The following is a 68,794-nucleotide window of genomic DNA, read 5'->3' as shown; positions in this document are numbered from 1 at the left end:
CTGCCCATTATAGAGGAGCCTTTTCAGAAGATGGCTGTGGACATAGTGGGGCCTCTCAGCAAGAAGACCCGGTCGGGAAAGAAATACATTCTGATGGTGGTAGATTTCGCTACCCTTAGGCAGTGGCTGTTGTAGGAGCACCAGTGATCTGTACGCTATGTATAACCTGTATGCTCAAAAGGTCTGTTACACTTCCCCCGCCTTTTGTCTCCTCTCCCTCTTTGAATACCTGTGAAGAGGCTTTCCCCCTCCCCCCCTCCTGGAATGCTTGTGGGATGAATGGGCTGGTTGAACAGCTGGAAGATCAGAAGAGCTCCCAGGTAGACAAGGTGTCTGGGACTCTAATTAGGCAGCACTCACACACCCAGTGCATGGACACTGCATGGACACTGCCCAACATAGAGTGTGACCAACCAGACGCGGCCAAGTCATCTCTAGTCGCAGGCCATGACACTGATTAGGCAGCGCTCACACACCCAGTGCATGGACACTGCCCGAGATGGAGCGTGACCAACCAGACGCAACCAAGTCATCTCTAGTCACAGGCCATGAGGAGCAGGTCCTTAAAAGGGGAAGGGGCCATGTGCTCAGCAGTGCACTCACAAGCTTGCACCTCCCGTGAAGCCCTTTGCCCAGACCGCCTGGCCAGTGGTTCGCTGCGTTGCATTCCATCGTGCCTTGGGAAGACTTACTTCATCACACCATCCATCGCTGTGCTGTGGGACACTTACCTTAAAGGATCCTGACATCTCCAGTGCTGTGCCTGTCCTGGGAGCATGAGTATGCAAGTGTGAGTGTGACCCCGCCCTCCCCTTCTTTTGAGCTTAGCTATTGATATAATAAACGTGCTGCTTTCTGCCAATCTCTGGTGGGTCATTAGTCCTCCCTAAGCTTACTAGCTGGTCCAATTTCAGGTAACAGTGGCCTTGTCTTCTATCGAAGCAGACATCATGGCAGATGCACTGCTGACCATTTTCAGCCGAGTGGGGTTCCCCAAGGAAGTCTTGACAGACCAAGGATCCAACTTCATGTCAGCCCTGCTCTGGTGCTTGTGGGAGAAATGTGGGGTCCAACACATCTAGGCCTCAGCATATCACACCCAGTCCAATGGGCTGGTGGAGAGGTTCAATGGGTCTCTAAAGATGATGCTGAAAACCTTTATGAACCAGCACCTGCAGGACTGGGACAAGTACTTACCTCACCTGCTGTTCACATACAGGGAAGTGCCCCAGGAGTCTACCGGGTTTTCGCCTTTTGAACTGTTATATGGAAGAAGGATAAGGGGGCCCCTGGAAGAAGGGAAGAAGGAGGATCCGGGGAACTACAGGCGAGTCAGCGTCACCTCAGTCCCTGGAAAAATCATGGAGCAGGTCCTCAAGGAATCAATTCTGAAGCACTTAGAGGAGAGGAAAGTGATCAGGAACAGTCAGCATGGATTCACCAAGGGCAAGTCATGCCTGACTAACCTAATTGCCTTCTATGAGGAGATAACTGGGTCTGTGGATATGGGGAAAGCAGTGGATGTGTTATTCCTTGACTTTAGCAAAGCTTTTGATACGGTCTCCCACAGTATTCTTGCCACCAAGTTAAAGAAGTATGGGATGGATGAATGGACTATAAGGTGGATAGAAAGCTGGCTAGATCGTCGGGCTCAACGGGTAGTGCTCAACGGCTCCATGTCTAGCTGGCAGCCGGTTTCAAGTGGAGTGCCCCAGGGGTCGGTCCCGGGGCCGGTTTTGTTCAATATCTTCATTAATGATCTGGAGGATGGCGTGGACTGCACTCTCAGCAAGTTTGCAGATGACACTAAACTGGGAGGAGTGGTAGATACGCTGGAGGGTAGGGATACGATACAGAGGGACCTAGACAAATTAGAGGATTGGGCCAAAAGAAATCTGATGAGGTTCAACAAGGACAAGTGCAGAGTTCTGCACTTAGGACGGAAGAATCCCATGCACTGTTACAGACTAGGGACCGAATGGCTAGGAAGCAGTTCTGCAGAAAAGGACCTAGGGGTTACAGTGGACGAGAAGCTGGATATGAGTCAACAGTGTGCCCTTGTTGCCAAGAAGGCTAACGGCATTTTGGGCTGTATAAGTAGGGGCATTGCCAGCAGATTGAGGGACGTGATTGTTTCCCTCTATTCGACATTGGTGAGGCCTCATCTGGAGTACTGTGTCCAGTTTTGGGCCCCACACTACAAGAAGGATGTGGAAAAATTGGAAAGAGTCCAGCGGAGGGCAACAAAAATGATTAGGGGGCTGGAGCACATGACTTATGAGGAGAGGCTGAGGGAACTGGGATTGTTTAGTCTGCAGAAGAGAAGAATGAGGGGGGATTTGATAGCTGCTTTCAACTACCTGAAAGGGGGTTCCAAAGAGGATGGATCTAGTCTGTTCTCAGTGGTACCTGATGACAGAACAAGGAGTAATGGTCTCAAGTTGCAGTTGGGGAGGTTTAGGTTGGATATTAGGAAAAACTTTTTCACTAGGAGGGTGGTGAAGCACTGGAATGGGTTACCTAGGGAGTTGGTGGAATCTCCATCCTTAGAGGTTTTTAAGGTCAGACTTCATGAAGCCCTGGCTGGGATGCTTTAGTTGGGAATTGGTCCTGCTTTGAGCAGGGGGTTGGACTAGATGACCTCCTGAGGTCCCTTCCAACCCTGATATTCTATGATTCTATGACCTGATGAGAGACGAATGGGAGGGGAAGGCCAGTCCCGATGGAGAATCACTGGTGGAGTATGTCTTGACCTTCCGAGAAAGACTTGCTGAGCTTATGGGCTTGGCCAAGGGGAATCTGGCCAGAGCCCAGAGGAAACAGAAGGTCTGGTATGACCGCACAGCGCGGGCCCGCGCCTATGCCACCGGAGACTAGTTGATGGTTCTCATCCCCGTGAGAAGAAAAACTACAAACCACCTGGTAAGGCCCTTTCAAGGTTGTCAAGCAACTAAATGAGGTAAACTATGTGGTGGAACTGTCTAGCCGGGCACTCCGCCACTGGATGTACCATTTTAATATGATGAAACCATATTATGACAGGGGGAATGTGGTGTTAGCTGTGTGTGGACATTGGGAGGAGCAGGGATATGACCCTTTTAGTAGATCTATTCCCTGAGACAGGAGCTGGCTCCTCCCTGGAAACAATTCCCCTCTCTGATCAGCTAACCCCTGCCCAGCAAGCTGAGATCAGAGGAGTGCTGCATTTGTACCGACAGCTGTTTTCTAACCAGCCAGGACTCACTAATCTGAGGGTGGAAACAGGATCGCACCCACCTATAAGATGCTCCCCCTTCCAAGTCACAGGGAAAACTGCTCAGGACCTAGAAAGAGAGGTCAGTGACATGCTGGCTTTGGGGGTGATCCAGCCATCTTCCAGTCCTTGGGCCTCGCCTGTGGTGCTGGTTCCCAAAAAGCACAGGTCGATCCGTTTCTGTGTGGACTATCGGAAGCTTAATGCCGTCACCATGTCTGATGCCTACCCCATGCCCAGGTCTGACGAGCTCCTAGACAAGCTGGGAGGAGCTCGCTACCTTACGACCATGGATCTTACAAAGGGCTACTGGCAAGTGCCACTGGATGCAGATGCCAGGCTGAAATCTGACTTTATCACCCTTCTGGGGCTCTATGAGTTCCTGGCCCTGCCTTTCGGCCTCAAGGGGGCACCTGCTTCCTTCCAGCGCCTGGTGGATCAGCTACTGAGGGGGATGGAGAGTTTTGCCCTGGTGTACATTGATGACATCTGTGTCTTTAGTCAGACCTGGGAGGACCATGTGTCCCAGGTTAAACAAGTGCTGGACCGACTCCAAGAGGCTGGGCTGACCATAAAAGCTGAGAAGTGCAAGGTGGGGATGGCTCTTACCTGGACCACTGGGTGGGGAGCAACTGCCTAAAACTAGAACCAGCCAAGGTGGAGGTGATCAGACACTGGCCCGCTCCCCAAATCAAAAAGCAGATCCAAGCCTTTATTGGGATGGCGGGGTATTATCCAAGATTTGTGCCACACTTTATCTCCATAGCCGCCCACATCACTGAGCTATGCAAGAAGGGAAAGCCAGACAAGGTGGTCTGGACCGAGCAGTGCCAGAGGGCTCTCTGTGCGCTGAAGGAGGCTCTGGTCAGTGGCCCAGGTCTGGTAACGGCAGACTTTGACAAGCCCTTTATGGTGTTCACTGACCCCTCAGACACAGGGCTGGGTGTGGTATCAATGCAGGCTAATGAAAAGGGGGAGAGACATCCCGTCGTGTACTTGAGCAAGAAGTTGTTACCTCAGGAGCAAAACTACGCAGCTATTGAGAAGGAATGTCTGGCTATGATGTGGGCCCTCAAGAAACTAAAGCCATATCTATGTGGGCGACACTTCACTGTGTCCACTGACCACTCCCCCCTGACCTGGCTACACCAGATGAAAGGAGCCAGTGCCAAGCTCCTGCGGTGGAGCCTGCTCCTGCAGGATTATGATATGGAGCTGGTCCATGTGAAGGGAAGTGCCAATGGGATAGCTGATGCGTTGTCCCGGAGAGGGGGGCCTGAACTTCCCCGGGTCACTGGTTAGAGTGACCCCGCTCAGTTCAGTCTTGAAGGGGGGAGAGATGTGACGGAGTAGGGAGTGGGCAGGGCCGGTGCAAGGATATTTTGCACCCTAGGCAAAACTTCCACCTTGCGCCTCCCCTCCTCTCCCCCTCCCCTCCCCTCCCCTCCCCACAGAGCATCGCTTAGTATAAACTTTCAAAAATGAATACTGCACAATGTGGCATTGTTCATTAGAATTAATACACGTTCGGCTTGAAAATGTATTTATTTCATTATTTAGTCTACATATTTAATGAAAATAAATGGCCTTGGGTCTCCAGCACATGGCTAGAGTCCCTCCAGCCCTCCTCTCCCCCTCCAGCCCCATGGGCTGTTTTGGGGATCAGAGCACAGAGCTGGGAGTCGGGATCTGGCTTCTATTCTCCACCCTGGCACCAACTCACTGGATGACTTCAGGCAAGTTACTTCCCCGTTCTGGGCTTCAGCTCCCCACAGTGCTAAGGAGTGAAGTGGTTCCTTGCTCCTGGGCTGGCACGTGCAATGCAGGGCGGGAGAGGGTGTCTGAAGGCCTGTCTTCCCCACAGGTGTAAGGCGAGGACAGAGTTCCAGCCTCCATCATGACCATCTTGGTTGCTTTACTCTGCCCCACGCCAATCGCTGCTGAAGCCCCTTACTCAGAGAGCTCTGGCCGAGGGCAGAGACGTCAGTGGCATTCTGGGCCTGATTTTCAGAGATGCTGAGCACCTGCAGTTCCCCGATGTCGGTGGGAACTCCAGGTTCTCAGTACTTCTGAAACTCAGGGCAATTTATTTCGAATGCTGGGCCAGGACTGAGCCTGCAAAGGCAGGTCCATATACACCCCTCAATCCACAGCAGATCTCCCATCAATAACAATACAAGCAATCAGGAGAATGATGAGGGGCAGTTGGCCCAGTGCTGGGAGTGGGGAGGATATGGCCCTAATGTGGTCACTAAACTTCTACCTAGTAAAGTTACTGGTGCATCTGCTGTCATTCAGTGGGAGAAAAAAAAATCTCTTGGGTGCTGCAGCCTGCCCAGGGTTCAGCTGCACTTAACCTGAGTTGCTCACACTCTTGCAGTGGTTGTGCACCATGCAACTGGTCACCCATGTTACATGAAAATCTGGCTCTGACAGTGTCATAATTAGACTTAACAGTTACTGCCGTATTTCCTAGAGCTGTTGTCCCAGGCTGGCTGCAGACTCAGGCAGACAGAACTATGTCGGCTAGACGCCCATCACCTTTGGAAGATTTTCCTTGTAGCCATAAGGGCTTGAGACAGCCGTGTTTCTTCTTTGAAAACTTTCAGTGTGCTGCACCTGAAGCCCAGATTAACACCTTGTGTGGGCAGGTGCAGAGCTCAGGGCTTGAAGGCCTCTGGTCTAATGGTCTGAGCCAGGGCAGAACTAGGAGCCTCGATCTCCTGTGTTCAAAGCAGGACTCCGACAATGACTCCCCGGGTGACCTTGGGCAAGTCACGTCCCTGTTCTCTGCCTCAGTTTCCCCCAAAATGGGGCTCTATTTACCTGCTCCACAGGGCTGCAGGGATGGATGGGGATGAAGCCTTGGAAGGTGGCACGTGCTGAGGACGGTTACACTTTTGCAGCTCTTTAACCCTGTATCCTCTGGCAGGGCCATGATCCACAGGTGGACCAGTAGCCACGGTCTCCTCTTCCTTTCCCCCACCCCCACTCCTGCATTGCTGTCAATAGGGCCAGCTGCAGGTGGGCTGATATCACCTGCTCCAATCTGCAGCCGGCAGCCCTTGGGCAGCAGCCGCTGCTGCGGCAGGGGGCCGGGACTGCCAGAGCCGGAGGGAGCGGGCTAGGGAGTGATGCGGCAGCCCAGGGGCTCGGGGAGGAGGTGGCTTCGGGCTGGCGGGGGGGCATGGGCAGGCAGTGTGGGGTGCGGTGGAGGGAGGCAACAGGGCCTGCGGTTGCAGAGGACGCCCGCACTCCAATGGATGCACACAAATAAGGAGAGGAATGTACAAGTGACTAGATGGTTTCTATCCCTACAACCTTTCCACTACCGGATACAGCACAGAGCCGGAAGCCAACATGGCAACGCGGACAGCCTGTCACAACAACAATGTCTCTCATCCCAAGTAGCCCAACCCCATGGTGTTCAAAGGGGAGAATATGTGATAGAGGAGGGCCAGGAAGCAGTGGTAGAGTGCTAGATGGGAAATATATAATCCCAAGGCTAATTAAGGGGTGGTTCCCTGGAGACTAGGGAGAGTGGCTAAGGTTAATTGGAGCACCTGCAGTCAATTAAGGCCCTGTCAGGAACCTAATAAAACCCCCTGCTTCAGGCAGTCAGAGGGGAGGAGGAAGGAGAGAGAGAGAAAGAAAGAAAGAAAGAGAAAAGAAAAGAAAAGAAAAGGGAAAAAAAAAAAAAAGAATTGGAGTGTGTTGTGAGACTTGAAAGATCAGAGAAGTGAAGTAAGGGAGACCCTGTCCCAGCAGGGGAAGGAGACTTCCTCCCCCAGTGTCTAAGGAGTGAAGGTACCCCACCCAAGGAGGAAGAGAGTAAGAACCTGCAGGGGTTGAGAGGGGCTGGGGCTCAGAGTGAGGAGCAAACCCAGACCCCTCTCCTGCTTTCCTCCTTTACCACCTTTCTGGGCCACTAGTGGGGCCCTTGGCACTGCAGGGGCAAGGGGTGGCATCTTAGCCCCGCCAAGAAAAGTGCAGGACCCACCATACTGACATTGGCCATCTTGTCACAGCATCTAGGTGGTGGGATAGGGGTGTGTGATTGTTGCAGAGCCCTAGAGGTAAGGTTGATGCTGTCTGCAGAGAGAATGGCTGACACCCTGTCTCCTGGCAACTGATGGCCTGGGCCCTCCTCTGCAAAGGTGCCAACTGAAGGTGTTGGAGAACAAAGAGATCAGGTGACCTCCTGGCCTGGGAAAGAGTCAAGAGTTTCAGTTTGGAGCTGGCTGGGGAAATGGAGGGAGGCCAGATAGGGCTCTGGCCTCCCTGGCCCCAAGATGGACTTGACTGTTCTCTGTACCCTTCTTTTAAATATGGGCACTATATTTTCCTTTTTCCAATTGTCCAGGACCTCCCCCGATCACCATGAATTTTCAAAGACAATGGCCAAGATCTCTGCAATCACATCAGCTAACTCCCTCAGCACCCTTGGATGCATTAGATCTGGATCCATGGACTTGTGCACATCCAGCTTTTCTAAATAGTCCTTAACCTGCTCTTTCACTACTGAGGGCAGTTCACCTCCTCCCCATGCTGTGTTGCCCAGTGCAGCAGTCTGGGAGCTGACCTTGTCTGTGAAGACCGAGACAAAAAAAGCATTGAGTACTTCATTTTTTTCCACATCATTTGTCACTATGTTGCCTCCTCCATTCAGTAAGGGTCCGACACTTTCCCTGACCACCTTCTTGTTGCTAACACACCTGTAGAAACCCTTCTTGTTACCTTTCACATTCCTTGCTGGGTACAACTCCAGTTGTGCCTTGGCCTTCCTGATTACACCCCTGCATGCTCTAGCAATATTTTTATACTACTCCCCAGTCATCTGTCCAAATTTCCACTACTTGTTAGCTTCCTTTTTGAGTTTAAGCTCACCGAAGATTTCACAGTTAAGCCAAGCTGGTCGCCTGCCATATTTGCTATTCTTTCTGCACTTCGGGATGGTTTGTTCCTGCGCCCTCAATAAGGCTTCTTTAAAATACAGCAGGCTCTCCTGGACTCCTTTCCCCCTCATATTAGCTTCCCAGGGGATCCTGCCCATCAGTTCCCTAAGGGAGTCTGTCTGCTTTTCTGAAGTCCAGGGTCTGTATTTTGCTACTCTCCTTCCTTCCTTTTGTCAGGATCCTGAACTCAACCATCTCATGGTCACTGCTGCCTAGGTTGCCACCCACTTCTACTTCCCCTACCAACTCTTCCCGGTTTGTGAGCAGCAGGTCAAGAGGAGCGCGGTGACGGGTTAGATCACAGAACCCACCATGGGAGCTGCCAATTATGTGCCAAGACTACTTCTGCCCTGCTTTCCTGCCCTATCAGCTTAGGACTTCAGTGCCCTGCCTGGTTTGAGCCAGATCCACTAGCCTGCTGCAAACCCAGACCCAGGTCTGAACCACATCCCCTAACAGCTGTAGGCTTGACTGAAAGCAGCTTATAGGAGTGTTCTTGTCTTTAACACTCAGATGCCCAACTCCCAATGGGGCCTAAACCCAAATAAATCTGTTTTACCCTGTATAAAGCTCTCGCCTCTAAACTCAAAGACTCTCAACAGGCTTTTTTCCAGTTTCACGTCCTCAAGGTAGTTGCCCCTGTGCCCTTCCCCCATTTGTGGAGATATTCTCCCAAGCGACCTCCTTGTAGGTGACACCTGAGATCTTGCGTACACCCTGGAATCCTTTCCTATACACTTTGGGGGTCGGTTCAAACTTCAGCAGCAAGCCTGTTTGAACAGGTCATAGTCCCCCGTCTCAATACCATCCATTTGGCTGAATGCCTCTGTGGCCTTGGGACCCAGCAGAGGGTTAGACAGCAGAGCCTGTCTGCAGGGTCAATCTGGTTCAGATCACAAGCCTTCTCAAAGGCTGTGAGGTAGGCATCAATATCACCCGCCTCCTTAAACTGGGACGGCAGTTTGGTGTCCAGATTCCCCGCAAAACTGGCATCTCAGGGCCCTCTTGGCCCGCCTCTCCTCCAACTCCAGCTCATGTTTTCGCTGCTCTGAGTGGTCAGCTAGTCTCTGCTCCTCCAGCTCCAGCTCCTTCACTCTCCGCTCCAGTTTCCATCTCCTCACATCCACTGGGGGGAACCCAGGTGGGAAGCCCCTCTCTTGGCTGGGGAACTGGTTCCGGTGGACCCCCTGCCACTACCCCAACTGCCCCCTGCTACTCCCAGGCAGGGCTGACGAGAGGGGGGGAAGCTGGTACAAATTACCGGGGTCCGGCGGTCCGGAAGGGGGCCCGGGGCCTGGCTTTCCCCCCCCCCGCCCCCGTCGGCCCTATTTAGCCGGTCCGCCCTTGCTGGGGGGCCCGAAAAAATTCCGGAAGGGGGCCCGGGGCCTGGCTTTCCCCCCCGCTTCTCGTCAGCCCTGTTTAGCTGGTCCGCCCTTGCCGAACCCGCTCTCGGCAGCCCTGCTCCCAGGCTCTCCGGGCATCCCAGAAACCCTGCTGGGATCTGGAACTTGGTCCTCGGACTGGTCACACTCTACCAGCCAGGCAATCAGCTGCTCCTGGGTGAGCCTCCCAATGCTCAGCCCTCTCTCCCTGCACAGACATGCCAGGTCCCTCTTACGGAGCTGGTTACAGGCCGTTTCCGCGCTGGTTCCTTCAATTCCCTCGTTTTATCGCTGGCAGCCACTCACTGCAAAGCGCCTGCGCTCACAGCCAACTGTCTACAGGGTGCATCCACTAACCATCCTCTGCTACCACGTTGTCACGGTCTCACAGGTCGTGCCCACTCTTGGCCTGTACGGTCCCTGGGGGGAACCCCCTTCAGTGCGACAGCCCTTCTTCGGGGTCCACTTTCTCTCGGGGGTTAAGCCGTAGACCCCTCTGCCTCCTGGAACCGCACCTCTCTGAGACTTAGCACGCCTGTCTCGCGCTGTGGGCCCCCTCATGGAGTCCACTTGCTCAGGACCCCGGGGCCTCCACTCCCAGAGGGAATAATGCAACCCTGTTCTCTAGACCGGAGCGACTCTCAGCCAGCATAAAACAGGAGGGTTTATTGAGCGTCTGAACACAGCACAGGAAACTCTCAGGGCCCTCAGGCCTGGCCTCCCTCAGCACAGTACATCTAAGTGTCTCCTGCATCCAGGTAGGCTCTGCCTGCTCTCTCTCTCCAGTCCAGAGCCTCTGAGCTTTCCAGCTGGGCATCCGATATCACCGGCCCCAACAGCTCCTCCCTGTCCTTTGTCCTCTGTCCAGGTAAACAGGTCGCTGGGGCCCTCTCTCTTCAGTCCTTTGTTCCCCTCTGGCTGGAACTGGTTGGTCAGGTCACAGCGGTCCTCTCTCCTCAGCCCTTTGTCCTCCCACTGGCCAGAACCAGCTGACTGTCAAGCTGGGATGGGCCTCTTAGTGTCTAGGTCACCAGTTGTTAGGGTTCCCCATCTCCAGGCCATTGTCCGGGGGTCGTGGCTGATAGGCGAGGTCACCCCTGGTCCTCTGCAACAACAAACCCTCTCCCACCACCTTGTTAAACATGCAGCACACAGGGAAACTGAGGAGCACACACACTAGTCATGTAAAACACGACAGAAATACCCAACTTCGTCACATCCCGTCCTGATGCTGGGCTGGCTGTGACCCACGGCTCCCCCCATGCTGCTGTGGGGCTGGTTGTGACCCATGGAGACCCATGGCTCCCCCCATCCTGATGCTGGGCTGGCTGTGACCCACAGATTTCTCCCCCCATCCTGCTGCAGGGCAGGCTGTGACCCAAGGATTCCCCCCCTCGCCAGTGCTGGGCTGGCTGTGACCCACAGCTTCCCCAATCCTGGTGCTGAGCTGGTTTTGACCCACGGCTCCCCCGGTCCTGGTGCGGGGCTGGCTGTGACGCAAGGCTTCCCCCCCTCACCAGTGCTGCGCTGGCTGTGACCCACGTCTGGTCCCATAGCCCCCCCCCACACACACAGCTGACTCAGCCCCTGTGGCTGGGCGGTTTAGGGACCGTCCCGAGGGCAGGAGCTGGGTGAGTCACTGCAGGGCCTAGCAGACATTGCCGCCCATCTTCCCCCTCCCCGCCACCCGCAGTACCCATCCTGAAGTAGGGGGAGCCCCAGGGCCTCGTGGCTGGGGGGGACGACTGGAGCCTGCTGCATTCCCCCCGGTGGATTTTCTCTGGGGAAGGGACTCCCCCCAGCACCCTGGTACAGCCACTAACCCCCTCGCAGGCCTGGGGTTCCCAGTCGGGGCTGACCAGCAGCAGGGTTGGCTGGGGGGAGAGGGGGAGGAATGCGACATGGGGTCTTTCCCCTCCAAGGGGCACCGGCTCCCATCTGGCTCCAGGGCAGGGGCTGGGAATGGGGCTGGGTGGCTGGGCAATTGAACCTGTCTGCCTTAGATGTCAAGACTATTTCGGACCGGGTTTGCCCTGGGGCTACGACCCCCCTCCTATCCCAGTCCCCTCAATCAGCCCCTCCTGGAAAACCCTCACCACCCCCTGCCCCACCACTCCCCCTTCTGACTGAGCCCCTCCCTGCCCCACCAGCAAGGGGGTTTCTAGCTGCAGCTGCTTCGAGAAAGGTGGCCGCGGAGCCATCGCCACGGTGACAAGGACCCCCCTGCTCCTGCACAGCCCCCATCCTACTCCGCTGTCCTGGGACTGGGGCCATCAAAGGGTCCTTGGCAGCCACACAGAGGAGGGGTCAGGGGCTGGATGGGAGACTGAGCAACAAACTGGGGGGCTCAGCAGGGGGCACCGTGAGCCAGGGAGGGGGTGGGGGCTCAGCAGGGGGCGCTGGGCTGCAGGGAGCAGGGCGGGGGCTCAGCAGGGGGCGCTGTGCTGCAGGGAGGGGGTGGGGGCTCAGCAGGGGGTGCTGTGCTGCAGGGACTGGGGCAGGCTGTGAATAGGGGTCGCTCTCCCCACACAGTCAGTGCCAATACCGCACTGCAGCACTAGGGGGTGCTTTGCTTCCACATTTTTTCCCCAGGAATCCCTCTGTCCCAGCCCAGGGGATTCCAACCTTTTTTTCATTTGAGGACCCCTAACAAATTCTGATCTGGCCCCAGGGGGCGGGGGGCATGGCTGGCTCAGGAGGGCTGGGAATGGAGCATAGGGTCTTTCCCCTCTAGGGGGCACCAGCACCATCTTGCTGGGGGAGGGCTGACACCAGGCAGGGGGAAGCTTGGTTACCAAGAGGAGGAAGAGTGGCTGTGTCCTGCTTCCACCAGCAGGGGTGCTGCAGAAGCGGGGGGGGGGGGGGGGGGGGAGCTAGGTCAGCGAAATGGTTCTCATGGGGTTTCGTTTCCTGGAAATGGCCCCTCTGCCTGGCCGATGATTCAGCCTGTCAGTGGGGCCGAGCGCCGGAGCGGGGGCAGGAAATGCTGCCTGGGCCTTGGTGATGACAGTGCCCGGCCTCACCAGCTCCTGGAAATGCCCCATCCGCCGTGACTCACCTCACTGCACGGGCACCAAACGCAGCATGTCAGCAGAAGCGTGGGGGCTGCGAGTCCGGAGTGAGGGGCAATGACAGAGCCAGGTGGGAGAGCCCAGGGCTGGGCTAGCAGGGGGCTGAGGGTCGGGAGTGAGGGGCAATGACAGAGCCAGGTGGGGGGAGCCCAGGGCTGGGCTAGCAGGGGGCTGAGGGTCGGGAGTGAGGGGCAATGACAGAGCCAGGTGGGGGGAGCCCAGGGCTGGGCTAGCAGGGGGCTGAGGGTCGGGAGTGAGGAGCAATGACAGAGCCAGGTGGGGGAGCCCAGGGCTGGGCTAGCAGGGGGCTGAGGGTCGGGAGTGAGGGGCAATGACAGAGCCATGTGGGGGGAGCCCAGGGCTGGGCTAGCAGGGGGCTGAGGGTCGGGAGTGAGGGGCAATGACAGAGCCATGTGGGGGGAGCCCAGGGCTGGGCTAGCAGGGGGCTGAGGGTCGGGAGTGAGGGGCAATGACAGAGCCATGTGGGGGGAGCCCAGGGCTGGGCTAGCAGGGGGCTGAGGGTCGGGAGTGAGGGGCAATGACAGAGCCAGGTGGGGGGAGCCCAGGGCTGGGCTAGCAGGGGGCTGAGGGTCGGGAGTGAGGGGCAATGACAGAGCCAGGTGGGGGGAGCCCAGGGCTGGGCTAGCAGGGGGCTGAGGGTCGGGAGTGAGGAGCAATGACAGAGCCATGTGGGGGGAGCCCAGGGCTGGGCTAGCAGGGGGCTGAGGGTCGGGAGTGAGGGGCAATGACAGAGCCATGTGGGGGGAGCCCAGGGCTGGGCTAGCAGGGGGCTGAGGGTCGGGAGTGAGGGGCAATGACAGAGCCAGGTGGGGGGAGCCCAGGGCTGGGCTAGCAGGGGGCTGAGGGTCAGGAGTGTGGGGCATCAGCAAAACTGGGGGTGGGGAGCCCAGGGGTGGGCTGCAGCTCGAGAGTGCGGGACACCGGCCTGGCTGCGGGATGAGACACTCGCTCCCTTTGGACAGGGCTGATGCTGCGGTGCTGGAGCCCTGGCTCCCCCTTGTGGACGTGCTTGGGAACCACAGCCGGCTCCAGCTGCCGCGTTAAATGCACCCACCCAGATGGGAACTCAGAGCCCAGCCAGGCCCAGCGCGCTCTCTTCTGGCCCAGCAGAGCCCCTGCCCAGCACGGAGCCCCATCCCTGGGGCCTGGCTGTGGCCTGTGGTCCTCCCGACAGCCAGCTGGGCTGGCCCTTCCAGCACCTTACTGCCCCAGTTCAACGCCCGCCCGGTGCCTGTTTGTACCTGGCAGTCGCCAGCCCGCGGTTCTTGGCCGCCTTTTCCTCCCGAGTCCCCCTCCCTGTTCCTTTGGAGGAGCGAGGTCAGGTTTCCTCGCGCTGCCGGGCATGGTTCTTCCAGCCCCGGATCCCTTCTGGGTCTGGCCCTGCATCCGCCCCTGAGCTTTTGTTTTAATCTCCTTCTGCAGCACGCTGGGGCCGGAGTCTGATCCCCCGGGAATCCTGCTTCCGGGGTGGGGGGCCTCCGGGACAACCATTTCCCCTCCTCCCCCTCTCTCTGCCATGTCCCAGCCCTAGAGCCATTTGCCCCCGGATGTGGGAGCCACCCTTGACCTTGGTGTCACTGACTCACAGGACTCGTGCTCTCTCTCGGCTCCGTACGGTCCCTGGGAGGAACCCTCTTCAGTGTGACAGCCCTTCTCGGGGGTCCGCTCTCTCTCGGGGGGTAAGCCATAGGCCCCTCCGCCTTCTGGGACCGCACCCCTCTGAGCCCTCAGCACATCTCTCGCCATGGGCCCCCTCACAGAGTCCACTCGCTCGGGACCCCTGGGGCCTCCACTCCTAGAAGGAATAATGCCCCCTGTTCTCTAGCCTGCAGTGACTCTCAGCCAGCGTAAAACAGGAAGGTTTATTGAGCATCTGAACACAGCACAGGAAACTCTCAGGGCCCAGCACATCTAGGTCTCCCCAGCCTCCAGGTGGGCTCTGCCTGCTCTGTCCTCCCAGCCCCTGCTTTCTCCTCCTCCCCTCCTTCCAGCTGGGCATCTGAGATCACCGTCCCCCAAGTCCTGCCTCTGTCCTTCCTCTTCTGTCCCAGGTAAACAGGCCGCCTGGGCCTCCTCTCCTCTCAGCCTCTCCTCTCATGGGTCCTTTGTTTCCCCTCTCGCTGTAACCAGCTGGTCAGGTCACCGGGGTCCTCTCTCTGCAGCCTATTGTCCTCCCCCTGACCAGAACCGCTGTGACTCCCTAGCTGGGCCTCCCAGTCACCAGGTCGCTGGAGTATCCATTCTCCAGGCCATTCGCTGGCCCTCTGTAACAACAGACTCCCTCTCCCACCACCTTGTTAAACAAGTAACACACAGGGAAACTGAGTCCCGCCCCCTCTGCAGGCAAACCATTGGAAACAACAAGAAACCCCCTGCTTCATCACACTTGGCCAGCTCCCTCCAGAGGACCAGAGGCCATTCCCGGTACTGCCCAGCAGTGCCGGCTGTGGCTGGTACATTTCCCTGTCCCAGGCTGGCTGAGCACCACCGTTCCCTGTGGGGCTGCGACTGTGGGACGGCCCTGCGCAGGGCCGGCTCTAGGCACCAGCAAAACAAGCAGGTGCTTGGGGCAGCACATTTGCAGGGGGCGGCATTCGGGCCATCCTTTTTTTTTTTACTCTCTTCCTCCCCTCTCACAACCCTGCAGAAGCGGTGCCACAGAGCAGCTGGGGATCCAGCATGGGAGCTGAGAACCCACAGGACCCTGGGAGCTGTAGTTCCTTGCCTAGCTCCCTGCCTAGAGAGCCAGCCCTGGAGCAGGGAAAGAACTACATTTCCCAGCAATCCCTTGGCAGCTATCAACAGGAAAGGGAGGGGGAGGGAGTGAGGTAGCTGAGCCATGCTGCAGCTTGCTGTGAATGGAGAGCTGGCTGCTAGAACGGGGTGGCACTGTGAGTGGGGGACAAGTGTGCCCAGCCCAAGGAGTAGAAGGCTTTGCCCCAGATATCCCCTTCAGAAGACTTCCCCAGACTGGATTAGGGATACTGGTGTGACCTCACCTTGCAGCCCCCAAAGAAGGAATTGGGTGGACTAAATGGACAGTGCCCCTCTCTATCTGAAGCCTAGCAAGGGAGGTACGTGGATCCCACTAGAATTTAAAATGAAAAGTAAGGGAGGGGAGGCTCTGGACCTGGACAGCTTTAGATACAGTACCAGGCACTTAGGAGGATTTCCACTTCTGAGCCATGGAAGCAGAAATTGATTTTTCCTTTCCAGACATAGCTAATATTCAGAAAGGGAATCTAGCACCTGCCTTCCAGATTTGAACATCCTCAAAATTCAGGAGTGCTCAAGCTCAATTTGGGCAGCTGTTACTTCATTTCTCCCAAATCAAATATACTGATCCACTGTAACTTGCTGTAGAAAAAGTAGGATAAAACTGAGCAAGAAACGCTTCCCAGTGGTTTTTACGACTGGAATTGCTATTTTCAACAGCCATTGCCTTTTAGTTTTATTTGTTTAAAAGGAAGACAGTGATATTGCATTGGCAAATTCCCCATAGAAAGAAAGAGTGGAACAAAAGAATAATAAAGGCACCTCAACTTTTCCTCATTTATGTAGGACAGTGTTATAATATGCATCCAGATATCCTCCAATCACACAAGCTGAAAATTGTTCCACTTTACTGCAGTTCTGTAACCAGCTGGGAACCAATCCTGTCTGTGTTCTGTGCACATCCAAAATTCCTGCTGAATGACTCGCCCTGGGAGCGAGTTACCAGTGACCCAGGGCTGGGACAGCAGGAGGGTGCCGGTTGGGGGGAGAGCCCAGGGCTGGGGCGGCAGGGGGGTGGGGGGAGGGCACTGGTGGGGGGGAAAGGGGGAAGCCCAGCGCTGGGGCAGCAGGGGGTGGGTGGGGGAGAACCCAGGGCTGGGGCAGCAGGGGAGTGCGGGGCGGGGAGCCCAGGGCTGGGGTGGGGGGGCAGCCAAAAAATTTTTTTCCTTGGGGCAGCAAAAAACCTAGAGCCGGCCCTGGCCCTGCGGTTCCCACTGCCAGCCCCTGGGTTTTGTCTTTCTCAGGCTCTGGCAGCGGGGGAAGGGTTTATCTGGACCATGACCACAGACTGTCAATAACTCTCGGCACAGCGGGCAAGGACAGGACGGAAGCGAATCTTGTGCCAATGTCTCAGAAGGGTAAACGGGACCCTGGGGTAATTCTAGGCGAGCCAGTCTGACACTGATCCCAGCAGAGTAATGGGATGGCCAACACAGGCCTGGGCTCTCCAGAGCTAAGGGGATGATGAAATGAATCTTGCCTAGCAGGCTGGATACCTTCTTTGCCGGAGAGTCCGAGTTTGGCTGATAAAGACCAGAGTGCTGAAGGGTGGGAACTTTAACAGGTCTTCGCCTTGGTGCCGCACAGCATTTTGATTGAGAAGCTAGAATGACGCACAATTAACGTGGTCCACAGTAAATGGATTAGAAACTAGCGGATGGGTGTCAAGATAAAACTGTAACTGGAGAATCGTCACTGAGCGGGTGTGTAGGGAGAGGTTCTGGGCCCTGCTGTGTCATGTCTTTAGCAGTGACCTAGACAGTTTGCAGCTCACACAAATTTGGGGGAGTGGGAAATATTGAAGAGGGCAGGGCACTGACACAGAGCAATCCTGGCACAAGCAAACGATACATGTTTTAAGATGGCTAAAGGTCAATGTATCCGTCTGGGACATCGGCCGGAGTTATGGGATTGGAGACGCTCTCCTGGGGAGCCACGACTCTCGAAGAGATGTGGGTTGTGGTGGAGAATCAGCTGCACACGAGCTCCCAGTGTGACGCTGCAGCCCAAAGAGCTAGTGCGGAGCAGAGGTGATTTGACCTCTGGATTTGGCCCTGGTGCTACCACGACTGGGATCCTGGGTCCTGTTCTGGGGCTCTCCATCCAAGAAGGATGTGGATAAATCAGAGCCGGGTCAGAGAAGAGCCACAAGAATGATTCAAGACTTAGAAAACCTGCCTGAGAGGGACAGACCAAGGAGCTCACCCTAGCGTAACACAGAGACAGTTCAGGGGTGGTCTGATCCCCGTCTACCAGCACCAGGGGAACAGATCTTTAATAACAGGCTCTTCCAGCCAGCAGGGGACGGTCGAACACCATCTGATGTTGTTGGAAATTGAAGCTAGACAGATTGAGATGGGAAATAAGGTGCGTTTTTTTCCAGTGAGGTTTATTAGCCAGGGGGACAATTGCCCAAGGCTTGTGAGGGATTCTCCATCACTAGCCATTTTTAACCCGAGCCGGGGTGGATTTTTCTCAGAGCTCACGGAACAAGCTGGGCCAGATTAATCTTTTGTGGGCTCCTGCGCCTGGACCATGGCCCCGCTCCCTTGTGCTCTACACCAAGGTCCCGCCCAGCCTCTTCCCCCCCAGGCCATGCCCTGAGGCCCCGCCCCAGCTTGGCTTCTCTTCCCCCTCCCCCCCCAAGGCCCTGCCTGTGCTCTGCTCCGAGGCCCCACCCTCCGTTTGCCTGGTGTGTAGGGGGCAGAGGAAAGCAAGCAGGGGGGAGGGGTGGGGAGGAGTGGGGGGGGGGGCTTGGGGCAGAACACAGGCGGAGCAGGGGGCAGGGCCACAGTCCTGGCACCGGGACCCTTTCTGTGTGTGGGCTGACACAACGGCACCACTGTAAACCCGGTGCTGAGGACAGGACCATCCCTGTGCCATGAGGAGGTGCCGAATGTCTCTGCTTAGGGAGCATTTCTGGGCAAAACCACACAGCATCTCCAGCCCATCGGTGTCACAGAACCGGACTGTCTAGTAGGGCAGACACTGGTGTCTTTTCCTGGGTTCTCTGCACTCGTCACATGTGCTCCATCAGTTGCAGACGCGCTTGCGTTCTATAATCAATGGGTTTTGCCTTTGTCAGCGTGTTGGGCACAGCGATTTCTGTGCCACGCAACTGCTACTGTCTGTTCTGAATGAAAGACGGACTCTGTTCTGTCAATGGTCTCTGCATTTGACATCATGCAGTTTCTTTCTACTGGCTGTTGCCTCCTTAATCTATGCAATCCTATTTCCCCTGCTAAACACACGTCTTCTTTACTCAAGAAGTAAAATAATGGCAAATAATGCAGCGACTGCAGGAAACTGGCACGGCTCTTTTGAGATTTACAACTGGTTCCATGGTTTACCTACAACTGGACCCAATCCAAGTGGCATAACCCACCACCTCATCTAACTCTATCCCCATCACATCTATGTTAATGCTAGTCTAACTACAAATGTACAATGTACAATAAAACAAATACTAAGCCATGCGAGAAAATGATTTCACATATTACAGGAAAAAGAACTTCTTTCTGTGTCATGATTAACGTAGTTCGAATGTTCCGAAAGGCAGATGACTAAACACTGTGAGAACTTGCAATCAGGGTGCAATAGGTGTTAAGACCATGGTGTGTGAATTCTCATTTCTGGTCTGAATAGACTGAGCAGGAGTTACGCCAAACACTTTGATTTTGCTGACAAGTTCCCGCACACACGGTTGACAAATCAGCCATTGCTGGTGAATTTTGGTGACCATATGTATATGCATGGGACTAAACACCAAACATTTGTCTTGGTAACAGCTGGGTTTGAAACCAGGAGAGTCAAATGATGTTGGAAAAAGTTACCACCAAACTTTTAACAAAAACTACTTCTAGAGCCCTGGGACCCGTATTCCCACCCTATACACCACTGTAATAATCAGACCCCTTAGAGAGGTCAATTCTGAGGTTTCTGTCTAGTCTATTCATGGTTAAAGTTGTTCAGGATGAAGTTTGGCTCTCCAGCAAGGGTTGAGCCGAACTGATGAGCCGAAGAGGCTGACATGCGCTTGGGGCTCTCTTGCAAACCAGCGGGGCTGCTGTGTCCGCAATGGGGTGGCTCAAGGTGACACGCTTTGGCCATTGAACTTGAACAGCACTTGCATAGCATGAGTTTGAGCCCAGCCCTGTGCAGTGTCCAGAGAATGTGTCTTGGGCGTGTCCCTTGTATCCATAGGAGCGCCTTCAGAAAGATTTGCCCTTCGACCCGAGTAAAAGGCGATATTTCAACAGCTCCAAAATCCACCTCGGACCCTGATTCTGCTTCACAAACACTGACTAAGAAAGCACCCGGGAGCCAACAGAAAGAAGACGAAAGACTCGGGAAGCAGTCTGGTCACAGTTCTGGTTGCCCTGTCTCAACAAAGCTATAGTAGAATTGGAAAAGGTGCAGAGAAGGGCAATGAAAATGATGAGGGGGATGAAACAGCTTCCATAGGAGGTGAAATTAAAAAGATTGGGACTGTTCAGCTTAGAAAAGAGACAACTCAGGGGGAATATGATAGAGGTCTACAAAGGATGACTGGTGTGGAGAAAGTGAATATGGTAGTGTTATTTATCCCTTCACAGATTACAAGAACTAGGGGTCCCCTGATGAAATTAACAGGCAGCAGATTTAAAACAAAAAAAAGGAAGTAGTTTACACAACGTACAGTCAACTTGTGGAACTCACTGCCAGGGGATGTTGTATGTACGTGAAACAGCGATTAGATGAAGAGGGTAAAGGACGAAGTGCATTTAACAGGTTGTATATAAGCAATTGACTTGTTGGCCTAGTGGTTAGTGTGGTTGATAAGACCTTTGATAACCCTTTCAGGAAGGAGCGCAAAGGCAGCCTTCTTGGTGTGCTAAAGATCCTGTTACTGTGTTTTTGGGATGTCCCTGACTTGAGGACAGGGCACTGAAAGCACAAGCAGGGCAAACCAGGGGAGTGCCTGTCTAGTGATAAGATTAGTAGCTGTGTTGTTGCTAATAAGCAGAGAGACACGTTCCCTGCTCCAGCGTGGAATGGGGAATTTGGTCATGACTATTGCTCTGTGATGAATCGGAGGAGGGGATGGGGATAAACACAGGGCATCGCTCTGGGTAGTGTTGCTGGCACAGAGGTGCCCGAGGCAAAGCAACAGGGGTTCGTTGCCCGGCGTGCTTCGCGCCAATAAACACACCGGGGTGGAGAAACAATCAAAGGTTTATTTGAGATCTCAAAGTGGTGCAAGGAGACAGGCAAATCTCAAATCGAGCACACCAGAACAAAACAGTTTCTCTCTTCTTATACCTTACAACCAAGCCCCCCCTTCTCTCCCTCCGCATCACCCCCCCACACACTCCCCCTCCCTTCTCTACCGAAGACATGTTCATACATTTAAGCCGTTAAGTCATTCTAGGGCTATAAATCTAGCTTGTTAGTAACATTCCTCTAAACAATCATTGGGTCCTATTTACTCTAGTTTACTATGTTTGCATGTTTCCTCCAGCTAGAAACATGCAAACCTCATCATTATTGCTTAGGACCTGGTTATAAGCAAGGTCGTAATAGGTAACTGACTATTTACACATTCCAATTCCTGTCCTTGGCTCTTGAGGCCGCTTAGAGTTAAATATGGAAGAACAGAGTTTAAACATGGAAGAACTCTGGTTCATATATAGGCCTAATGACGCCATCAGTTCCCTCCTTTGAGAATACTCAACAAACTTTTGGCTGAGTTTTCTCATATTCTGTAGACAAAATATGATTGAGTGCCATGGAGCTGGGGTTCTCAATGAGAGGGTATGCTGGGATTTCTGGGGAACGGGGGGCACAAAGCTTACGGAGGAGCAATTTAAAACAAGCAATCAGGAGGAGGGTGACCAGGCACAGTACCACACCTGTGAGGAGGAGACGCACAAGGCTATTTCCCAGTCCTCCTAGGTTGGGCAACCAACTCCAAAGGGAATCAAAACCTGTGGGTTCCCTTTCCTGAGCCTTCCACTGCTCAAAAGCCTGTTCGGCTGACAGGACGTGCTTGTTAATGTCCTGTGAGTTTCCTGGGACATAAGTACAACATTCACTCCCAATAAGGGCACACACTCCGCCCTGGGAGGCTAAAACATAATCTAAGGCCTGTCTGTTTTGCAGGGACAGCAACCGGAGCTGGTAAAGCTCTGAATTAAGGCTTTTCTCTATGGCCAAGGTTTCATTGGCATACTTGGTGAGAAACACAGAGAGCCTACGATAAAATTGAGCCAGTCGTCCCACCCCATAGGATGGGAGAAAGATCATACCCAATCTGTCTCCTTCTGAAATGGGCTCTGGGGTGGCATACAAAGATCTATGCTGCCTAGGGCGGCCAGGGGGCAGTTTAGGGAAAACACGAAGGGGAGGGGCAAGATATCCTAGGTAGCAGCTTCCATACCACCGATGCGGCAGCCACTTATAGGCAGAGGTACCGCAAATATAAAAGGAGTGGCCATTCCCTACCAAGCCATTATAACCGCTACTCCACTTATTTGCTTGTCTGGCATTCAACGATCCGAGCCAGGCGGTAGAGTTGGATTTGCCTTTAACATAGACAGGGATGGAAGTGTCACTGTCAGGGGATAAATAATACTGACAGGTGCTATTCCCAGCAAACCAGGTGTGATTGCTGGACTTAAACTGTCGATAGCACACCAAACCAGGGGCCACTGGCCGCAACCTAATAGGGGAAGGGATATACGTTGAGTTGGCCTGCGGCTTCCAGGGGTCGTCCCTTAACGCATACTGGGACTCAATGGTACAGTTCTGTGACAAGGGGGTACCTAAGACATTTTCCCCCTACTGAACCATCCCCAACAGATATCTGACCAATTCTGGGGAACTACCCTCCAGGGTAACCCTGCAGCGTGGTGCGGGATTTGGGAGCATACCCAGCAGTTGGAGAGGTTAAACTCTTGGGCAAAGCAAACCTTCAGGGACTCATATGTATTTGTCTCTAAGTTAGTAGGGATTCCTTTCCATCCCGCATGTGCCTGGGGGGGAAACGGGAGTTAACAAGAGGAGTGTCTCTATGGCAAAGAGCACCACTGTGGCAGACCCTAGACCTGAACCCATATTGGGCAGGTGACCCTAGGGCCTAACAATCACAATTCCCCAAATACCCACAAAATAACAATTACCAATAGCAAGCAGATTAAAAACAACAGGGACCAGGCCACCAGGTTAGGCCGGCCCTGTGAAAATAAACACAACCAACGCTCAGAGGTCTCGCGGGGAGTGCACTGTGACTGTCCAAAGAGAGCACAGGGCATTCCCAGCAGACACTACTGTCGCCTGAATAACAGCTTAAGTCCCAGATCGTCGCTGGCAGTCTTCCCTGCAGGCTGGACGGTCCACTGTTCAGGAGCAGGCACCGCTTTCAGGCGAGAGTGATGAATCCAGTTCTTGTGTCCCTCAACCTTTGCCGCTGTATGGGAGACCAGCAGGACGGTGTGAGGTCCCTTCCACTTCTCTTGGAGAGGCTCGTCCTTCCAAGTCCGAATGAGTACGGAATCACCTGGCTGCAAGGAGTGGATCGGGGCATCCAGCGGGAGAGGCTGCAAATCTTTGGTATACCTGTGGAGAGAACAAAGAACAGCAGACAGAGAGCACATGTACTGAGATAAGAAACCACACCCCATTTCCCACTCCCCTGCCAGAACCGGTGTACCATTCATAGGCCATGTCCTTCCAAACATAATCTCGAAGGGACTGAGCCCTAACCTGCCCTTAGGGAGAGCGCGAATGCGGAGCAAAACAAGGGGCAAAGCATCAGGCCACTTAAGGGAAGCCTCTTGGCAAACCTTTGAGAGGTGCCGCTTAAGAGTCTGATTTGTACGCTCCACTACCCCACTGGCCTGCGGTCGCCATGGCGTGTGAAGCTTCCAGGGGATCTGTAGGGCATCCGATATCTTCTGAACGACTTGGGATGTGAAGTGTGTTCCATTGCCAGATTCCATCCACTGGGGGAGCAATCTGAGCCTTACTCTGTGCTACTCGATATCCTCGGAGTCCAACAAAGTTCAGGAGACTCACAGTGGCTTTAAGGCAAGAGGTTAGACTCACAGCAGCAATTAACAAGTCATCCACATATTGCAGGAGGAGGACTTTGTCCTCGTTGTCCCACTCCTCCAAGTCTCTAGCCAGGGCCTGGCTGAAAAGGATGGGGGAATTTTTAAATCCCTGGGCCAGCACTGTCCAGCAAAACTGCTTTCTAACCCTCCTTCTGTCCTCCCACTCGAAGGAGAAAATCTCCTGAGACTGGGGGTCAACCGGAATCGTGAAGAAGGCATCCTTTAAATCCAGGACTGAAAATGGGTGTACTGCCCCCCTATAGAAGCCAACAATGTATACGGATTGGGAACAAGGGGGTGTAGAGTCTTAACCCGCTCATTAACTGCCCTCAGGTCCTGGACCAGCCGGTATGTACCATTGGGCTTTTGTACAGGCAAGATAGGAGTGTTCCAAGCTGACTGGCATTCTCGAAGTACCCCGCACTTTAGGAACTGGTCTATAGTTTCCTGCAGTCCCTCTCTGGCTTCCCTTTTGATCGGATACTGCTTGATTCGCACTGGCCCTTTTCCTGGCAAGAGCTGAACAATAATAGGAGTATGATGGGCTGCCTTTCCTGGGATCCCTGATGCCCATACCAGAGGAAAAACCCGCTTCTCCCACTGACTCCACTCTGGGGCTTGCATAGCTGAGGGCTCAATTGCAAGTGTCATTATCCAGGCATTCTCTGGGGGTAAGGTGAGGCTTATTTCATCTTGCGTGAAATGCAGGATAGCACCTAAGCGACAAAGCAGGTCCCGTCCCAATAGAGGCGTTGGACAATCGGGGAGGTAAACCAGTCTGTGAGATAGAGTTCTGTTCCCCAAAGCACATTCCGCTGGGGCATATACTGGGCACTTAGTTCCTTTCCCTGTGGCTCCCACCACAGTGAGGGAATCTGCCACAGGCAGCTGAAGGGGTTGGTTTACAGCAGTTCGTGCAGCTCCAGAGTCTATTAAAAAGTCTATGTCTGAATCTCCCACCCGCATTTTTACTCGGGGTTCCGGGGGCAGGATAGTCCGTCTCCCCTGACACCCCTATTCTTGATCCTCTGCTGCCATCATAGGGGTACCTTCCCTTTCAGGGCACTCATTTTTCCAATGTCCCTCCTTTCGGCATATGGCACACTGATTGCGACCCAGACGCCTTTCTTGTAAGCCAGGGCGCCCACGCCCACGTCCTCTCATTCCCCGGCCTCTTCCACCTTCCTGAAATCTTCCCCTGCCACCAGCCTGTACAGCTGCAACCATCATTTTCACTTGCCTCTTTTCCTTTTCTCCCTCCCTAAGGCTGTAAGCCCTGTTTGCAGTTTCCAGAATCTGTGCCATTGTCATGCCCATCAAATCCTCCTTTTTCTGCAGTTTCCTTTTAATATCAGGGGCAGCACGGCTGGTAAAGATACCCTTTATAATTGCCTCAGTAATCAATGGATAGAATCCCACCGAGGGGGCAATCTCTGGGACCTGAGGCACCCTGTCTTTATATGGTGGGGGTGTTGGAGCCGAAGGGGATACCGACTCTGCCATTACAACCGGGGGAGGGTTCTGGGGACTAACAGTAGTTACTACCGAACCTGTCGGAGTCAAATTACACCTTTGCAAAAGATCTGACCTATTTCTTAACAACATAAACAACTGTACATACATATGTTCATTCCATTTACCCGTTCGCTGACAAAACAGAAGCAATTGAAGGATCGTATTATAATTAAGTGATCCCTCCGGTGGCCACCTTTCCTGGTCCTCTAGCTGATATTGAGGCCAGTCTACTGTACAGAATCTTTTCAGTTTACTTTTAATCAACGGATCTGATCCAAACACTTTCCAGTTCACCAGAATGCATTCTAAGGGTGTACACCTTGCCCTGCCTGCAGTACTCTGCCCCTGCCCCATATTAGGGAGACTCTGGGCGTCCCCAAGTCAAAACAGGTAGACACTGGGCGTCCCCAGGTCAAGACAGATAAAGTCCCCACTGGACTGTTCCTACCTTATCCACAGGACCGGTTCCCCACCGTCGCCCGCAGCTGCTTCTCCACTACTCAAGCGCGTTGCACCGTTGTGCCCTCCGGGGTCGAGCAAACCACGTCTCCGCCGAGGCCCCCGATGAAGTCACCGGTGAGCTCTGGGCGTCGGTCGTCGCCGTAGTCCGTCGGCCTCCAAGAGGGGTCCGGGCAAGGCTAAATTTCAGCCTCGAGCCCACCCAGGGACGCCAAGACTGTTGCTGGCACAGAGGTGCCCGAGGCAAAGCAACAGGGGTTCGTTGCCCGGCGTGCTTCGCGCCAATAAACACACCGGGGTGGAGAAACAATCAAAGGTTTATTTGAGATCTCAAAGTGGTGCAAGGAGACAGGCAAATCTCAAATCGAGCACACCAGAACAAAACAGTTTCTCTCTTCTTATACCTTACAACCAAGCCCCCCCTTCTCTCCCTCCGCATCACCCCCCCACACACTCCCCCTCCCTTCTCTACCGAAGACATGTTCATACATTTAAGCCGTTAAGTCATTCTAGGGCTATAAATCTAGCTTGTTAGTAACATTCCTCTAAACAATCATTGGGTCCTATTTACTCTAGTTTACTATGTTTGCATGTTTCCTCCAGCTAGAAACATGCAAACCTCATCATTATTGCTTAGGACCTGGTTATAAGCAAGGTCGTAATAGGTAACTGACTATTTACACATTCCAATTCCTGTCCTTGGCTCTTGAGGCCGCTTAGAGTTAAATATGGAAGAACAGAGTTTAAACATGGAAGAACTCTGGTTCATATATAGGCCTAATGACGCCATCAGTAGGGAAAGAAAGACTCCAGGCTTGGTGTAACACAGCCTTTGGCTTGCAAAGGTGTCGCCTCCCCGCAGGCTGGGCCTGCAACTAGGCCTGCCAACAGCCACTTCTTACAAGGGACGTCCTTGTTTCTTCATCGCTGTACAACAAGATCGGGAGCTGCTGAGTGCAGCCCAGAGTCTCCCGGGCAAACGTGTTAATTAATAACAATGCTAATATTGGGAGGGAGTGGGACAGGGTGCAAAGAAAACAATTCCCTATTTTAAAATGCAATGTTGGTAGCCCCACCCCAATGGACAGGGCAGCTGGGACCTGCCTGAAATTGACCAGGGCCTGGGATCTAAACTTGGAATTAGCTGTGGATTTTGTTTCCTGCTAGATGGACCCTCCCAAGCCGGGGATAGAACCGAGGAGTCCAGGCTTCCAGGCCCGCCCTGCTCTACCCACTAACCCCCCCATCAAAAAAAAGATGGGAAAGGAACCCAGGAGCCCACCCTTGCCAGCCCTGACCCCCGCCCCGGGGCATGCTGGGAGTTGGAGTCCCCACCCCAGTAGGCGAAAACCAGTCCTGCCCGGGATCCCCGCCTGGCACCATCCTGAGCCTCGCGCTCCAGGGGACCGAAGCGCCCACGGGGACAGCGGGGAGCGAGCCCCGCCCAGTCCCGCGAGAGAACGGAACTACAGCTCCCAGCATGCACCGTGGCAGGATGGCCGCCCGCCCTATTGTATTCTGAAGGAGGAATACATCCCCCAACATGCACCGCGGGCTGGAGCCGATCCCGGGACTACAACTCCCGGCATGCAGCGAGGCAGGCGCTTGCGCTGAGCGGGGCTCCGGAAGTCAGGTAAGTGTCTCGGTGGGGGCAGCCAGGTCCCCCCGTCCCCAGTGTGGGGGGCTTCACAGGAGGGCGAGGGGTGTGTGGGCCCCTAGGCTGACCCCATTGCTCCTCCCCGCAGCTGCCCGTGCGGCCGGGGCCGCCATGAACCTGGAGCGGGTCCCCAACGAGGAGAAGCTCAACCTGTGCCGGAAATACTACCTGGGTGAGTCCGGGGGCCCCGGCGCCAGGCTGCAGGGGGAGGAGAGGAGAGGGCACCGGGCAGGGAGGGTGGGGAGGAGAGGGGGCGTGGCAGGTGCCCGAGTGCTGGGATGTGGGGGGCAGGAGGGGGCACCGGGCAGGGAGGGTGGGGAGGAGAGGGGGAGTGCGGTTGCCCGAGTGCTGGGATGTGGGGGGCAGGAGGGGGCACCGGGCAGGGAGGGTGGGGAGGAGAGGGGGGTGCGGTTGCCCGAGTGCTGGGATGTGGGGGACAGGAGGGGGCACCGGGCAGGGAGGGTGGGGAGGAGAGGGGGTGTGCGGTTGCCTGAGTGCTGGGATGTGGGGGGCAGGAGGGGGCACCGGGCAGGTAGGGTGGGGAGGAGAGGGGGGTGCGGTTGCCTGAGTGCTGCGATGTGGGGGACAGGAGGGGGCACCGGGCAGGGAGGGTGGGGAGGAGAGGGGGCGTGGCAGGTGCCCGAGTGCTGGGATGTGGGGGGCAGGAGGGGGCACCGGGCAGGGAGGGTGGGGAGGAGAGGGGGTGTGCGGTTGCCCGAGTGCTGGGATGTGGGGGGCAGGAGGGGGCACCGGGCAGGTAGGGTGGGGAGGAGAGGGGGGGTGCGGTTGCCTGAGTGCTGCGATGTGGGGGACAGGAGGGGGCACCGGGCAGGGACGGTGGGGAGGAGAGGGGGTGTGCGGTTGCCCGAGTGCTGGGATGTGGGGGGCAGGAGGGGGCACCGGGCAGGGAGGGTGGGGAGGAGAGGGGGTGTGCGGTTGCCCGAGTGCTGGGATGTGGGGGGCAGGAGGGGGCACCGGGCAGGGAGGGTGGGGAGGAGAGGGGGAGTGCGGTTGCCCGAGTGCTGGGATGTGGGGGGCAGGAGGGGGCACCGGGCAGGGAGGGTGGGGAGGAGAGGGGGCGTGGCAGGTGCCCGAGTGCTGGGATGTGGGGGACAGGAGGGGGCACCGGGCAGGGAGGGTGGGGAGGAGAGGGGGTGTGCGGTTGCCCGAGTGCTGGGATGTGGGGGGCAGGAGGGGGCACCGGGCAGGTAGGGTGGGGAGGAGAGGGGGGGTGCGGTTGCCTGAGTGCTGCGATGTGGGGGACAGGAGGGGGCACCGGGCAGGGACGGTGGGGAGGAGAGGGGGTGTGCGGTTGCCCGAGTGCTGGGATGTGGGGGGCAGGAGGGGGCACCGGGCAGGGAGGGTGGGGAGGAGAGGGGGAGTGCGGTTGCCCGAGTGCTGGGATGTGGGGGGCAGGAGGGGGCACCGGGCAGGGAGGGTGGGGAGGAGAGGGGGCGTGGCAGGTGCCCGAGTGCTGGGATGTGGGGGACAGGAGGGGGCACCGGGCAGGGAGGGTGGGGAGGAGAGGGGGTGTGCGGTTGCCCGAGTGCTGGGATGTGGGGGGCAGGAGGGGGCACCGGGCAGGGAGGGTGGGGAGGAGAGGGGGAGTGCGGTTGCCCGAGTGCTGGGATGTGGGGGGCAGGAGGGGGCACCGGGCAGGGAGGGTGGGGAGGAGAGGGGGCGTGGCAGGTGCCCGAGTGCTGGGATGTGGGGGACAGGAGGGGGCACCGGGCAGGGAGGGTGGGGAGGAGAGGGGGTGTGCGGTTGCCCGAGTGCTGGGATGTGGGGGGCAGGAGGGGGCACCGGGCAGGTAGGGTGGGGAGGAGAGGGGGGGTGCGGTTGCCTGAGTGCTGCGATGTGGGGGACAGGAGGGGGCACCGGGCAGGGACGGTGGGGAGGAGAGGGGGTGTGCGGTTGCCCGAGTGCTGGGATGTGGGGGGCAGGAGGGGGCACCGGGCAGGGAGGGTGGGGAGGAGAGGGGGCGTGGCAGGTGCCCGAGTGCTGCGATGTGGGGGGCAGGAGGGGGCACCGGGCAGGGAGGGTGGGGAGGAGAGGGGGAGTGCGGTTGCCCGAGTGCTGGGATGTGGGGGGCAGGAGGGGGCACCGGGCAGGGAGGGTGGGGAGGAGAGGGGGAGTGGCAGGTGCCCGGGTGCTGGACTGGGGTTTGTAGGGTTGGGGAGCAGCGGGTGTAGATGGCAGCCACCCAGTGGGCCATGTTTTTCTGCCAGCCTCGGGGCTGCCTGCCATGTGACCCCTATGCTGGTGCCTGGAGTGCTGTGAGCTCCTGGTGGCAGTGCCCTGGCTGGCAGCCTGCCACAGCTGTATGGGGTGGGGGTCTGACCCCCCTCTGCTGCCATCTCCCCAGGCGGCTTTGCCCTTCTGCCCTTCCTCTGGCTGGTCAACGTGCTGTGGTTCTGCCGCGAGGCCTTCCTGGCGCCCGCCTACACCGAGCAGCCGCAAATCAAGAGTTGTGAGTGGGGCAGTCTGCTGAAGGGGGGGCGGGGGGGGCTGGGCACAGTGCTGGGTATGGCTCTGTGCTGGGAGCAGTGCCAAGGGCATTGGGGGCAGGGAAGGGGTGATTGGGGCTGAGCTTGGAGGCAGGGACCAGGGGCATGGCAGGTGGTTCCCGGGGGGGGGGGGGGGGGCAGAAGGGGGTATTGGGTGTAGACCATGGGGACAAGAGAGGTGCATTGGGGGTGCAACTATCGGGCAGGACCTAAGGCATGGAGGACAGTGCCCAGAGGACTGAGAGAGGGTATTGGGAGCTGAGCGAGGGGGCAGGAGGGAGGGGCCCCTGGGGCAGGGCCCGGGGGGGCCATTGGGGCAGGGGACAGGGTCCTGGGGGGCAGGAGGGAGGGGCCATTGGGGCAGGGAACAGGGCCCTGGGGGGCAGCAGGGAGGGGCCATCGGGGCAGGGCCTATATGTGACGGGCATCGCACTCAGCCCCCCATATCTTTCAGACGTCCAGCGTTCGGCCGTGGGGCTGCTGTTCTGGGTGGTCGTGCTGACCACATGGGTCACCATCTTCCAGACACACCGGGCCCGCTGGGGCGAGCTGGGCGACTACCTGTCCTTCACCATTCCGCTAGGCATCCCCTGATGGCACCCCGCTCAGAGGGCATCCAGGGGGCGCCCTCCAGCTGGGACCAGCGGGGGTCACGTTCCTGCCAGAGCTGCCGTTCCTGGCCGGGGTTGCCGGTCCTCCACATGCCCGGTTCTGCCCCGTGATCCCAGCTGGGCTGCACCCCCTGCTCCAGGAGAATCAATAAAGCTGAGGCCCGTTTCACCCTGTCCCGCTGGCTCTGCGGCTGTGTGTGGGAGCACCGGCTGGGGTGTGAGTTCCTGGGGGAGAGGTGTGTAGGGCCCAGAGAGGCAGCAGAGACAGGCAAGGACACTTCAGTGATTCAAGCCACCTGAAGGGGGGAAGGGCAGCGTGTGAGGAAAGGGGGCATCCCCACCACAATAGTCTTGGCTCCTGCCTTTCCTGGGGGGACATGCACATTCCCTGTGGGGGTAGAGACCAGAGAGGCGGCATGTAACTTCACCTGGGTGAGAGCCAGAGCCATGGCTGCACAGCTGTGTGGTGGAATGGGGCAGGGAGTGCTGGGACGCAGCCACCTCTGGGGAAGGGTAGCTGTGGAACAATCACACATAATGCCACACGGGGACAACTCCCTCAGTACTGAGATGCAGCCACATCTGCAGGGTAGCTGGAGAACAGCCACACATAACACCACATAGGGATGGCTCGCCCAGCCCTAAGATGCAGCCACCTCTCGGGTGGGGCAGCTGGGGAACAACCACACGTAACGCTGCATGGGGACGGCTCACCCCGTGCTGAGATGCAGCCACCACTGGGGTAGGGCAGCTGGGGAGCAGCCGCACAGTGACTTTCCAAAGGCAGTTGAGCGCATGCTGTACAGTTATAACTGCAGGGGGCAGGAAGGAGCCCTCGGCTTGCTCACGATAATGAGGGATCCCTCCACCATCAAGCCTCTTATGAAGAGCAGGGTTGTAAGCTAGGAGAGGAGGCGGCAGATGCTCCTATCATCTCCACGCCTGGCTTTAATAAGAGGAAAATGATTATTTATGGTACCTTGGAGCCCTGGGCATGGGGCAGGGCGAGAGAGCAAGGGTAGGATGTGGCCAGGAAACAGCGGGCAGGTGGGAAGAAACAACTGAGATGTTGGCACATTAATACCACGCTAGAGCCTGGGCCCCGGAAGGGAGCTGGGAGAACTGGGGCAGGCCATGATGCTGGTTATAGACTGGCAGGGGTTAGATTGTCAGCGGTAAACATGGATTTCACTGCGGCCGGCGGCCGAGTGTCTCCATCCTTGACAATTGCCTGCTACAGCTCGGCAGCGTAATGAAAATGCAGCCTGAGAAGTGGCTCAAGTGGAGCTCAGGCGATGTACGGGTGTGTTTTGGCCGGGGATGTTCCCTGGGGTGTTGGAATGGGGTTAAAGCTTTAGCCTTTTGCATCTTGCTGGTGCTGTCATTAAACAGTAGTCTGATCCTCCCATTGTGTGACATCCTCCCAATTTCCAACAACGGTGACTATTTAAAACAATAGAAATGGGTGGGGAGGCTTAAACCCCATAATTTTGTGCCACTGTGAAAATTTAAGTTGATAAAAATTAATAAAATGCTTAAAACTAAACCCTAATATTATCTGCCAAAATGATCAAAAATCAAAGCGGATTCTGCCGGCCTGCTTAGGACCAGCAGAACCCGGGGCCTAGGCCTCGTGACGGAGCAGGGGTTGAAGGGTACATGGTGTTCAGAAGTGATGGAAGGAAAGGTAAGAGTTGGGGGGTAGCGTTGTACCTGCACTTGGCAGGATTTTATTTTTCTTTTCTGATTCTGATGGATACGATCAGTTTCTTTTTAAGCTTTTTTTAATTTAGATTTTTGATTTACATTTTCCCAGTTGCATGAGCTTAGGGGTTTCACCATTCTCTTTATGTTCATCAATTTAAATTTCCAAATTGTACCTGTTTTCACTATTCAGGGGCTAGTCTGCCTGTAAATTGTGATTATTGTTGATGGAAATATTTTAGGTTGGTGTGTCTGCAGTGACACCCCCATTTACCGATAATAATCGAACCCTGCCAAGCCTAGTTTTACAGCAATGATGTGGAGGCCGTAGAGGAATCAGAAGTGGCAGTGTGGATAAAACAGAGGCAGTGTGGGTCAGAGATCACATTGGGGAAGGATCGCAAGAGATAGTCTAGCAGGGTAGTGTCAGGGGTCTGCTATAGACCCCCTCCCCCCCGGCCAGGTCAGATATTTATGTGGATTGAGATCTCTAATATTAGAAATACGTCTGTGGATCTGTGGATGATGTCATTATGGGAAACTCCAGCCCAAGCTTGGCGAATAAAGTGCAAAGTACTTCACTTAGGAAGGAGAAATCACAACTGGCGAGGGGGTCGTACTGTGGAACAGGCTGCGGGGGGGAGCACATCACTAGTGGAAGGGGGGTAGCAGTGGGATGCAGCTGCGAAGCAGGCCCAGCTCGTTCTGGGCTGTGTTAATGGGTGTGTTGGATGTGAGACACGGGAGGTCGCTGTCCCACTCTGCTCGGCCCTGGTGAGGCCTTGGCAGGAGTCCTAAGTCCAGTTCTGGGTGTGGCACTTTGGGAAAGATGGGGACACATTGCAGTGAGTCCAGACAGCAGCAGCAAAACTGATCCAAGGGTTAGAAAACCTGACCTGGGAGGAAAAGAAACACCTGGGCATGTTTAGTCTTGAGAAAAGACAACTGAGCGGGGACCTGAGAACAGTCTTCAGCCACGTGCAGGGCTGCCATAGAGAGGCCGGGGATAGTTGTTCTCCGTGCCCGGAGGCAGGACAAGCAGCAATGGGCTTAATCTGCAGCCAGGGAGATATCAGGAACCACTTGCTAGCTCCCAGGGGAGTTCAGTCTGGACTCGGCATCCAAGGGAGGTCGTGGGATCCCTGCCACTGGAGGTTTCTAAGCCCAGGCTGGACAAACCCCTGTCAGGGCTGCTCTAGGGTTACTTAGTCCCACCTCAGCACAGGGGCCTGGATTAGCTGCTCTCTGAGGTCCCTCCCAGCCCCGCATCTCTGTGATTTCCAGGCAGGCTTGTGACTGAATCCGTCTAACAACAAGTAGGGCCCAGGATTTCCTGGCTGTGGCAGCCAGCAGTTTTCCTCAGCAAAACCCCCTGGGCAGCTGGATCCACAAAGGGGCTTCGGCACCCAAGTCCTGCACGCAGGGGCCCCCAAGATCCTCACAATCCCTGCTTGAGTCCTGATGCCGTAGAGAGGAGCTCTGGGATTCACAAACCAGGTGTTCCCTGGCTGTCGGGGCCAGGCGGGCCTGAGCCAGACCCAGAGAATACCTAACCCCGCAAAGAGGGGCTGGGGGTGTGACCGCTCAGCCTGATTTGGAGCAGGGCTTGGCCCCTGTCTTTCCCCTCCCAGGGGAACCCCTAATATTCTGGCCCGAGTCCCTCTTGCTCCGTGTTGGTTACGGAGCTATTGGGCCGGAAGGAGAAGGACTCTGCGCCTGGGCTTGCAAGGAGCCGGGTTTTATCGGTACACATCACTTGTGCGGGATGCACACGAGCCCACCTGTCGAGATCTCCCTTGCCTGGCAGCGCCAGCAGATTGCAGCCTGGGACCAGTGCCACAGCTGAAGGCTCCTTACGTGTCTCTTTAGACAGGGGGATGAGACCAGTTTGTGTTTAACGCTTTAACCAGCTTTAGCCTTTCCAATCTCAACAGTGCCTGTCACTGACTATTGGCTGACTCTGCAGACTGTTGTCTGATCCCCCCCCCACCCCCCACAGTTTCCTGCCATGCTCAAAGTGTCACTGGATACACCTTGCAAAGACGATGCTGAGCGCTGTAATTGTGCACAGCTGGGACCGTGCCCATCTCTGCAAATGCTGTAAAACGCAACGTCGCTCTTGTCGCCAGTCGAGTCGGCCAAGCCTAGCTCTGCCCCGGGGAAGCAGCTGCTCTGGGTTAGGGAGTGCAGCACTGCCCCCTGCTGAGCCCCTCACCCCGCTCCGTGGAGCTAGTAACTCTAGAGGGGCAGGGGTCTCTTGCCAGCTGCTGTGTGAAAGACGCCGAGTTGCCCTAGGGAAGCGTGGCAGGTTGGCAACCAGGGGTGTTGCCCTGACTCCGAGAAGGGCGGGGGTGTCATGCCCCATGGCTCCGGCTGGAGTCTCATTTATTTAATTTCTTCATTAATGAGCTTAACCCAGCATGGGCGGGTGAAACCTGCTGATGCCGGGGGGGGGGGGGGAAATTGGGCAACCGGGAGCCCTGGATGACCTTGCCCATGGGAGGGACAGACAGGGGATGTGACAGCGTGAAAAAGCAAAGGTGTGGCGTAGGGCCCCTGGTAGGATAGACGGGGGGCTTGTCAGTCAGAGGGAACGTGCACCGTGCCAACAGCCAGCGCGCATCAGGCGCGGCACTTCCAGCAGCGGTAGAGACGGGTTAGCGCCACTGGCCAAGGGGCAGCTCAGAGCCCAGCTGGAGGGGTCCAGCTCTGTGCTGTTTCCCCACATTCCGGACATGGGAGTTCACACTAGACCCGGTACAGCGAGGGGCTGAGCCCAGGTGCAGAGAGTCCATCTCATGTGGCTTGTTCGACTGGGCACAAAGCAGGCTGAGAAAGGCTGTACTGGCCTAGAAATGCTGTAGGGGGCGCCAGGGAGTTGCTGCCATACAACTCCCCATACCGCTCCATACAGCACAGCGCCCCCTGCTGAGCCCCTGCCCCCTGCAGCCCATTGCCCCCTGTTGGGCCCCCACCCTGCTCCCTGCAGCACAGCAACCCCTACTGAGCCCTCCCGCCATGCTCTCCGCAGCACAGCGCCCCCCTGCTGACCCCTGTCCTACTCCCTGCAGCACAGCACCCCCTACTGAGCCCCCCGCCTGCTCCCCACAGCACAGCAACCGCTACTGAGCCCCTGCCCTGCTCCCTGCACTCCAGTGCCCCCTGCTGAGCCCCCCCATGCGTGTTTCAGGACATACTTCGGACGCCTTGCTCCGTCCTTGGGGCAGGGTCTCTGGTCCACTCCAGTCACCTACTTCACCACCCCTCTCCTCCTGGGACAGCTGCTGCTTCCCCTAGAACCGGGGGCAGAGAGTTGTGGGGGGAGGGAGAGATTGTCATTATGGCCAGTCAGAATGGAGATTTCTTCCCACCTGACTCCCAGCCCCCCACCTCACTCTAACCATTAGCCCCACTCCCCTCCCACACCGGAGGACAGAACCCATGAATCCTGGCTCCCAGCCCACCCACTTCCCACACCATACCCAGTGAAGTTTCCTAGTCTGTTTGTGTCCCTGGCTACCCCCGCCCCCACCACCCTGTTGGGAGTGGGGAGCTCAACCCTCATTTTGGACTGTCGGAGCAGTATGACCCCTCCCACGCTCAGGACTGTACCCAAATCCCTGCCCCCTTCTATCCCTCCAGCTCAGCCTCCTACCTTGTCCCCACCTCTGCTGGATCCTTCCTCCTCACCAGCCCCCCACCAGCCCAGCGCAATTGGGGGGAGGGGGTCCTCAATGTGGGCTGAGCTGGCACCCACTCCCTGCCCCATACTGCTCCACCCGCCCCTTCCCCTCCTGCTCCAGGCTGCCCAAGGCTCCCTGCACTGCGGGCTGCGGACCCTGCCATGCAGTGGGAGGCAGCCCCCATGTGGGCAGAGGAACCCCTCCCCTCTGTGCCCAGCAAGCCAGGGCCTGGATGGCCCCCCAGGCTCAGCCCCCGCCCAGGCCAGGCCTCCTCCCTCGCACCCACTAGGCCACAGCACAGGAGAGGGCAGCTGTGTCAGGTGGCTGGTGAGTGCCCCTGGGGACAGGGCCCTGAAGTCCACGCCCCCCCCCCATGTGGCTCAGGGTACCATCCCCCCACCCCCCCAGGAACCTGGCCTGGGTCAGAGCCATGGCCCCAACCCCCAGCCTCTGGGGACCAAAAGGGGGGGGATGGTTACTGGGGGCAGCATTTTCCATGAGCCCTGGCACCTGAAGAACTGCCTGTCACGGAGCCACCGGGCGATGCTCTGGAACTGCTCCCTACGAAGCCAGTCAGGACTCTGGGGGAGCCTCCTCTCTCGGAGCAGACTGTCTCCAGGGCAAGACGTTCACACAGCTTCCACCTTCCTGGGTCTGACCTCGGAGCATTCAGCATCCCCTGCCACACCGTGCGCTTCCCACAATGAGTCCGCCTGGGCGGGGCTCCTGCGGAAGCCAGAGGGTCCTGCACCCCAACTTCACAGTCAGACATGACTCTCAGCCAGCGTCTGACACAGAAGGTTTATTAGTCGACGGGAACAGAGCGTAGAACAGAACTTGTTAGCACAGAAATCCCTGACTTTCAGCCAAGTCCATCTTGGGGGGGGGGGGGGAGCCCAGAGTCAGGGCTCTGGTCCTCCCCCTGTGCCCCAGCCCCCAAGCCAGCCCAGACGAGACTGACTTCCAGCTGCCTGGCCCCTGCCCTGCCCATTGCTCCTCCTGCGGCCTTTGTCTCGCTTCCTGGGCCAAGAGTCACCTGGTTGTATCCCCCTCCTGGGTCTCAGGTTATGAAGGGGCGGCCATAGCATTCCTGCAGGCAGCTAGTACAGCCCCTGTAAAAGTCACACACCCTTATTCCCACCACCTAGACACTGGTGCAATACACAGGGAAACTGAGGCGCACACAGCATTCATGCAGAACAGTAAGACTCTCACAACATAACAAGGGAAAATCCCCACTTTGTCACCCTCCTAACTTCCCCTCCCTCTGCTAGCTAGGCCCAGCCTTGCTTAGCGTCCCCACCCTGCCAGCCCTGCACCCGGGCGCCCTGGCTGAGCCTCAGCCCACAGACCCAGCTGCACTGACGTCCTGGGTCAGAGCCCAGGGGCCGGGGGGGCCTCTAGCGCCAGGAGCCAGAGGACACAGACACACACACGCACTCACAAGCATACGCCCAGGTGTGTGCCCCAAAAGACAGATGCACAAGCAGACACCCCCCCTCCCCCAGTGCACACACAGACTTCTCCCCCCACAATGCACACGTGTCCATGCTAACAACCCGCCCACACGTTCCCCGGTAGCACCTTCCCCCCCATACACACAGACATTACACACGCACACCCAACAATATGCACACATCTCCACGCAAACACACCCACCCCCTGGCAGTGCACACACACTCACGCGCGCAGACCCACACACCCTCTGGCTGATGCACATACACGTGCCCCAGCACACATGCATGGATCCAGTGGCAGTCGTCAATTTCCACTCATCTATTTTGGGCCCTAATTATATCACTGCCCAGCTGGGAGCCCAGCCTTGGCTCAGCCTCAGCTCCCCGCTTGGAACCAGCCAGCCGCATGGGGGCTCAGGATACTCCCCCTTCTCCGCCCCCAGCCCAGGAAAGACCCCACACACACTCTCCAGGGAGTGGGCTGTGAGCTAGGCCACTCCCTGCTGCGCCCTGTCTGCTGCGGGTCGCCCCAGTCTGCAGCGAGCGCATTCCGCAGCCACTATGCCAGGCAGCAGCCAGGCTGACATGGCCTACGGCCAGCGCTGAGTCATGGGCCCCAGTTTACCTGCTGACGTCCCCAAAGCCCCTTCTAGGGGCCTCGCCCAGCTCCCAGTCACAGGGCTGCACAGGCCCAGGCTAAGGCCCCCGGTACTCCCTGTACTGGAGAGTTCAAGTACAGCCTGGCAACAGGACCCTCGCAGGGTCACTCAGCAGCGATAAAACCCAGGAATCCTGGCTCCCAACCCCCCTGCTCTAACCACTAGCTCCTGCCCCCTGAGCCAGGGATAGAACCCAGGAGTCCTGGCTTGCAGCCTCTCCCACTCTAACCATTAGACCCCACTCCCCTCCCAGAGGGGCCTAGTCTAGAGACCGAGCCCTGGCCCCAGGGGACGCAGCGGGTGGAGTGTCTCTGGGGCGGGAGGCACCAGGACCGAGCCTGCTCCCCAGGCCTGGCTGCTCAGACAAGTCCCGGGCGTCAGGCCGGCACTAATTACAGGGCCCCACCAGCTCCTGCGTTCAGAACAGGTGAGACAATCGGCCCAGCCCTGGCACATCAAAGTGGGAAAGCAGTGTAACATCCTGCCGTGGGTCTCACTGCTCCTCGGGCCAGAGTCCTCTGCCCTACACAGCCCGCACGGCTGAGTCCCAGCTGCTCTGCCTACAGCGGGCAGTGGCTCAGCGCCAGGTGAGCCGTCCCCATGCAGTATTATGTGTGGCTGTTCCCCAACTGCCCCAGCCCAGAGGTGGCTCCATCTCAGCACCCATTGAGCTGTCCCTGTGCAGTGTTGCTATGTAGCTGTTCCCCAGCTGCCCTGGCCCAGAGGTGGCTGCATCGCCTGGTGAGCCATCCCCATGTGGCATTATGTACAGCTGTTCCCCTCCCACCCCACCTACAGGTGTCTGCATCTGAGCACCAGGCCCTTGCTCTGTGGGTGTTAAACCCCGTGAGACAGACATTGCAACACTGATTTTGTAAGTGAAACTTCCCAGCCCCCAGGTCAATTTTTATGGTCCAGGTTTGAGCTGAGTTAGTTCAGCTGTTTTGCATTAGGGAGATAAACACCCTTTCCTTGCCAGAATGTAATGCTAGAAAGGGGGAGCCAGGATGCCTGGGTTCTCTCTCTGGCTCTGGGAGGGGAGTGGGGTCTGGTGGGTTAGAGCAGCGGGGGCTGGAAGCCAGGATGCCTGGGTTCTCTCTCTGGCTCCGGGAAGGGAGTGGGGTCTGGTGGGTTAGAGCAGCGGGGGTTGAGAGCCAGGACACCTGGGTTCTCTCTCTGGCTCTCGTCTCCTGTGCCCTGCCTGCGCTCTCTCCCTGCTTGTAGGATCAGCCTATCACTGAAGGGCCTTTGTGTGTCGGCCACTGACACCCCCTGTGCCCACAACCAGGGAGCGGGCAGCAGGATGGAGCTTTTTGGTGGTTATTGCGCTGCTATGGGGGGCTGGCTGCAGTGGCCCAGGGGGAGACAAAACCACCCAGGCCTGTGGGGATCCGGAGGCTGGGCTGGGGGGTAGCTGCGGCTGGTGTTTTCAATTCTGCGGTGACTCCTTGCGTGTGGCTGGGCTGTGTGTGTATCTGGCTGTCTGGGTTTGCAGCTGTTTCAGGGCTGTGGCTGTTCTGTGTCTCACTGTGTTTGTGGCTGTGTGTGTCTGGATGTGTCTGCGTCTGTTGTGGGGCATGGGCTGTGGCTGTTCTGTGTCTTGTGTTTGTGGCTGTGCATGTGTTTGTGGCTGTGCATTTCTGGGTGGGGGTGTCTGGCTGTGTCTGTGGGCTGTGGCAGTTCTGTCTCGTGTTTGCGGCTGGCTGTGTGTGTGTCTGGCTGTGGGTATGGTTGTGTGTCTTGCTGTGTCTGTGTTTGCAGCTATGCATGTGTTTGTGGTTGTGTTTGCAGCTGTTGTGGGGCTCAGGCTGCAGCTGGGTCGGTGTTTGGGATTCTCTAGCCGTGTCTGGGGCTGCGAGCCAGGTGGCACGCGTGTCCAGCTGTGGCTCTGTAGCTGGGTTCGTATCTTTGGCAGGTGTCATGCCAGGGGCATCGGACAGTGTGCGGGATTCGTCGCGGTGTGCCCCTGCTCACACCCACAACACTCGTTACACAGAGACCACCATCTGGGCACGGACCAGAGCTGGCGCCCCCTAGAGGGGAAAGGCCCCATTCCGTGCCCCGGGGCTGGATTGAGCTGGCATCCCCTAGAGGGAAAAGGTCCCATGCCCCATCCCCCTGAGCCAGCCAGTCCCCCCAGCCCCCCATGTGCGGCACGCACTTTAGCCACAGTCCCTTGCCGGATGCCTGACACATGGGCTAATCCCTGATATAGTAACATGAGCACATTTTGGCCTCAGGCTTTGGGCACAGAATCTTGCTGGGTGGTACCTAGGACAGAGAGCCTTAAAGAGACCCCTTGTTTTAACCCCCAGCCCCCACTGCCCTTTCAGAGCCGGGGAAAGGACCTAGGAGTCCTGGCTCCCAGCCCCCCCCTGCCAATCCTCTAAGCACTACACACAATGTTTTTGCTTATTCAAGCCAGCTAGGGACACTGCTGCTGTGAGCTTCCCTGCAGCAGTGTCCGGCCCAACAGGACCTGGGCAGTGTGAGCTTCCCAGCAGCAGCATCTAGCCAGGCAGGACCCTGGTAACGCAATCTCCTGGACAATGCTCCTTTATTCCATGCCCAAGCCCCTCCTGTGCCCGGCCAGCCCAGCCTGGCTCTGTGTCTGGGGCGCAGCTCCCCGAATGGGATTGGGGGAGGTTGGGAAACAAATGTGCCCATGTGCCTGGGACTGGGGCAGGGTGCAGGTGCCGGATACCCACCCCCGCCCATTCCCCTGCCCCTCCCCAGCACACACCGCATGCAGCGCCCTCCCCGGGCAGTGGCCCACAAACATGTGGGGTGGGTGCTCACAGAGCTGGGAGGAGGGGGAGGGGAGCCGGGTCCTGGTGGGGTGGGGGTCAGGGGTGAGGGGCACAGTCTGTTGTGTCTGGCAGCCAGCCTCCCCGAGGGGCTCTCATGGGGGTGTGGGTGCACAGAGTAGGGCTTGGACAGACACACACACGGGGGGGGTGTCCGTCCCCCAGCTGGAGGGGCTGAGCTCTGGGCGGGGGAGGAGGGGCGTGTCTGTCTGTCTGTCCCTGCTGGAGGGGCTGAACCATGGGGATGTCTGTCTGTCCATTCCTCCAGCTGAAGGGGCAGTGCTGTCTGTCTGCGCTCACAGCTTCCCAGACCCCTGGCCAGGAGGGACTCCCCCCCTCCTCCCCCAGGCCTGCGACCTGCCCCAGACTCGGCCTGTCTCTGGTGACAGGCGGCTGGGGATGGGGGGGTTGCCCACCCTGTGTGTCTGTCCGCATCAGTGCAGGTCGGTCTGTCTGTCTGTGCCGGTCCTGCCTGGCCCCGCAGGCCTGGCAGGCAGCCCGGCCCTCCCCTTGGCCCGGTGCCCAGCCATCCCTCCTCGCCCAGGCTTCTAGCGCCTTCCACGCCCGTGGGATATAAGGCCCTGACGCAGGGCGAGTGCAGACGGACACCCCGACCCAGCTGCCATGGACGTCACCATCCAGCACCCGTGGCTGCGCCGGCCCCTGGGCCCCGGCTTCGGCCCCTTCCTCGCCAACCGCCTCTTCGACCAGCGCTTCGGCGAGGGGCTGCTGGAGAGCGACCTGGCGGCCCTCTGCCCTGCCGCCGGCCTCGGCCCCCTCCATGCCCGCCCCCCTGGCGTGGCTCTGCCCGACACCGGCCTCTCCGAGGTGGGTCAGGGGTGGGGCAGGCGCCCCTCATTGCCCCCTATCCCTGCTCCCCTTGCTGCCCCCGCTCCCTGCACCCCCAAACTCCTGCACCCCCCACTGCCCCAAATCACTGCATCCCCTCACTGCACCTCCACTGCCCCAATCCCTGCATCCCTCGCTGCACCCCAAATCCCTGCACCCCCCACCCAAAGCCCTGCACTCCCTTGCTGCACCCCAAAAACCTGCATCACCCTCGCTGCCCCCAAATTCCTGCACCCCCTCACTGCCCACTGAATCCCCACACTCCCTTGCTAAACCAATCCCTTCCCCCAATCCTTGCCCCACCCTCACTGCACCCCAATACTCCTGCCCCTTACCCTCACTGTCCCCAATCCCTATACCCCCCAATCTCTGCACCCCCTGACTGCCCCCAAAATCTCTGCATCACCTTCACTGCTCCCCACATCCCTGATCCCCCTTGCTTCACCCCCTGGATCTGTGTGTGGTCTCCACCCTTCCTGTACAGCCGCACCAACCCCACCCGCTGCTGGCCCCTCGGAGCCACGTGGGCCCTCACCCACCCATGAATGTCCCCCACTCTCTCTGCACCCCTAACTCCATGTATAGCCTCCACCCTGCACCCCCAATTCTGGCCATGTCCCCTTGCTGCATCCTATAATCCACACCCCTTCTGTCCCTCCCTGCATCCCCATTCCCTGCTGCCCCCCCCCGCACCCCTAAATCCAGGGCTAGCCTCTGCTCTCTGCAACCCCAAATCCAGGTGTTTCCTGTGCTCACTGTACCCCCAGATCCATGCATGGCCTGCATCCACTCTGCACCCGCAAATTCTGCTCTGCCAGGCCCATACCCCAAATACCAGAGCCTCACCCCAGTGCCCCAGCCAGGGGTACGAGCTCCCCCAGGGCTGTTCTGGGAGCAGGGGGACTGTGGGGGGTGCTGCTGTACACAGGCATATTGGGGTGCAGGTGCCCCCCACCCCTTGGAGCCCCAGCAAGCAGGAGAGGGGTGACAGGGCAGAAGCAGAGGCTGCCCTATTATGGTAACATTCCTGTGCCGTGCGGCGCCTGCTGCCAGCTGGTCCTGCTGCCGGCCAGGGGGGTGGGGGGAGCAGCTATCTCCCACCCCAATTCTGGACCCCGTTATTCCATCCTCCCCCAGGCTCTGCATCCCTCACCGCACCAGCATCTGCAGGGCCCGGCAGGGGCAGCGCTCAGCGGGAGGGGTGGAACTCCAGCACTGCGAGCTTCCCCCAGCAGTGCCCATGCCTGGCCCCCAGCACTGCAAGCTTCTCCCTGACAGTGTCCAGCCCTAGGCACTGCAAGCTTCCCTTCGGCAGTGCCCAGCCCTGGCCCCCAGCCCTGCGAGTGTCTCCCCACTCCCCCGGTCTGCGAGCTGGCCAGCCCCTGCAGTGCCCAGCCCCAGCCCCCCCTGAGCTCTCCCCCCCTGCAGTGTCCAGCTCCAGGCGCTGCAAGCTTCCCTCCAGTAGTGTGCAGTCCCAACCCACAGCGCTGCAAGTTGCCCCTGGTCAGTGCCCAGCCCTGGCCCGTGAGCTTCCCTCTGACAGTGCCCAGCCCCAGCGAGTTCACCCCTGGCACTGCCCTCACCCACTGGTCTGCCCCTGCAGATGACGCTGGACAAGGACCGGTTCTCAGTGCTGCTGGACGTGAAGCATTTCTCGCCTGAGGAGCTGAGCGTGAAGGTGGTGGGTGACTACGTGGAGGTGCACGCCAAACATGAGGAGCGTCCGGTATGGCCCCCCCCAGCCCAGGGCGTCCCCCCGAACCCTCCTCCCCCCCGCACTAATGCCTTCTCTCTTGCCCCCAGGACGAGCACGGCTACATCTCCCGCGAGTTCCACCGGCGCTACGGGCTGCCCCGGGGCGTGGACCCTGCCACCATCACGTCGTCCCTCTCGCCTGATGGCATCCTCTCCATCACAGCGCCCACCAAACCAGAGGGCAAGGCCCAGGAGCGCACCGTCCCCATCACCCACCAGCAGAGCCCCGCCGTCACCGGGAAATAGGGGGGGCAAGGAGCCGCCTCTACCCCCCCCCACAGGAGTCAGGGGGTCCCCCTGTCCCCACTAGGGACACCCCCACCCCCTGTGGGCATCACACTCCCCCAGCCCCTTGGGACAGCAGAATTTCAGGGGCTCCCCCTTTCCAGGCCCAGGGGAGCAGAGATCTGGGATTTGCTCCTGCCCCCCCCCCCGCCCCCCAGCTGCTTTGCAGGGTCTTTTCTTATCTATGGCTGGTGCTGTATGAAGCCGGGAGCTCGGCCAATAAACTCCACTCACCTGCCTGACCGGTGCCTCCCTGTGGTTGTTTCTGAGGGGCACTGCTGGGGTGGGGTGGGATGGGATTTCACCCAGGGGTGCTGCCTAGGAGGAGGGCGGGGAGCAGTGGTGATAAGTCACAGGGGTGCATGGTAGGAATTGTGTGCGGTGGTTGGTCTGTACCTGTTGGACAGGAGTGGTGGTCACGCTGAACCTGGCTGGGGTTGTTTGGCAATGGGGGCAGGTGGTGCGTAGCAGAGAGGATGTGTCAGGGTGCACCTGTTTAAGATTATACAGCAGAACACGCCTGTTGCCCAGGGCTGTGTGTGGCGGGTAGGGGCGCCTGTTGCCCAGGGCTGTGCATGGCAGGCAGCAGTTTGGAGTTGTATGTCAGAGCATAACAGGGGGTTGGGGCTGTGAGGTGCGCCTGTTTTCTGGCACTGTTAGGGCGCACCTGTTGCCTGGGGCTGAGAGAGATAGCCAGGGTGGCCCTAGGCCATATGTGGGTGTACCTATGGCTGCATATGTGGGGTGGGGGCGCTGCAGGAAGTACACATGTAACCATACTCACAGGGGCATGGATTACAGTAACACCCCCCACTCTGCTCTCTCACCTCATGCTCCCCCCAGGCCCCACCCACACTGTACCCCCTCACTAGAGCCCCTGGTGCCCTGTCCCACCCTGACACCCACCCCAACACCCATGCTGGACAAGCTGCCAGACACTGGCTGGCCGGGCCACCAGCGTATGGTCGGTGCAAATGCCCTGCTCCGCCCCTTTGCACCAGCATGACATCACTGAGACACACCCCTCTGTTCTTGAGGGGAAGGGGGCACTCAAGGCTGATTAACCCTTTGTGCAACAGCTCAGGTGGGGTTTACAGGGGTCTGGCCCCACCTGAGCCCCTTTACCCACAGTAGTGAGGCAGGACCCCTGTTCTCAGCCACCCCATCTCCCTGCCCCTGCTGCATTGCCTCCAGCTGGGAATTCCCCCCAAAGGGGGCTTCTCCCTGGGCTACTCCGGGGTGTTGTCCCCCCCCATGACACAGGTGAGCCAGGCGCCAGGGACTCCGTTTATTGGCTATGTTGGAATGGGGGCGGGGGGGAGAGGGGGAAGAGAGATGGTGGGATGGGAGACTAGGTCCCCTTACATGCACTAGCCGCTGCCTCCACTAGGGGGCAGACCTACCCCACACAGAGCCCAGCCAGGGGACAGAAAGGGGGCGTGAGGGGCAGCCCGGAGCTAGACAATTCTCCCCAGCACCAAGCCCAGGGTATGAGGCTGCTTTCTACTAGGAGTGGCCCCCCCGGAGGCAGGGCACCCAAGTGGCTCCACTCCCAGTGGCTGGGCCTCAGCACAGCCCCACCCCCAGAGGGGGGCCTGGGCAGGGTGTGGGGTCCATCACTGCCGCTCGTACATCTCCTTGAGGATCTTCATGCTCTCAGTGTAGCGCAGCTGGTTCCGGTGCGATGCCTCCTTCCACCTGTGAGGGCAGCAGAGAGCAGAGATGGGGCAGGAGGGTCAAGAACCCCTCCCTCCCCCCCAAATTCCCTCCCCAAGGCTGAAGCACCCCCAGCCCACACTCCACCCGGGGGAAGAACACCCTCTCCCCCCACCCCTCTGGCACACCCACCGCTGGCGGATCTTCTTCCAGCGCTCCATGTTCTTATAGATGAGAGAAGACATCGAGGGCCGTGCATCAGGGGTCTACGGGGTGGGGAGGGGGAGAGAGAACATGTCAGGTTGGGGGGGGGGAAACCTGGGAGAGCAGGAGCCTGCAGGAGGTGAACACCCCGGGGAGGAGGGGCAGTGTCATGGTTGGCGCATAGTGTGTGGGGGGAGATGGGTAGTTGGGGGGTGGGCCCCAGGAGAAGCGGGTAGGAAGAGTGTCGGGGCGGGGGTAGAGAGAACCAGGTGGGAGATAGGGGGCAGGCAGCCTGCAAGGCTGGGACCCAGTATCGGGGACCCCACGGAACCCATGGAGGGTGGTGGGGCAGCAGCCTAGGCTGTGAGAGGGATGGGGGGCAGATTGAGGGGGGCTGCAGCACCCCCTGCAGATGGGGGAGGGAAGAGGCCAAAGCTCAGCTGGCACAAGACCCTGGGCAGGGCAGGGGGTGGACATAGCCGCCCGGGGCCCCTCCCTCACCGTGTCAGGGAGCGACCCCCCGTCCTCGGGCGGCAGTGGGGAGGGTATCCTGGCGCTCACAGACTCCCCGCCTGCATTCTCCAGGCCAGCACACGGCGGGGGCAGCTTGTACACATTCTGGCTCTTCCCGTTCAGCCCCTCAGCCCCCTGGGAACACAGAGCAGGTCACGGAAAGGAGTGGGGGAACCCCACACAGCCCCTCTCACCCCTGGGAACGCAGAGCAGGTCACAGCAAGGGATGGGAAAACCCCACACAGCCCCTCCCCCATCCCAGCCCCCTGGGAACGCAGAGCAGGTCACATCAAGCGGTGGGGGGACCCCGCACAGCCCCTCCCCCATCCCCCTGGGAACGCAGAGCAGGTCACGGCAAGGGGTGGGTAAACCCCACACAGCCCCTCCCCCATTCCTGCCCCTCAGCCCCCTGGGAACACAGAGTGGGGGTAGGGGACACCCCACACAGCCCATGCCCCATGGGGGGGATGGGACCCCACACAGCCCCTCCCCCCACGTCCCCCACCTCCTCATCCTCAGGCAGGGCGGGCAGCGGGGGGCTGGGCGAGCGCTCCCTCTCGCGTACGGCGGGACTGTTCCTCATCCAGGCCCGGCAGATGGGGTACAGCGGGGTGCTCTCTGCAAACTGCGCCAGGTCCACACTCCGGTCAAACAGCTTGATGATGTAGGTGTCTGGGGGGTCAGGGCAGCAAAACCGTCAGACGGGAACCCCCTCTAGCCAGCCCACCGCCCAGGATCTGAGCCGGCACCCCCTGGGGAGGGGGGTATGGCCCCATGCCCCATTCCCTGCCCCCCCCCCGCCGTGTTCCAGTCCCCCCCTCCCCCGAACCAGCCACTCCCCTGCCCTGGGGTCAAATAGGAGCCAGCACCTCCTAGAGGGGAAGGCCCCATGCCCCACCCCCACTTACTCTGTCTCTGCTGGCCACTCTCAGTCAATCCGTCATCTGTCTCCTTCCTCTTCTTGCGCCGGTGATGGGAGAACCGTGCCGAGGGCCTGCCGGGGGGTGGGGGTGGGGCAGATCAATGGTGGACAGCCAAGCCCCGACACCTCCAGGGACAGAGGCCAGGCCATAGAAGGGACTCCCCGCCATAGGGCCAAATGGGGGCCCAGACATATGGAGCCTTGGGCATGATCATGAGAGAGGAGCCAGCCCTTCCCCACACAGATATCCCCATCCCAGCACCGTCCTGCCACCCCCACACCCCGCAAAAGGCTCGCCCAGTGCTGAAATGCAGCCAGCTCTGGGGTGGGGCAGCTGGGGAACAGCCACACAGTGACTATTGCCTGAGAATCTCTTTAACAACAAACAACTTCAGCCTCATAATGCCCTTCCAAGAGCTGGGGGTGTCACCTCCACTTCACAGACAGAATTGAGGTGCTGATTGCAAAGGGACTGCATCAGGTCAAATGGCTAAAGAGGGAGAGAACCCAGGAATCCTGACTCTGCCTCCCTCCCAACCCACCAGACCCCACTCCCTGCCCACAGCTGAGAGAGAACCCAGGCATCCTGGTTCCCAGCCCCCCTGCTCTAACCCACTAGACCCCAGGCCCCCATCTGCTTGTCCATCTCCCGTCAGAGTGGTGTCTGGGCCTGGCAGCCCTATGGCGCACAGCGAGGCACCATGCCGCTGGAGGTACCCACCTCTTCCCAGCCGCGGAGGGGGAGGAGTCCCTGCAAAGACAAGAGGAGAGGGGAGGTGAGGCCTGAGGTGCAAGGCCCCCCACCCTTCTCAGGGGCAGCAGGCCCCAGCTGCTAGACATGGTGCCCCCTGCTCCAATCCTGCCCACACCCCTGACCCGGGAGGAGGAACGGGGTCTGAGGAGCAGGGTGGAGGTCAGTGGGGTAGAATCTGTCCAGCTGAGCGGGGGCGCGGGGGAGCTGAACCCGGCTGGGGTAACGCAGCGCTGCGTGAAGGGGACAATCCAGACACCCCCACAGCTCAGCGCTGGAACGTTACGGGCCCTCCAAGCTCTGACTTGCTTTCTCAAGTGGCCCCAAGAAAAAGGCTCCCCCCACCCAGCCCCCCCAACAGCTCCTGGCCGGAGGCTCCTTACTTGCTGAGCGGGTCGCTGGATGTCTTCCCGGCATCCTCGTCCATCTGCTCCCTGCAAGGAGCATGTCAGTCCGAATCAGAGCCAGCCCAATCCTGTCCCCAATGGCATGCGACCCTGGGGGCCCAGCCCCTGAGCCAGCTGACCCACTGCCGTGGGGCTGGAGGGACCCAGCACTCCCAAGAGGGGAAAGGCCCCATTGCCATTCCCCACACCCCTGAGCCAGCCAGTCCCCCGCCCAGGGGTGCCCCCTAAAAGGGAAAGGCCCCGTGTCCCTTTCCCGGCTGCCCCAAGGCAGCCCGTTAGACTCCTGTCGTGGGGGTGGATTAGAACTGGTGACCCCTAGAGGTGAAAGGACCCATATGCCCCCAGCTCTGTTCTAAGCCCAACTCCCAGCCTATGCTCTCACACCCCCACCAATCTGCGTGCGTCTCCACCCACCGGTCCACATCGCTTTTCTCCAGCAGACACTGCAGCACAGCATCAAGGCGGCTCCGGGCGTTGGTCGTCTCCAGATCTGCGGTGGGAAGTATAACAGACACATGGAGCCCTGAGCGCGATGGTAGGAGAGGAGCCTGCGCCTTCCCACATGGCCAGCCCCTCCAGGCTCTGCACATCCCAAAGGGCTCCACGCACAGGGATGGCTTGCCCGGCGCTGGAATGCAGCCATCTCTGGGGCGGGGCAGGTAGGGAAGAGCTAAACACACAAGCTACAACTGGCCAGAGCAAAGGGGTTAGCACCTTGTCTCTTGGGGCTCTTGCAGGGTTAGAATAGAACCCAGGAGTCCTGACTCCAAGCCCCTCCCTTCCCTTGCCATAACCACTATACCCCACTCTCCTCCCCAAGCCAGGACAGAACACAGGAGGTCCAAAGACTGCTTTGGGACAGGAATTGAAGAAACCTGAACACAGGGAGGCAAAACAGAATCTGTCACGTTGTGGGGGGCAATCCAGACGGGGGAAGAGTTGTGTCTTCCCTTACCGCAACATGTCTCACAACACCTTGCTACTGTAGCTGTCTGCCTGGGACGCCCCCGGTCAGGACCAAGCATGCACTCTATGGCCAGGTATTGGGCAGCCCTCATCCAACACTTTTGCTCCAGGAGCCGGCCTGCGATACCCAGCCTTGGTTACCAATGGGTCAGGTGAGTCCATGCAGTATCCAGCCCGGAATCTCCCCAAACTATGTTCTGAGATGTCCAGTCCTGTCCTGGGACAATCAGAGGGAGGTTTGGGTCTGCTGCTTCTTTACAGAGTCAATAGCCCACTGTTTGTTACTTGAACTGAAGTTCCCCAACAGCTGAGTTCAAACACAGCCCGGGATGGGTTGAGATTCAACGTAAATAACGTTCATGTAATTCCAAAGAGAGCTTTGCAATGAGTTCAAGTGGCACGAACAGTTACAAGAGAAAGGGTCTAGTGACTGAAACTTAACAAGGCAGACGTGGTGGAAGGTAAAACCTCCCCACGTCTCCACCAAACTGGCTGACCGAACCCCAAGGGCCGGATCAATCCCCCAAAGTCAAAGGGGGCTAGATCCTTTGTCGTCTTAGGGGACAGCCAGATCACCTGGCCCCTCAGAAATGTCAACGACAAAAGCCTATTTCAGCTGTGAGGTGGCACCGTGGGGTCTGTCCCACTACCACCCCGCTGGAGTTGTCTGCCAAGATGGAAATCATTTAGTCCTGCCTCTGCCGGTGTAACCGAATGCACGAGACATGTGATTGGCTATTCGCCTCCCCCCTTTGTGAGTGTGGTGGGGGCCTGTTTACATGACATTCTCACGGTCTTTCAGAGTACTGCAGGAATGGAAAACTCACCCTTCTGGCTACAGTGGGGTAGCTCCTGCTCGGCTGGCAACCACTTGCCAATTATCATTTCAGTTTCCATCCATAACTTTGCACCAGTTGCCTGCAGCCACACTACACGATGATATTAATACCCAGTGAGTCACGAGCTTTCCGTTGGCACTTCCCAAGGCGTATTTTGTACAAAGGGTGTGAATCCAGGCATGCTTCAGGTCCCCTGCCCCTCTTACAACGCTGCAGGAGGGTTACCCGCTGGCCAACCCAAAGGCCCCGTTTCCTGGACCAGGGTCTGTTCCCTTTCTATGTACAATTTCCATTTCATATTCTTGGCGCGTCACGCTCCAGCAGAGCGGTTTGGGACTGGAGCCATCATGCTAATGCAGAGTGATCAGTTAGGCCCCAGAATTTCTGTTGCACTGCCCACGCTCCGGCCCGGCATTCTCTTTCTATGACAGAATCATTCTGTTCAGCGGGTGTCAGATTCTTGCTTCAGAAAGCAGGTGTGTGTGTGGGGGGGTTATTACTGTCCCCTGATTGCATTAGTGCAGCCCCTAACCCAGCAAGTGAGGTGTCTGTGACAGCTCAAGTCTGGACTAGCCAAAACAGGCTTCTCAGCCAAGATTTTCTGTCCCTTATCAGCCCTTGACATGCCTTCGACCACACAAAGTTGTCTGGCTTTCTACACACATCTGCAATTGCAACTACAATGTCACTGAACCCACATGCCCAGAGAAGCTGGGTCGGGGTTCTACTGTCCAAAGCAAACATTGCAAAGGTTGATTGTGCTATAAAGATGGGGGGGGCCCCCACGGGCGCTGAACCTCAATGATAAGCAATTGACTCAACAGGTTGCATACGATATTACGTATTATCAGAGGTATCAAGTGAGGTCTTTTCTGAAAGCTAATGACACACTTGGTGATGAATATCCTGGGGAGATGTCTGTATTAGTGCTATGGGGGAAATACTGACACTTAGTGAGGTTATGTTTTACAGCCTGTGTCCACACACAGGGAGAAACAGCTCACTCCAGCCAGGCAGCTCCCTGCCTCCCAGGAGGTTAAGCAAGGTGTGATCACAACCAACAGACAGGCCCATTTACACAGAAACCATACAGGGGATGGGAAGCCCATGGGAAACAAACAACCTGCTGCTTAGAACAAGTTCTCTGAAGGAATAAGGCAAGGACAGAAGCCACCTCTGGCACCCGTCACTAGACACAAGAGATCAGAGCTCTTGCAAGCTAAGAAAAACGGGTCTTTCCACCACAGGGGGGTTGAAGTCTCTGGAACTGAATACAGGTGAGAAATCTGCTTAGGTAAAGTTCTTGAACCTAAAAGGACCAAGGAAGCCAGCGTGTTGTGCTTTTGTGAAGGTCCTGATTGAGGCTGGGAAGAGCAAGCGGGCAGACAGACCATCTTGACCACCACCTTGATAGATTGTTTTAGATATATGGTTTTCACTTGTCTTTTGCCTGTACCCCTTTCTAACTTGATTGTTTTTACTTAGCATCACTTATGTCCTATTGTTCATAAATGGGTCTTATTCTTACTACAAGACAACTCAGCGCTGTGTTTAAATGGCGGGTGCATTCACTCCGGTGAGGTTAATAAGCTGTGATGGGTGGGTGTCTTTCGAGGAGCAAAGGAACCACATTACTTCTCTGAACTGGCTAGGAGAGGGCTGGACGTGGCAGAGCATACTCTGGGGGAAATTCAGGACTTGGAACACATTGGGGTCAGCTTGCTGGTGGGGCTGCAGACAGGCTGCTGGTCCAGGGCTGTCTAGCACACACTCAAGGTGTGACCTGCATGCTGGTAGATTGCTGCTGGATGCTCGTAGCCAAAGCACTGGAAGGCACCCCAGGCTACAGGGCAAGTGGAGACAACCCCTCACTGGGCTGGATTGCACCCTGAACCCTGACCGGACTGTCACAAAACTTGTCCCTTTGAATGGCTGTGGATGCCTGGGTCTGCGCCCCGAAGATCCTGGATGGCAAGCGACTGGGACCCTCCACTCGCCAAAGTATTTTGAGGATCAAAACATGCCCAGGGTGGATAGAGCTCATGCAGAGACAGGCATGTAACCCCAACTTCCCCCATGACCACCCTCCCCCTGGGGGTGTAGTTTCTGTGGCCTCCTTAGAATGGATCAGCCGCTGGGCACAGAGCAGCTGTGGGGGTGGGAAAGTCTTTCAGTGCCTGGCTGGGGGGTAGCTGGAATCCCAGACTAGGTGTCTGGGGGTGCCCACCCTGCCGTCTGGTACCACCAGGGTTCTTCAGGCAGATCCACAGAGTTACAGAACCTACCCTGCTTCTCGATTTCCACCTTTGTAGGCAGCATGGTGACCTGGGGCCGGGAACCCTGCAGAGAGAGAGAGAGACCGGGGGTCAGAGAACGTGCTACGGGGACACAGCCATGGAGAGCAGGATGGGGTCTGGTGGGTTACAGACAGTGGGCGTTGGGAGTCAGAACTCCTGGGTTCTATCCTGGCTCAGAAGGGGGATGGGGCGGAGGGAAATAGAACCCAGGAGTCCTGACCCTTTCCATGCTGAATCAGGTTGCCAGATTTTTCAACAACAACAAGCTCTATTGGCCCTCAGGAATCCAAAATAAGTCACCAACCAGCTTGTAAAGAGAACTGGAGCGCTCAGTGCGACAAAACAGCAGCAACGAAGGGACCGACTGCCCAACGCAACCCGGTACAGAGCTTTTGCTTGGCCTGTTTTTCTAGCCATAGGGCAAAGCCACACAGAGAGAAACCAGGGTCATTTCCCTGCTCTTTGTAGATTAGCTCGCTGATATAATGGGCTGAAATGGGCCAAGTGCATAGCACGACAAACCAAGTTCTCCAGCTGCACTCACAGCTCCAGCTGACAGACTGAAGGGGAAACGTGCTAGCCCGAAAGCCCCCCAAGGGCAGAGGGAGAAATGGAGCAGCACTTCACAGACGCTTTTCCGCCTCAGGACGCTGCACAAAACCTGCACCATCTTCATGTCTGCAGCCAGCCAAACTGACATCCTCTAGAAAGGGGACAATCCAGGATTTCAGGGCTTTTGTCTCCCTGGTGTTGGCTGCAGTAGCTTTTTCCGTTCTGGGCCCATTTCCTTGGGGATAGTGGATTGGAAACCACGAGCCATCCGTCTACCAAACGTAGCGGCAAAACCAGAACCAGCCAAGTTTGCAGCGGGGGACAGCACCTGCTCGATTTCCAGACCACTCTGCTTTGACAAAGCCAAATGCCAGCTAGAGGCAGTAACGCCCAGGTACTACTGGCCAGTTTCTGGGCCACTCTGGGACAAGATAGTACCTGGGGCAGGCCATGCTGGGAAACAGTTGGATTCTGAACTTCAAGCACAGTTCCATGGGTGCTCTGGGGGCAGTGAGAGGCAGCCAGAGGCCCTGCCGTTCCCCGGCCCACACGCAGCCCCCCACTACCCTGCCAACCTACTGCCACGGGCCTGCATCCCCCACCCAATGCAGACCAGACCCAGCCCACCACGCACACACAACCCCGTACACACCAGTGCAGACCAGGCAAGAGCCCAGTACCATACACCCCCCCACTGCACATACCCCACTCTCCAGCCCCGGTATCACCAACACACACCCCATACTCTCCCCCACCGGTATCTTCACCCCCCCCCCACCATACATCTCTCAACCCAACCCCCACGTATCCCACAGACCCCCCCCATCCTCTACATTCCTTCCATTTCCACAGCCCAAACTCTCCCCCCCGCATAGCTCTACCCCAACCTACCCACCCCACATTCCCCATCAACCCCCACGCTTCCCCCCACGCACCCCTCCGAGCTACCCCACACATATCTCACCTCCCCACCCCAAACTCTCCCCCCCACATAGCTCCACCCTGATCTCCAGCCCCACCCACCCCACATTCCCCACCCCCGAACTCTCCCCCATAGCACTCCCCACCTCCAACCCCACCCACCCCACGTTCCCCATACACCCCTTACGCTTCCCCCCACCCCTCCAATGTACCCCACACATCTCCACCCCCTCCTACCGACAACACTCCCACATTCCATACACTTCCGCACCCCCTACACCCCCCAGAACTCCCCCACCCACCCCACGTTCCCCATACGCCCCCTACGGCCGCTTCCCCCCACATAGCTCTACCCTCCTCCTAGCTACACCGTCCTTACATCCCATACACCTCCCCCCTCTCTCACCTCCCTCCAGCCGACACCAGCAGCAGCTACTCGGAACCACCCGAGCGCGACCACGGGCCCAGCCGTCTGCAACCCTCCCATTGGTGAGTATCGCCGCCAATCACTGCCTCGCCACCAATCAGCGCCCAAGCCCCAATTGCCGCCCGGCCTCTCTGGCGAGGCACGCTGGGTGCTGTAGTCCGCGTCGTGTCTGCGGACCGGTGCGTTGCCTTCTGGGAAGGGTAGCGCTAGAGCGCAGGGCGGTCATTTTGAACAGGTCGAACTGGACGCGGAGCACCACGGGAGCTGTAGTTAAAGGGCGCTATGAGTCATAGGAGATGTAAAAAGAACAGGAGTACTTGTGGCTCCTTAGCCCTTGTCTAGGGTTACCATATTTCAGCAAGCAAAAAAGAGGACGGGAGGAGCCCTGCCCTAGCCCCGCCCCCGTCCTGCCTTTCCCCGCCCCCGTCCTGCCCTAGCCCCGCCCCACCCCTTCCACTCCCTCCCACTTCCCGCCCCCCTCAGAACCCCCAACCCTCCCCCCCCGCTCCTTGTCCCCTGTGGATGCAATTCGATAATATTGGCCTCCGGGAGCTATCCCAGAGTGCTCCTTTGTGACCGCTCTGGACAGCACTCTCAACTCCGATGCACTGGCCAGGTAGTCAGGAAAAGCCCCACGAACTTTTGAATTTCATTTCCTGTTTGGCCAGCGTGGCGAGGTGATCAGCACAGGTGACCAAGCAGAGCTCATCAGCACAGGTGACCATGCAGTCCCAGAATCGCAAAAGAGCTCCAGCATGGACCGAACGGGAGGTTCTGGATCTGATCTCTGTATGGGGAGATGAATCCGTGCTATCCGAACTCTGTTCCAAAAGACGAAATTTGAAAAAATCTCCATGGGCATGAAGGACAGAGGTTATAACAGGGACCCACAGTAGTGCCGCATGAAGCCTACCAAAGAACAAGAGAGGCAAACGGCCACTCCGGGTCAGAGCCCCAGACATGCTGCTTCTATGGTGAGCTGCATGCCATTCTAGGGGGTGCCCCTACAACTACCCCACCCCTGTGCTTCCCTCCTCCCCCACCCCTCCCGGGCTACCTTGGCAGTTATCCCCCCATTTGTGTGACGAATTAATAAAGAATGCATGAATTTGAAACAACAATGACTTTATTGCCTCTGCAAGCGGAGATCAAAGGGGGGGAGAGGAGGGGAGGGCGGTTGGCTTACAGGGAAGTAGAGTGAACCAAGGGGGCGGGTTTTCATCAAGGAGAAACAAACAGAACTTTCACACCATAGCCTGTCCTGTCCTGAAACTGGTTTTCAAAGCTTCTCTGATGCACAGCGCGCCCTGCTGCGCTCTTCTAACCGCCCTGGTGTCTGGCTGCGTGTAATCAGCGGCCAGGCGATTTGCCTCAACCTTCCACCCCGCCATAAACATCTCCCCCTTACTCTCACAGATATTGTGGAGCACACAGCAAGCAGTAATAACGATGGGAATATTGGTTTCGCTGAGGTCTAACCGAGTCAGTAAACTGTGCCAGTGAGCTTTCAAAAGTCCAAAGGCACATTCTACCACCATTATGCACTTACTCAGCATATAGTTGAACTGCTCCTTACTACTGTCCAGGCTTCATGAGCCATGGGAGCAAGGGGTAGGTTGGGGTAGGTGCGACCGAGCGGTGCTGCCGACTGGGAGAGCAGCCTGAGGCAGAAGCCTCCAGCTGGCATGATATTCCAGGCAGGACTAAATCTCAATTAGATGAAACTTAAAGAAGAGAATTACCTGGAATCATTCCCATTTTTGTCGAGGCGCTCCCGACCGACCTCACCGAGGCCGGCCAGGAGCACCCATATCTGCCCAGGTGCCCCCGACCAAACTAACCAAGGTCGGCCAGGAGCACCCACGGGACGATGACGACGGTTAGCAGTCATATTGTACCGTCTGCTGTCCGCAGTGAGCTGAGCGGGCTCCATGCTTGCCGTGGTATGTTGTCTGCACCGGTAACCCAGGAAAACAGGCGAGAAATGATTTTTTGCCGTTGCTTTCATGGAGGGAGGGAGGCCTGACGACATGTACCCAGAACCCCCCGCGACAATGTTTTTGCCCCATAGGCATTGGGAGCTCAACCCAGAATTCCAATGGGCAGCGGAGACTGCAGGAACTGTGGGATAGCTACCACAGTGCAACGCTCCGAAAGTCGATGCTAGCCTCGGTACTGTGGACGCACACCGCCGACTTAATGTGCTTAGTGGGGACACACACAATCGACTGTATCAAATTGATTTCTAAAAAATCGACTTCTATTAAATCAACCTAATTTCGTAGTGTAGACATACCCTTAGAGACTAACAAATTTATTTGAGCATAAGCTTTCGTGAGCTACAGCCCACTTCATCAGATGCATAGAATGGAACATATAGTAAGAAGATATATATACACATACAGAGAACATGAAAAGGTGGAAGTTGCCATACCAACTCTAAGAGGCTAATTAATTAAGATGAGCTATTATCAGCAGGAGAAAAAAACTTTTGTAGTGATAATCAAGATGGCCCATTTCAGACAGTTGACAAAAAGGTGAGAGGATACTTACCATGGGGAAATAGATTCAATTTGTGTAATGATCCAGCCACTCCCAGTCTCTATTCAAGCCAAAGTTAATGGTATCTAGTTTGCATATTAATTCAAGTTCAGCAGTTTCTCATTGGAGTCCGTTTTTGAAGCTTTTCTGTTGCAAAATTGCCACCTTTAAGTCTGTTACTGAGTGACCAGAGAGGTTGAAGTGTTCTCCTACTGGTTTTTGAATGTTATGGTTCCTGACATCAGATTTGTGTCCATTTATTCTTTTGCGTAGAGACTGTCTGGTTTGGCCAGTGTACATGGCAGAGGGGCATTGCTGGTACATGATGGCATATATCACGTTGGTAGATATGCAGGTGAACGAGCCCCTGATGGCGTGGCTGATGTGATTAGGTCCTATGATGGTGTCACTTGAATAGATATGTGGACAGAGTTGGCATCGGGCTTTGTTGCAAGGATAGGTTCCTGGGTTAGGTTTTTTGGTGTGTGGTTGCTGGTGAGTATTTGCGGTTGGGGGGCTGTCTGTAAGCGAGGACTGGTCTGTCTCCCAAGATCTGTGAGAGTGAGGGATCATCTTTCAGGATAGGTTGTAGATCTTTGATGATACGCTGGAGAGGTTTTAGTTGGGAGCTGAAGGTGACAGCTAGTGGCGTTCTGTTATTTTCTTTGTTGGGCCTGTCTTATAGTAGGTGACTTCTGGGTACTCTTCTGGCTCTGTCAATCTGTTTTTTCACTTCAGCAGGTGGGTATTGTAGTTTTAAGAATGCTTGATAGAGATCTTGTAGGTGCTTGTTTCTGTCTGAGGGACTGGAGCTTGGCTGTAGACAATGGATCATGTGGTGTGTCCTGGATGGAAGCTGGAGGCATGTAGGTAAGTATAGCAGATGGAGACAAACACCTACAAGATCTCTATGGGCCATCTTATCACTACAAAAGTACCCCCCCCCCCCCCGCTGATAATAGCTCATCTTAATTAATTACCCTCTTAGAGTTAGTAGGGCAACTTCCACCTTTTCATGTTCTCTGTATGTATATATATCTCCTCACTACATGTTCCATTCTATGCATCCGATGAAGTGGGCTGTAGCTGACGAAAGCTTTTGCTCAAATAAATTTGTTAGTCTCTAAGGTACCAGAAGTACTCCTGTTCTTTTTGCGGATACAGACTAACACGGCTGCTACTCTGAAACATGGGATATGTAGTCATGGGACGCACAGACACGCCTGGCGTCTATTTTTACCGAGTGGCCAGTGGCACGCTGCGCTGCCCCATGGGAGTTGTAGTCAGTGGCGATAGTTGTAGTCAAAGCATTTCCCCAACGCGCCAGCGATCATAGTGACCTCGTTAAAAGAGGCGCGGGGTACCATGGGAGCGTAGTCAAGTGGCGCTGTGCCTCATGGGAAGTGTAGTCAGGACTCGCCCACACACGCCTGGGCGGCCATTTTGAGCGGCGGGGGGGGGGGGAATCCCGGACAGCGTGGTGCATTATGGGACACACGCCCAGTCCCCCCTCCTCTGCCGGCTTTACCCGACATGCCTGGCGGCCGTTGCTAGGTGACGGCCTGGGCGGCAAGTTCGGTTGGGGGAGGGACAGAGGGGGGAGCCCGGACGCCTGGGTTCCCAATACCCCCGCGGGCCCGCACCTCAGGGACCAGGAAGGATGGAGTCCAGGTACGGTCCCCGCGAGATCGGTCCCCGCACCCGGGTCCTCCCTCGGCCTCTCCCGCCTCCCCAACCTCCGCGCCTGGTCCCCTGGGGCGCCCCGCAGAGCTGCCTGCATCCCAGCGTGCTCAGGCCGTGGGGGGCGATGCTGTCTGGTCCCGGGGACTGGTAGGGCGATGCTGTCTGGTCCTGGGGTGTGGAGGGAATGGGGGGGTGATGCTGTCGGGGAGTGGGGGGGAACTGGAGGGGTGATGCTGTCTGGTCCCAAGGGTGGGGTTGACTGGGGGGGCTGCCCTGAGCTCTGCTAATTCCCCTTTCGCCTGCAGCATGGCTCTGTTCTCCGTCGAGGGGAGCCCCTTCGCCATGAGGAGCCCAGCCCGGAGCCACTACCACCCCTCACCTGCCCGCCTGCCCGGCCCACAGCACCAGTGCATGGTCCGGTGGGGGAGGGCGTGGGAAGGTGTTGGGGGGCTGGATGGGGGAGCGGGGTCATGCTGTGTTGTGGAGTTTGGGGGAAAGATGGGTCGGGGTGGGGGCTGCAGGGAGGCATTGGGGGTGCTGGGAAAGGCTGTGTTTGGGGGGTTGGGGGAAGCTGGGTTGGGCTGGGGGGGTGCTGCAGAGGGGAGCTGCGTCGCATTAGGGGGCTGCAGGGGGGGAGCTGGGTGAGGCAGGGGCGGCTATGGGGAAACCAGTTTGGGCTGTGGAGGTCTGTGGGGGCCCCATCGTGGGAGAGATGGGGGTGCAGTTTCTGCCCAGGCTGGCCTGCATCGCACCCCTGAGCTTTCTCCATTTCCCCCCCAGACCCTGAGCCCGGCCCGCCTGCTGACCGGTGTCCCTGCCCTCGCCCCGCACCGATGGCGCCCCCCTGAGCCCACGGCCTCCAGCCCCCCAGACCTCAGCTTCCTGCAGGGCTCCAGCTGCCGGGGGACAGCTCTGGACTTGGACTCCACCAACCCCTTCCCCGAATCATGGTCCTCAACCGAGCGCAGCTCCCCTAGCACCCCCCAGGAGGCACCAGCCTTGAGGCAGCCCCTGGGCCCCCTAGCCTCAGCCCAGGATGGGGAGTCCATCATTGCCAAGTGAGCTGCTCCCAGGGCAGTGGGGTCTGGTGGTTAGAGCAGGGGGGGCAGGGGATGGGAGCCAGGACTCCTGGGTTTTATCCCAGCTCTGGGAGGGGAGTGGGGTCTAGTGGCTAGAGCAGGGGAGGGGGGGGATTGGGAGCCAGGACTCTTGGTTTTAGGCCTGGCTCCGGGCGGGGAGGGTGACCATTAACACCATCTCCTTTCCCTGCAGGTACATAGAGCGTTTCCGCCATGGGCAGCCGAGCAGCCGCAGCCAGCGCCAGGCGCCCCCCGTCCCCACAACCAGGGAGTTCTGGTGGCTGGAGCCAGCACCTCCCTCTGACAGCTCCACCCCGAAAGGGGGGGCAAAGCCAGGTACCCTCCCTTGCTGGGCAGGGGTCCCCCCCTCCCCTGCTTGAGGTCCCTGCAGGTGGGGAGCTGGTTGGTTCCCTGGCCCCTCCTTTAACTGGGCCATCTCCTTACAGACTGTGCCAAGCTGGAAGAGGCCAGGCCAGGATGGGCACTTGTCAGCCCCCCGCTGCGCCCCATGGTCAGTATGTTGCTTGCAGGGAGGCAGAGCTGGGGGGCACCGGGCAGCTACATAGCTAGGGAGAGGGGCAGGCTGGCTCTGGGGTGCCCCTGGGACCCTGCCCAGCCCCTCTCTCTCCACTCCGGGGATCCCTCTGCCCCCGGGTCCCTGTCCAGACCCTCTCTATTCACTCTGGGGATCCTACCCCATCCCCAGGAGCCTGCCCAGGCCTTCTCTATCTGCTCTGGGGATTCCCCCACAAGACCCTGCCCAGCCCCTGTCAATCCACTCTGGGGAACCCACCCCATCTCTGGGACCCTGCCTAGCCCCTCTCTATCCACTCTGGGGATCCCACCCCACGCCCGGGACTCTGCCCAGCCCTGTCCCCTGGCCAGCTTTGTTGGGGACAGTCCCTGGTGCTACCAGCCCCCTGGGGCTTGATCGTGGGGCTCTTCCCTGCACTGCACGCTCACTCTCTTCCAGGGGGGGCCCTCAGACACCTCCCCACTGGAGTCGCCTGACCCCGACAGCCACAGCCTGCAGGAGAGAGCCACCCGGCTGCTGCTGAGAAGGTACTGTCCTGACACACACACCCTGCACTGGGTATTCCCCGCCATGGCAGCCCCTTCCCTGCTGTGTACACATCTCCCCCCCTGTAACACACACCCCGTGGTACCCCCTGCTGGGTACCCCCCCACACACTGGGTATCCCCCCTCCAGCCCCTCCTGCACACTGGGGAGAGGCAGGATGCCCTCCAACGGACAAACCCTCTGTCCCCTCTAAGCTTGCCTGCTCTTCCTGCAGTGAGTCCTCCCTGAGCAGCACCATCCCTGTCAGCTCTGAGGGGCTGCGCTCCACACCTCCATCCAGCACCACGGACTCAGACCAGGCGCTTCCCTGCCCCTCTCACCTCTCCCTGCTGGAGCCCTCCCCAGGTAGGAACCGAGGTACTGGGCCTTTCCCCTCTAGGGGGCACCGGCTCCCATCTGGCCCCAGGGTGGGGACTAGCTGGCTCGAGGAGGGGAGAATGGAACACAGAGCCTTTCCCCTCCAGGGGGCACTGGCTCCCATCTGGGCCCAGAGCGGGTTATTCCCTGTCTCTTGTTCCTCCTGTGACACCCTTTATCTTCCCCCAGAGCCCCTGCCTCCTGCCTGCTGGCCTCCTGCCCATATCCCACAATGCTCCTCTTCCACTCGGCCAGAGGATGACATCCTGTTCCAGTGGCGCCTGCGTCGGAAGATGGAGCAGGCAAGCCAGGCCGGCAGGTCGCTGCCCCTGCTGGGCTGGAGGACTCAGCTGGCCTGGGGCCCAAGGACGGTAGGAGCCCAGGGGTGATTGGGGGGGATGATTCTGGGAGACCTGCCTCTCCCAGCAGGGATCATAGGGGCACAGCCATCTGTGGGGCTGTTCCCTGCTTGCCCTGCCCCAGAGTGTTGGGAAAGTCAGTCTACCCAGGGGTCATGTCATGGACTCTCATGCCCCGTGCTCTCTCGGCTCTGTAAGCTCCCTGGGAGGAGCTCCCCTCAGCGTGACAGCCCTTCTCATGGGTCCACACACTCTTCGGGGGTTAAGCCCTGCGCTCCAGCGCCTCCTGGACCTGCACCTCTCTGAACCTTCCGCTCGCCCATGTCTCGCCATGGACCCCGGGGCCTCCACACCCAGAGAGAGCAATGCAACCCCGATCTCTACCCTGCAGTGACTCCCAGCCAGCGTAACACAGGAAGGTTTATTGAGCATCTGAATCCAGCACAGGCAGTTCTCAGGGCTCTTGAGCCTGGCCAGTCTCAGTCCTGCTGGGCTCAGGCTGCTCTTTGTCCCCAGCCCAGCAGCCCCCTGGCTGGAACCCAGCCACAGGGGTCCTCTCTCCTCAGCCCATTGTCCTTCCACAGGCCAGAATCGTCTGACTGCCAAGCTGGGGGGACCTACCAGTCACTAGGGTACCCAATCTCCAGGCAGTTGTCGGGGTCCTGACTGCCAGGCGAGGTAACACCTGCTCCTCTCCAGCAACAAACTCCCTCCCACCACCTCATTAAACACGCAGCACACAGGGTAACTGAGCCACAGACAGCATTCATGCAAGACACTAAGAAAATCCCCCCGCTTCATCATAGGTCACCCTACTGTCTCTGTGTAACCCCCCACTCAGAGCACCCAGCACTCGCCCTGCCACAGCGCTGTCCAGCCTGTAGCCCGCCAGACCTCGCCATCCACTTCTGTGCCCACCGCTCAAGGATGAGGATAAATTGGAGGGGGACCAGAGAAGGGTTCAAGGGTTAGAAAACCCGCCTGAGAACGACAGCTGGAAGCCTGGTCTGCTCTACTCAGTTAGGTCGACATAGGCTGCGTTGGGTCGACCTAGCCGCGGAAGTGTCATCCCTAAGCCCTGGGCGATGCAAGGTAGCCAGCTTACGTGGGCACACAGTCGCTGTTCAGTAACTGCAGCAGCCATGTGCCAACGTAAGTTAGATCAACGTCATTTTGTAGCATAGCCGCAGCCTGAGTCTATAGCTTAACGAAGGGAAGGTGAAGGGGTGACTTATCCCAGTCTGTGAGTGTCTACGTGGGGGAGGAATGTGACATCCTGGGCTCTGCCACCACGCAAGGGCTGGAAGGTGAAGCTAGTCCAGGGCAGCCTGGAAATGAGGCATACGGTGAGAGTAAGTAACCATTGGAAGGATTTCCCAAGGAGCGGGGGCATTTGCTGTCACCAACAACTTGTAGAACAAGGTGGGAGGTTTTTTTAAAGACCTGCTTGTCATGGGTGCATAGGATCGGGGCTCCCACATTAGAACTGTCCCTGGGAGGAGCCCCTGCGATGCACCATACACCCAGCGGCTCGCTCTTTCATCAGAGTCAGCTGCAGCCTAGGAAGGCCTTAGGCTGGCGCAGAGAACTTAGGGTTCAAACATAGCCAGGCCAAGCCTGTGACGAAGTGGGAATTTTCCCTTGTTATGTTGTATGAGAGTCTTACTGTTTTGCATGAATGCTGTGTGCGCCTCAGTTTCCCTGTGTATTGCACCAGTGTCTAGATGGTGGGAATAAGGGTGTGTGACTTTTGTGGGGGCTGATCTAGCTGCCTGCAGGAATGCTATGGCCGCCCCTTCGTAACCTGAGACCCAGGAGGGGGATACGACCAGGTGACTCTTGGCCCGGGAAGCGAGACAAAGGCCACAGGAGGAGCAATGGGCAGGGCAGGGGCCAGGCAGCTGGAAGTCCCTCTCATCTGGGCTGGCTTGGGGCACGGGGGGGGGGACTGACCAGAGCCCTGACTCTGGGCTCCCCTTCCCCAGATGAACTTGGCTGAAAGTCATGGATTTCTGTGCTAACAAGTTCTGTTCTACGCTGTGTTGCTATCGACTAATAAACCTGTTTTACCGGCTGGCTGAGAGTCACGTCTGACTGAAGTTGGGGTGCAGGACCCTCTGGCTGCTGCAGGAGCCCCGCCCAGGCGGACTCGCTGTGGGAAGTGCACGGTGTGGAAGGGGATGCTGAATGCTCCGAGGTCAGACCCAGGAAGGTGGAAGCTGTGTAAGCTTCTTGCCCTGGAGACAGTCTGCTCCGAGAGAGGAGGCTCCCCTAGAGTCCTGACTGGCTTCGTAGGGAGTAGTTCCAGAGCATCGCCTGGTGACTCCATGACAAACCCCAAGCCCAGCCACATTGTAATGAACCCCACATTCCAAGCCTGTCTGTTTGAACATCCAACCGACTTGGTCAGGTCCCAGGGAGAGCCCCCAGACCCTTCCAGCAGCTTTATTCCCCCCACCTCGCACTTTCCCTGTCCTCTGTTCTCCAGCTGGGTCTCTGCTCTGCTCCCTGTGGAGAGGTGGGGAAATCCCGTTCTGGGGCGCAGCCGCGTCCTGCTGACGGCTTGCCATTGTCTTCTAGGCTTTCCCATTGATACAGGGCCTGCCTTGGCCAGTCCTTTTGAAGGATCCGGACTCCCTTCATACCTTTGTCTCCTCTCCCAGCCCACCCTGAGAGCAAATAAGCCTTTTCCGCTGTCATGGAGTCACAGTTTGGTTGCTCTGGAACTGATCTATATGAGGGTCAGCCTAGACTCTGGTGTAACAAGTCTCTCTGCAGGGGCCCTTCCACCAGAGCAAGAAGCATCTTCAGCTTCGGCACTTCCTGGAGCCGACCTCGGAGCGTTCAGCCCCCTGTTTACCCTGTGAGCTCCCTGCTGTGAGTCCACCTGGAAGGGACACCTGGGGACCCTCACCCCCCTCAAAGGGCCCTGCACCCCACTCCGCAGTCACAGGGACTCAGCCAGCGTGTGACACAGGAGCTTTATTCGTCATCGGGAACACAGCGTAGGACAGATCTTGTTAGCACAGAAATCAGGAATGTTGTTGCAATAGAGTCCATCGGGGGGGGGGGGCAGAGCCCTAGGCTCTACCGCCCCACCCCCAGTCCCAAACCAGGAGACTGACCCTTTCAGCTGCCCATTGCCCCCTCTCCTTCCTTTGTCTCTTTCCTGGGCCAGCAGGTCCCCTGGTCTTGCACCAGCACCTCAGGCTGGTTCTTGCAGAGAAGGGGAACTGGCCATCAGTTGCCAGGATACAGGGTGCAGCCCACCAGCAGTCACACCTGCCCTCTAGGGGTCTTTGCAACGATCACACCCCCTTATCCCACCACCTAGATACCTGAGTAGTATATAGGGCAGGGGTGGGCAAACATTTTGGCCTAAGGGCCACATCTGGGTATGAAAATTGTAGGGCGGGCCATGAATGCTCACGAAATTGGGGTTGGGGTGTGGGAGGGGGCGAGGGGTCCGGTTGAGGGTGTGGGCTCTGGGGTGGGCCCAGAAATGAGGAGTTCAGGTTGCGAGAGGGGGCCCCAGGCTGGGGCAGGGGGTTGGGATGCGGAAGTGGGGGAGGGCTCTGGTTGGAGGTGTGGGCTCTGGGGTGGAGCCAGGGATGAAGGGCTTGGGGTGCAGGAGGGGGCTGGGGGTGGAGCAGAGGGGTTTGGAGTATGGGAGGAGGCTCTGGGCTGGGGATGAGCGGTTTGGGATGTATGAGGGGGCTCTGGGCTGGGATTGAGGGGTTCGGAGGGCGGGAGGGGGATCAGGCCTGGGGCAGGGGGCTGGGGCACGGGAGGTGGTATGGGGTGCAGGCTCCGGGTGGTGCTTACCTCAACCAGCTCCCGGAAGCAGCGGCATGTCCCTTCTCTGGCTCCTACGCGGAGGCGCAGCGCCAGCCAGGTAGCTCTGTATGCTGCCCCATCTGCAGGTGCCTCCCTTGCGGCCAATGGGAGCTGCAGAGCCGGCGCTTGGGGCGGGGGAAGCATGCGGAGCCCCCTGGGGGGACATGCGCAGAGCAGGGCAAGCTCCTGCTCCCCGGTGGGAGCTCAAGGGCCGGATTAAAAGGTGTAACAGGCTGGTTGCGGCCCACGGGCTGTAGTTTGCCCACCCCAATAAAGGGGAAGCTGAGACACAGTATTCAGAGAAAACATTAAGAATGTTCCCATTTCGTCCCATCCCCCCACCGGGTAACAATGCATCATATAGGGGAAACTGAGGCACATATCGTCATAAAAATATGACAGAAAATTCCCCTGTTGCCACGCAGCTCAAGGAATTCTTTGGTGCAGGTCTCGGGTTGTGTTACACAGAGGGCCAGACTAGGTGATCACTACGGTCCCTTCTGGCCTTGGGATCTAGGAATCTGTAGCAACTCTTAGCTCCGCATAAGCAACCCCATCAGTCTGTGAGTCCCTCCCTTGTCCAGCTTGGGCCCCTGGGCTGGGCTTCCTGTCGCAGGTGAGCAGGCGACAGCGGGTTTCCCCTCGGGCTGCGCTGGAGGGTGCCTTCCCCACCACCTGAGCATCTCCTAGGCACCCCCAAGCTGGGGTTGGCTGGCCCGTTGGTTTGGAGAGCGCCTTGAAGCTTGTAGCATTTCCCAGGGTTGCCATCAGGTGCGTCTCCCAGCGAAATCACAGACGATCCCGTGGTGACGCACAAACGTTTGTGTTTTTAATGCAGCGAGCTCTGGCAATACTTAATGTTATTCCAGGATATTGCAGGCAATGCCCCTTCATCGGCACACTCCTCCCCTTATTCCTGCAGGGCGATGGGGTGTGCATAGCACGTCCTGGCATTGGGCTGCTGCCAGGTGCAGTGGCATGGAGGAGCGGAGATGGTGCTGCGTTCCCAGCGCCTGCTGCCCAGCCAGAAGTAAGATCTTGCCCGGAGTGGGCACTAGGACCCTCTGCTCTTCGCGAAGGGATGGGGCACCCCCTGGAGGTGCCCTTCCTGAGTGCTAAGCCAGCTGTGGGGCAGAACCACGTTCTGGGGCAGCTGGCATCTGCTGCCACCCCCTCCAGCACACCACAGCCTGAGGGAGATGGAGGAGGAGCTGCAGAGAGGTGGAGCTCCCAGGATGCTCGGCAGGGAATGGGACCGGCGGAACGTCCTGGCTCCCAGGATTCTCGGCGGGGAACGGGACCGGTGGAGCGGCCCGTCTCGCAGGATGCTCAGTGGGCAGCAGGACCATCAGAGCGGCCCGTCTCGCAGGATTCTCGGCGGGGAGCGGGACCGGCAGAGCAGCCCATCTCCCAGGATGCTCAGTGGGCAGCGGGACCAGCGGAGCGGCCCGGCTCTCGGGATGCTCGGCAGGCAGCGGGACCGGCGGAGCGGCCCGGCTCTCGGGATGCTCGGCAGGCAGCGGGACCGGCGGAGCGGCCCATCTTGGAGGATGCTCGGCGGGCAGCGGGACCGGCGGAGCGGTCCGGCTCTCGGGATGCTCGGCGGGCAGCGGGACCGGCGGAGCGGCCCGTCTTGGAGGATGCTCGGTGGGCAGCGGGACTGGCGGAGCGGCCCGGCTCTCGGGATGCTCGGCGGGCAGCGGGACTGGCGGAACGGCCCGTCTTGGAGGATGCTCGGCGGGCAGCGGGACCGACGGAGCAGCCCGGCTCTCGGGATGCTCGGCGGGCAGCGGGACCGGCGGAGCGGCCCGTCTTGGAGGATGCTTGGCGGGCAGCGGGACCGGCGGAGCGGCACGGCTCCCGGGATGCTCGGCGGGCAGCGGGACCAGCGGAGCGGCACGGCTCCCGGGATGCTCGGTGGGCAGCGGGACCAGCGGAGCGGCACGGCTCCCGGGATGCTCGGCGGGCAGCGGGACCAGCGGAGTGGCACGGCTCCCGGGATGCTCAGTGGGGAGCCTGGGCAGTGGGTATGGCACAGCACATACCTAAAGAGACCGAGCGGCCTTCCAAGCCTCAGACGTGGCGAGACAGAGCTGCCACGGAGCCAGAGGCGACCCCCAGCTGGAGGAGGAGAGGCAGGAAGGGGGAGTCATCCATCCACAGTGCCCTGGGGCAGGTGCAGTACCCAGAGAGAGCCTGGCTGTGGGGAGTGGGATGGGGGCGTGGGCTGTGGAGGGAGCTCCTCTCCCACCAGGGGGCACTGTGGGTGGCAGGAGTGTGTGGGGAGCACCTGGCCTCCCAGCAGAGGAGGATGGGGCAGGGGCGCTGGCTGGGGGGAGTGGGGTGGGGTGCTGGCAGGGTAGGGGAGCGGGTTTGGGGTGCAGGCTGCAGGGAGCATGATAGTGGTGCGGGCTGGGGGTGCAGAGAGCAGGGCAAGTGACCTCCCGTATCTCTCTCTCTCCCAGGTGATCTCTGAGAGGCTGTTCTCCCCCCCGGCATCCCACCTCCCCACCAGGGGACGCCAGTCAGGGGAGGGAGCAGTCTCCCCTCCAGAGCAGAGTGCAGCAGAGGAGCTCCCGGCCCCTGGCTCCCAGCACCCACAGCTGCTGCAGCTGGCGGTTCAGCTGCTAGAGGAGGCGGAGGGTGAGGGGGTGCAGGGGGTGGCTGGCAGCCTGGGTAGGAGAGAGAGGGCTGGTGGGGGGGCTCAGTGAGGAGTGGCAGCAGGAAGTGGGAGATCTGCTCAGGTCTCATTTCAGGCTGTGGGGGGGAGGGGCTCTGAGCAGGGCTAGGGAGGGATCTAGCCAGGGTCCCAGTGGAGATGGGGGCTGGGGGGAACTGGATGGGATCTTGGGGGTGGGGGATCTTGCTGGGGTCTGAGCAGGGGTGGGGCAGGGGTGTGAGTGGGGGCAGGTGGGATTTGGGGGGACCTGGCTGGGGTGTGAGTGGGGGCAGATGGGATTTGGGGGGACCTGGCTGGTGTGTGAGTGGGGGCAGGTGGGATTTGGGGAGACTTGGCTGGGGTGTGAGCCGGGCTCTCTCTGTCGCCCCCAGAATCAGATGGCACTGAGTTCGAGGAGGATCCACTGCTGGAGGTGCTGCGGGGCCAGCGGGAGGATCTGCGCAGCCAGCTCCGGTAATTGCCCGGCGCAACACTAGGGAGTGCTGTGGGGCAGGGCAGAGGATGTCTGCTGTCCCCATGGGGCAGCTGCCCTGCCCCAGAGCTGGCCTGCCCAGCTCAGAGATGCAGCTGTCCGGGGCACACTCAGTGCAAATTTGTGCTCTTCTCACTCCCCAGGGCCGTCGACATCGCAGTGTCCAGGCTCGTGTCTCAGGGCTTGGCTGAGCCGCCCGGCCGCCCCTGCTGAGGGTCTCTGGGTCTCCCTCCCTCCCGGCCCTGCTCTGTCTGGAATCGGCCTTGGGGGGCCGTTAACAATATCCTGAGCCAGGGCGACTAGCTGTGAGTCCACGTGCCCCCATCTCAGGGCCGAGTCAGCCCAGAGCCAGAGGTGGGCGAATCTGCCAGCTCCCCTCGGGCCGGCTAGGCTACCTAGCGCCGCCTGCACCTCAGCCAGGACCTCGCGCCCCTTGGGGGAGGGTCATTGGCTCATTGGGGGCACAGGAGGGAGCGGGGCAGGAGCGCTGGCTGTGGGCGGAGCTCCCAGCCCCCGGCCTGGCCCAGCGGGGGGGGTGCTCTAGGGCACAGGTGTGCCTGGGGGAGCTGTTCCCTGGCCAGGTGTGGATGGTTTTTGCTGTATTTTTAGGCAATGTAATAAAAGTGGGTTTGCTAATTGGCATGGGATGGGCTTGTCTGCAGCCGGCTCTGTGATGTGGAAATGGGGTCTAGGGGGTGCCAGCTCCCATCCGGCCCCATGATGGGGGGCTGGCTGGCTCAGGGGGACAGGAA

General features: G+C 58.3%; 3 protein-coding genes across 3 annotated transcripts; 2 read left to right on the top strand and 1 right to left on the bottom strand.

Annotated features, from left to right (window-relative positions):
• The first annotated feature begins 27,082 nt into the window (after positions 1-27,082).
• On the top strand, positions 27,083-30,473 carry PSENEN (presenilin enhancer, gamma-secretase subunit). The gene is made up of 4 exons (XM_065420201.1): positions 27,083-27,157; positions 27,270-27,353; positions 29,547-29,651; positions 30,143-30,473. Exons 2-4 carry the CDS (start codon positions 27,293-27,295, stop codon positions 30,280-30,282), a joined length of 306 nt encoding a protein of 101 aa, XP_065276273.1. The 5' UTR covers positions 27,083-27,157; positions 27,270-27,292; the 3' UTR covers positions 30,283-30,473.
• Positions 30,474-41,233: 10,760 nt separating this feature from the next.
• Positions 41,234-43,459, top strand: HSPB6 (heat shock protein family B (small) member 6). The gene is made up of 3 exons (XM_065420254.1): positions 41,234-41,437; positions 43,062-43,184; positions 43,262-43,459. The coding sequence occupies exons 1-3, from the start codon at positions 41,234-41,236 to the stop codon at positions 43,457-43,459; spliced, it is 525 nt and encodes a 174-aa protein (XP_065276326.1).
• A 1,321-nt stretch (positions 43,460-44,780) lies between these two features.
• On the bottom strand, positions 44,781-54,013 carry LIN37 (lin-37 DREAM MuvB core complex component). Its single transcript, XM_065420285.1, has 10 exons — positions 53,933-54,013; positions 52,042-52,096; positions 48,366-48,441; positions 47,928-47,978; positions 47,515-47,544; positions 46,780-46,865; positions 46,377-46,543; positions 45,860-46,006; positions 45,347-45,420; positions 44,781-45,196 (listed from the first exon to the last, which is right to left on the bottom strand). The coding sequence occupies exons 1-10, from the start codon at positions 54,011-54,013 to the stop codon at positions 45,115-45,117; spliced, it is 849 nt and encodes a 282-aa protein (XP_065276357.1). The 3' UTR covers positions 44,781-45,114.
• Between the last annotated feature and the right edge of the window lie 14,781 nt (positions 54,014-68,794).

This window comes from Emys orbicularis, chromosome 20 (assembly GCF_028017835.1).
Source record: "Emys orbicularis isolate rEmyOrb1 chromosome 20, rEmyOrb1.hap1, whole genome shotgun sequence".
NCBI classification, from domain to species: Eukaryota; Metazoa; Chordata; order Testudines; family Emydidae; genus Emys; species Emys orbicularis.
Note: the sequence above shows the minus strand (reverse complement) of the source record. Positions and strands in the feature narration are given on the sequence as shown.

Bases quoted from the DNA above. Each gene is read 5' to 3' on its own strand.
- PSENEN (XM_065420201.1), top strand. From the start codon at position 27,293: ATGAACCTGGAGCGGGTCCCCAACGAGGAGAAGCTCAACCTGTGCCGG. The intron at 27,354-29,546 runs GTGAGTCCGGGG...CCATCTCCCCAG, and splicing joins GTGCCGGAAATACTACCTGG to GCGGCTTTGCCCTTCTGCCC. The intron at 29,652-30,142 runs GTGAGTGGGGCA...CATATCTTTCAG, and splicing joins GCAGCCGCAAATCAAGAGTT to ACGTCCAGCGTTCGGCCGTG.
- LIN37 (XM_065420285.1), bottom strand. From the start codon at position 54,013: ATGGGAGGGTTGCAGACGGCTGGGCCCGTGGTCGCGCTCGGGTGGTTC. The intron at 46,007-46,376 runs GTGGGGGACGTG...CTGTGTTCCCAG, and splicing joins CCCTGCCTGAGGATGAGGAG to GGGGCTGAGGGGCTGAACGG. The intron at 45,197-45,346 runs GTGGGTGTGCCA...CTGCCCTCACAG, and splicing joins TGGAAGAAGATCCGCCAGCG to GTGGAAGGAGGCATCGCACC.
- HSPB6 (XM_065420254.1), top strand. From the start codon at position 41,234: ATGGACGTCACCATCCAGCACCCGTGGCTGCGCCGGCCCCTGGGCCCC. The intron at 41,438-43,061 runs GTGGGTCAGGGG...CTGCCCCTGCAG, and splicing joins CCGACACCGGCCTCTCCGAG to ATGACGCTGGACAAGGACCG. The intron at 43,185-43,261 runs GTATGGCCCCCC...TCTTGCCCCCAG, and splicing joins CCAAACATGAGGAGCGTCCG to GACGAGCACGGCTACATCTC.